The sequence below is a fragment of the Macaca nemestrina genome, chromosome 17 (assembly GCF_043159975.1).
Source record: "Macaca nemestrina isolate mMacNem1 chromosome 17, mMacNem.hap1, whole genome shotgun sequence".
NCBI classification, from domain to species: Eukaryota; Metazoa; Chordata; class Mammalia; order Primates; family Cercopithecidae; genus Macaca; species Macaca nemestrina.
This window is the reverse complement of record NC_092141.1, coordinates 34,713,263-34,781,962: the sequence shown is the minus strand read 5'-3', so window position 1 is coordinate 34,781,962 and position 68,700 is coordinate 34,713,263. Positions and strand designations below refer to the sequence as shown.

At 53.6% G+C, this 68,700-nt stretch overlaps 2 protein-coding genes across 6 annotated transcripts in view; both read right to left on the bottom strand.

The window, feature by feature from the left end:
• LOC105476197 (forkhead box N1) overlaps positions 1–32,924 on the bottom strand; it is a 33,400-nt gene extending 476 nt beyond the window's left edge. The window contains exons 1-9 of one of the 2 annotated variants that reach the window (XM_011731896.2): positions 32,856–32,924; positions 14,520–14,651; positions 13,638–14,102; positions 11,264–11,377; positions 9,388–9,518; positions 7,756–7,852; positions 4,091–4,298; positions 3,431–3,922; positions 1–1,332 (exon numbers count right to left, since the gene is read on the bottom strand). The exon at positions 1–1,332 is cut by the window's left edge and continues 476 nt beyond it. In XM_011731896.2, coding sequence (XP_011730198.1) covers positions 1,013–1,332; positions 3,431–3,922; positions 4,091–4,298; positions 7,756–7,852; positions 9,388–9,518; positions 11,264–11,377; positions 13,638–14,102; positions 14,520–14,642 — 1,950 coding nt within the window. In that variant the 5' untranslated portion in view covers positions 14,643–14,651; positions 32,856–32,924 and the 3' untranslated portion in view covers positions 1–1,012. The remainder of the gene's footprint in view (positions 1,333–3,430; positions 3,923–4,090; positions 4,299–7,755; positions 7,853–9,387; positions 9,519–11,263; positions 11,378–13,637; positions 14,103–14,519; positions 14,652–32,855) is intronic. The other variant, XM_011731904.2, reaches the window with a different exon arrangement.
• Positions 32,925–41,572: 8,648 nt separating this feature from the next.
• Positions 41,573–65,671, bottom strand: LOC105476189 (solute carrier family 13 member 2). Of its 4 annotated transcripts, XM_011731881.3 has the most exons (13): positions 65,502–65,581; positions 51,868–51,988; positions 50,021–50,149; positions 48,770–48,906; positions 48,457–48,662; positions 47,773–47,953; positions 47,538–47,660; positions 45,620–45,838; positions 45,307–45,395; positions 44,898–45,019; positions 43,592–43,753; positions 42,816–42,997; positions 41,573–42,307 (listed from the first exon to the last, which is right to left on the bottom strand). In XM_011731881.3, exons 3-13 carry the CDS (start codon positions 50,117–50,119, stop codon positions 41,893–41,895), a joined length of 1,935 nt encoding a protein of 644 aa, XP_011730183.2. In that variant the 5' UTR covers positions 50,120–50,149; positions 51,868–51,988; positions 65,502–65,581; the 3' UTR covers positions 41,573–41,892. The 4 variants fall into 4 exon arrangements, with proteins under 4 accessions (XP_011730183.2, XP_011730173.2, XP_070938673.1 ...); XM_011731871.2 differs by lacking the exon at positions 51,868–51,988 and having other exon boundaries at positions 65,502–65,671; XM_071082572.1 differs by lacking the exon at positions 51,868–51,988 and having other exon boundaries at positions 42,042–42,307; positions 42,816–42,953; positions 48,770–49,053; positions 65,502–65,671.
• Positions 65,672–68,700: the final 3,029 nt, after the last annotated feature.

The window sequence follows — 68,700 nt, the reverse complement described above, 5'->3', positions numbered from 1 at the left end:
GTCCTGAATGTGTATTGCTTTTGCACCATCCTAAAGTTGAAAAAGTGTAAGTTGAACCTCCGTAAGTAGAGTTAAGCCGGGACCTAAACTATGTGAACTTTTCTTTCTGGAGGGGGAGTGAGATTGTGGTGACCTGGAGGTGGCCCTTCCTGCACCCGGGACTGGGGAAAAAGGACATGTTCAAGTTTCCGAGGGCAAGGGCTTTTTCCAAACACTGCTTCAGAATTGGGCTCAGTTTGGTCCCCGGGTAGATGTTGCCCCTCCTGTGTGTCACCCTGGGGGAAGCTGGACACAGCATGTACTAAGGATGGGTAGAGACTGGCTGAGCGGGTGCTGCCAATTAGCAGCTCCTGGGGGAGTCCACAGACAACCCAGGGAGGAGCTCTCTATCTCTTCCTTCTTGCTGGGCTTTTGGGACGAAGATGGGGGAATAAATACAGGGGGCTTCTGGGAAAGAAAGTGATGAGGCGGCCAGGCCTCCAGAGCATGTGGGTGTCAGAATGGGGGTCTGGGGGAATCTTTGGCCTGGCACAGGGCCTGAGCTTTTGGTAAGCAAAGCCCTCAGCTCTCAGTTGCCCCAGAAACGAAGTCGGGCTTTCAGTGATGGAGTGCTGGTTCCTCTGGCTGTAAGGTATGTGGGTGGGTGTACATCTGAATAACTGTGTGTGTGTGTGTGTGTGTGTGTGTGTGTGTGTGTGTGCGCGCGCGCGCATGAGGGCTTGAGGGTGGATGAGTATGAGCTAGGAACAGTGCATTTTCTTCTTGCCCAGACACTTGCTCTTTGGGGGCCCTGGGTGAGGAACTGGGCCACCACATGGCAGAAATGTGTGAGGGGCAGCACCCCAGGTGGTGTCCTCTGTGCCCCCAGCTACCAACTAACACGTATGTTGGCTTAGTGGCACAGGGGACAGGAGTATTTTCCTTCCTTGACCTTTAAGGTGAGCCCGATGTGGGCGGCCAGCCAGGACTTCCAGACCAGGCAAACGCTGGAGCTGATGATGCTGGGCACAGCTCATGCCAGGGCCATGGGCTTGGAGCTGGGGCTGAGGTACACAGAGGGGCCTGCAGAGGCCGGAGGGGGCGTAGGCTCCAGCTCCATAAAGGCAGAGTAGAGGGTGGTGAGTTGCAGGTCACCCAGTGCCCCGGAGCCCCCACTGCCCGGGGATGCCAAGTCACCTGCCCCACTGCCTGTCTCTGTCAGACAGGGCCCAGGGGGGAAGCTGTGGGGTGGTGGCTGGGGTGGCTGCATCGAAGATGATGTCGGGGATGAGGTCACCAGTACCAGGGGGTCGAGGGCCAAGCTGTCATCCTTCAGCTGTTCCCACAGGTTTCCTAGTTGGGGGAGATGGGGAAGGAGACAACAAGTGTCAGTGGGAGGCACCGGAGGAGTCCTGTCTGGCCCCTCTTACCTGTCAGTTTTCACATGCTGCAGAGAGCAGGGGTCAGGGTGACATGTGCTGGGAACAGATCCCAGCACTAGCTTTGTGACCCCAGGCAGTTGCTGAACCTCTCAGCCTCAGATTCCTCCTCCCATGTAGCCCAATCTGAAAGCCATTGATCTAGAAGACCTCTGTGGTTCTTTTTGGGGGTGGGCATTGCGGAGGGGTTGATGCCTGTTGGCAGCATGGATGCCAATGTTGTGCACTCGGGAGTGAACCCTGACTCCTGCCTAGTCTCCCACGGAAGGTAGATTTGCAGCCCAGCTCAAGGAGCTTCCAGCAGTGTACTCTGGACCTAATGGGATGGATGGGCATGGCTCCCTGGGTCTCCTCCACTGCAGGGCCCAGGGAATGGGAGCAGAGCCAGGATGCACACCTGAGTCCAAGGAGCAAACAGTGCTGCCACCTATGCCATGGGACCCGCATCATGGCTGGCGAGGGCCTGGGGCTCCTGCACTGGGTATTCAGGCTGCAAGCTCTGGAGAGAGAGGGCCTGACTAAACCCTGGATTGGATTTGGCCGCCTAGGTTCCAGTCCCAACTCTCCCTCTTTCTAGCTAAGTGACCTAGAGTAAGTTCTCAAGCCTCTGTGTGCTTCCATGAAGCAGGTTTAATAATCCCTGTTATCCTCTAGGCCCAGATGAGAAAGCACTTAGAGAGCAGCCAGCCTGATGCCTTATGCCTAGCAGGGGCTCAAGTAAATGTTTTTCATGTCCCACATATCTGTAGCTTCCTCTGAGGCTGACTGAGCCCTGCTCCCCACTTCTGGACTGGGCTGAAGATCTATGGGCACTTTTCTTTTTCTTTTCTTTTTTTTTTTTTAGTAGAAACGGGGTTTCACCGGGTTAGCCAGGATGGTCTCGATCTCCTGACCTCGTGATCCGCCCGTCTTGGCCTCCCAAAGTGCTGGGATTACAGGCTTGAGCCACTGCGCCCAGCCCTATGGGCACTTTTCTAATAATAGCTTCCCAAACCTGGGCTGTCTCCCCATCAGGTTGGGAGCTCTCTGAGGACAGGCTGACTCCATCAGCTTGTGAATATTCCCCACCCCTGTGCATACAGAGAGTCTGAGGCCTGGATCATCACCCCGTTCCAAACCTTCTGTGGCCAGTACCGGGGCCTGGGGTGCACTGGAATTTAGATGGGAATGGGTGGGCTTGGCCATCTGCAGAGATGGAGCAGCCAAGATGGAGTGGAATGGGTAGAACCCACCTCAAACTCCTATCTCCAAATCTCTCCAGGGCTTGCCCATCTCTGAGGCCTTCCATTCCTCTAGGGTAGAGTCTCTCTCCTTCTGCTTTAGAAGATGAACTCTGATAAAATGCAAATGCATCTGAGAATGTTCAGACTACTGGTCACTCACAATCGAGTATGAAATAGAACATGGAGCCCTTTGCAGTCTATCCAGAGCTGAGAGTGGTTTTTTGTTTGTTTGTTTCTGAGGCAGAATCTCACTCTGTCACCCAGGCTGGAGTGCAGTGGCGCAATCTCGGCTCACTGCAACCTCAGCCTCCTGGGTTCAAGAGATTCTCTAGCCTCAGCCTTCCGAGTAGCTGGGATTACAGGTGCGTGCCACCGTGCCCGGCTAATTTTCGTATTTTAAAATGGAGACAGGGTTTTGCCATGTTGGCCAGGCTGGTCTCAAATGCCTGACCTCAGGTAATCTGCCCACCTCAGCCTCCCAGAGTGCTGGGATTCTAGGCATGAGCCACCATGCCCGGCCAAGAGTGGTTTGATGATGAGGTCAGTCGGACCACGTTTGGAGCACCAGGAGGAGGGAGACAGGGGCAAGGACATCCCTCTTTCCCTATTCTCTGGATGGCAGAGAGCAAGTGGGCAGCTCTCCCTGCCAGGTCCAGCCTCCTCTGCTTCAGTTGACCAGAAACCCAGCCACTTGCAGGCTGTAGCCTGGAGACTTGGAGACGATGAGTCCCACTGCCAGGTGGCCGTCTCCAGTCCTGTACCACCTTCCCTTTCCCACCCCCAGCTCACCCTGGAAGTCGAAGTCAGTGAGTGAGGGATTGATGGCATCCAGGTCAGTGCCAAGGTCTCCATCTGGCAGCAGGGTGTCGTGCACAGTCCTGGCTGGGGAAGGCTCGGCCAGTAGCTTGGCACTGTGACTGGGTGGGGTGTGGGCAGGCAGAGGCGAGTCCTGGGGGGTGCCTGGCTGGGCCCGCAGCTCAAGGTGCCCGTCCGGCTGTGGGAACAATGGCTGCGGGGGTCCAGGAGGGGCCAGGCCTGGTGAGAGGTGCAAGTATGTCTGCCCATAGCAGGAGGGTGCGTGCCCCACAAGTAGGTCCTGCAGGGGGTTCTTGCCAGGAATGGGGCCTGGAGCTGGGTGGAGTGAGTGCAGCGGCGGGGAGAGGCCAGCTGGGGGTGCCAGGGGCCGGATGGGGCCTGAGCCTGCCAGCCCAGGGGGTGGACAGCCCAGGAGCGGGGAGCCCAGCTTTTCTCTCTTGTCTCCAATGAGGCTGTCCAGCTCTTCTGAAAGGCCCAAGAGAGAAAGAACACCATGAGACCTCCCTCCTCCACAGCCTTCCCCATCCTGGAACCGTCACTCAGGGCCTTGCCTCATTCTCCGATTCTCTTTTTTTTAGCTCATGGGCTCATGGGTACCCTGGGCCCTTCCTTGCGTGGCCCGGCCAGCCTCACCTGGCTTGGCCATGCTTTTGCGCACAGCAATGGGATCTTTCCTCTTCCACTTCTGCAGCTCCTCTTGCATCTTGTCGATCTTGGCCGGATTGAGGGCCCACAGGCAGCCCTTGCGGGAGGAACTTCCCGATTTGTTCTCCACCTTCTCGAAGCACTTGTTGAGGGATAGGTTGTGCCGGACAGAATTCTTCCAGCCATCGGGTGCTGTCTGCCAGAGCAGAGCAAGACAAGCATTCAGGCTGGGCTCAGGGAGCCAGAGCGGACTTCAGGTCTGGGTTCTAAAACACTCCTGTGCCTCCTCTGGGCACAGAGCTGCCGCCCACTCTGGGGCTTGTTGTCCTCCTCAGCACCCAGCCCTTGCTTGGTACCCTTCGGTGGTAGGGGAGGGATGAACAAGAACCCTGACCCCAAGTTATTTTCATCTCAAATCTGCCTTCATCCCACCCTCATCCCTGCCTGACCCCTCAGAGGACTGTCGAGGTGATTCGGAAAGCCAGGGCTGGTAGGTGCTACAGAGGCCTTCTGGCCCACAACACTCTCCCATCCGAAGCTCAGCTATCCCCAGTGGGTCTCCAGGCCTGTGCTTGGACCCCTCTGTGGAAGGGGGACTCACTACTCTAAGGTCTTGTGGCTGGCTTTAGAGAGGGGAATTAGGGGAAGAATGCTCCTCTCCTGGGTATGCCTTATCCCCTCTGGGACTAACTTGGGAGAAAAGAAAGATGGGCGAGGTTTGTGAGTGGGTGTGTGTGGTATGTGCATTGCACATGTGTTTGTGTGTCTATGTGGGTTTGGTATATGAAGGGACAGTGCGTATGAGCATGTGCACGCGTCCCTAAGTGTGTCTTCCTGGCATAAGCAACGTCTCCTGGCTACGGGTCCATGAATTCCTCGAGTGTGAGGATGGCCGTGTGTGAGAGAGTCTCTCTGGGTGTGACTGTGGGTAGCCATGATTGTATGATGTGTGGATGTGAGTGTTTGCATGAGTGTGCCCGGGGGGCGTGTCCTGGTGGGGAGGCCAGCCCTCAGGCGGTGGGGGGGATGCTCGTGCCAACAGAATAAACACCCATTAGGAGGCCTGGTCATGCCACCAGTGCGGTAATTGTGCCCAGGGAGGGTTGTAAAAACCATTAGGCTGACTCAGTTGGGTGAGAGGCGGTGGCGGGAGTGCCAGTGGGCCCCTGCCCGCCCACCTCCAGCTCTCTTCCAGGCTCTGTGACAGCCCTGAGCTCAGCGGGGGCTGACTGTGGGTAGGGCACTCGCTCTGGCCGGTGGGGCTCCTTTGCCCTCATTACCTGACCCCTCCCCCTTTCAGCCCAAAGTTTCTGCTTAATGAGGGGCAGCCACTCCCTCCTCCCCAGCTCACTTGCCCCAGGGAGCAGCCAAGCTGAATCATGCCCAGCAGAACTGGGTCCTGATGCCAGCGTCACTCCAAGTGGCTGGCAGGACCTGGTGCAGCCTATCTTGGGGGCAGCTGGCCTGGGGCAGGGAGCTGGTTGAGATGACCCCCAAGGCTCCCAGGGTCACCAGGGACGATTCTTGAGCCACCAGACCAGCCAACTTGGGATTCACCTTCGATTCCCACCGCAGTCTCCACTAGGAGTTAAGGCCACGTTGCCCCATGGGCAGAGTTAATGGGCACTGGGGCCTTTTATGGCCCCATAAATCTGTGACTTTGGGATGCCAGGGCAGCCCCCACCCCAGTCACTTCCTGTTTGGAAGAGGAATGGTCAGCACTAACAATTATGTCCAGTGGCTGGACACTTCTCCAGTCCCATGTCCCTGACTCATGGTGCTATGGGACGCCTGCAGCAGCTGCCTTGGGCATGAGTGCTGGTCACTCCAGGGTCCAGTCTATCCTCACCCAGAAAAATGATCTTCATATGGGAAGTGAGAGATGGAAAGAGGTGGGGAATCTTTGAACTAAGGAATTTCCTTAGGTGGGTCAGAGGGGAACTGTCAGAGTCAGAAGGAATCTATGTGCCAACTAATCTGACCCATTTTACAGACTGGGAAACTGAGGTTCAGAGAAGAAAGGGCCTAGCCCTGGATCACACAGGGAGGCAGTGACAGAGCTCAGCTTCCAACTCTGTCCCCCAGCTAAGGGCCCTGCCCAGGTCACCCCATAGAACCTGTCTCACAATCTGGGACCCATCCCATCCTCACAGATGCTTTCTCTCTGAGATCAAATGTAAACTCAGGAGTGAGGGAGTGATGCAAGTGGCTAACAACAACAACTAGAACCAAAGGGAACAAAAAGCAGTTAGACCTCTTCACTCCTCAGCCCCATAAAACAGGGATTACACAGCTCCCAGGAAAAATAATTAAGCGAGGAAGATGGGATGTGGGGAGGGGCTGGGGGCCCGGCCAGGAGCTGGTGGGGAGGGAAGGCTGAGAGGACTGGGCTTTTCCGTCTCTCTGTCTTGGCCCCTTGAAACCCTAGAAGACCCTCCAAAAGCTTTAGGGGTTAGGGAGAGTTCAGCCCCTGACCTGTTGGGGTATCGGGGGCTGCCCTGAATTCAGGCTTTGATGCTTCTTGAATTCCGGGAACGACTCGCCTCCCTCCCTCTTTCCCTTCCAGAATCTCTGGTGGATCAACACACTTTTCCACTCCTGGCCAGACCACTCCGGCCATCTTGCCCACTCCCCATCTGACGGCAGCCCAGCGGGATAAACTTGTTTGAACATCAAGTCTCAAATTATCCCCAGGCAGGACCATAGATGGTGGGGGCAGGAATCACCCCCTGGCAGGTGGAGCTGAGTTCTGGATTACTTGGGTCTCAGCAACTGTCCACTGCCTGGGTGACAGATGAGATTTGTGTCTACTAGGGCTTGGAGAAGGCACTCTTCACACGCAATCTCCGGTCTCCCCCACACCCACCCCAGGAGAAGGGGGTCTGTGCTGGAGGGTCTAGGGGGCGTGCAGAGCCAAACAGCTTGATCCAGTAACTGATTGCATCTACTGTGTGACCTTGGGAGAATGGACCACCCTGTCTGATGTGTTTGTCCACCTTGGGAGAAGAGCCCCTGTCCTGCCTCTAGAGAGGGAGGTGGGTAAGGCTTCCAGAAGCCCCTTCTGTGAATGATAGAAATGAGATTCTGCCCAAGGGGTTGGGGGAGAGTCAGGTGAGCCAGCCTGGGACACTCAAAGACTGGGAAGCCCACACCCCACTTTCTGGCAGAACTGCAGCTGAGCCTGCCACCCACAGAGGCAGATCTAATCTCACCTTGGAAGGCAATGGCTTCTTCGGCCCTGATCTCCCAGCCACCGTGGCTGACCAGCTTCTCCAGCCCCACAGCGTCCCAGGGGTCGGGGTAGCAATAGTGTCTCATTTCTTCTCCAACTTTCTCTTCCCACTTGGGGTAGGTGGATGCTCCCTGACGCCCATCGGTGCTAACATGTCCACCTTCCCTAGCAGAAGGTCTGACTCCAGCCTACTGTGCAACCTTGGATGAGCCGCTTGGGCTCTCTGTTCCCCACATGAAGCCCCTTTTGTAGGAACTCTGTCCTTCTGAGGTGGAGACAAGGGAAAGCATGGTGGGGGTAAGCCCTCTCCTGGCTTTCGTTCTAATTCTTCTCCCACCTCCAGACTGAATCCTCTGGCTCAGAGAGTCCTGGCTTGTCCAGGACTTGGGGGTGATGGGATGGGGAGGAATCTTGGGCTCACCTTGAAGTAAGGAAAGTGCTCCGTCATAAAATTGTAGATCTCGCTGACGGGAAGGCTTCCAGTTTTACTGTTCTTAAGGGCCATGAAGATGAGGATGCTGAAGACAGAGAAAGCCCCTGAGAGTCTGAATCTCTGACTGGGTCCCGAGCCCACCCTGAGCCCCCCACCACTGGCGAAAGGCTCTATGGGGTTGGAATTGAAAGGGGAGGGAATGAGAAGGTGTCCATTAAAGTGGACATGGAAGTCAGGAATTACAGACGCGGGAGGGTCTTGCGGAATCTGAGAAACCTGGGTGGCCATCCTGGCCTAGTTACTCTCTGGCTGTGTGACATTGGGTGAATGCCTTACCCTCTCTGAGCCTCAGTTTCCTCAACTTTGAAGTAAAGAAAGTAATAGCTACCTCAGAGTTGTGAGGCTGAAGGATGGTGCCTGTCACATAGAAGGCACTCATTAAACGGAAGCTGTCATTACTAGTCAGTAGTTAGCCAATTGCATAAACGTTGGAGAGTAGGGAGGGAACTAAGGTTTCTTGAGCCTCTGCAATGTACCAAGCATGGTACCTACATTCTCTTACTTAATCCTTCCAACAGCCTGAACTGCTGCCCCAAACCCTGACAAGTTTTTTCTTTTGATCTTATAAGTCTTATATTTTTATTTCTTTTTTATTATACTTTAAGTTCTGGGATACATGTACAGAACGTGCAAGTTTGTTACATAAGTATACCCGTGCCATGGTGGTTTGCTACACCCGTCAACCCGTCGTCTACATTAGGTATTTCTCCTAACGTTGTCCCTCCCCTAGCCCCCCACCCTCAACCTGACATTTTTTTTTAACAGGAATAAATAGAATACATAGAGGCTCAGAGAGATTAAGTAACTTCCCTGAGGTTTCACACTAGTCAGTCCCAGAGCTGGTCTTGAACTCATTTCTGCTGGACTCCAAGGCCTGCATGTGTGTCTTTCAGTGAATGACCCTGCCTTTCACAAAGCCCTTCTCTGCACTCCTGGCTGATGTTTAAGTTCCTCTCCCTTCCCCTCAGCTCACACTAGCTGATGACCCGATCCCATGTACGGCCTGACGCATATTTGGTCAAGTGTCACTGTTGGTTGGAATGAATGAAGGGACAGATGGAAGGGTCTCCCAGACAGGCTGGGTCTGCTGACACTTAAGAGGCCAGCCCCAGAGAAGTCCCACCAGGTCTGGCAGATGGTGGATAGCTGAGTCACATCTGCAGGCCTCACGCCTATTTCCTTCCAGTAGAGCTTTGAGTGGGGGGCTTCCCTCTGTTTCTGGGGAGGGACAGGGAAGGCAGCAAGCATCTTCCCTAAATTATCAGACCCAGGCCCTGGGCTCTAGGAGGTGAGACCTTGGCAGGCTCACCCCAGGGCACCAGCATCTGCTGAGTCAAGCCACAGACATGACTCCCCAGGCTTAGACAAAGGATCAGAGGTGATCCAGTCTATGCCCCTGCCTCCATGCAGGAACCCTCTCTCCAGCATCTTCTGGAAGCCCACTGGTATGATTTCCACCCACTGCCATTACTGGTAGACCCAGAGGATTCCCTGCCTCAGTGTTTCCAAGGGCCCTCTCACTCCCCTGCTCCTGCCACCCCTGGAGTGTGAGAAATGTACCTGTAGGAATAGATGGGTTTTGGGAAGAGAGGCTGGTGCCCATCGGTGCTGGCCTGGGGTGCCATTCGCTGGTACGGATAGTGTGAGGAGCCCAGGTAGGGTACGGGGTAGCTGCCGCCACCTGGCGAGTACTGAGGAGGTCAAAAGGGGCAGAGTGATTGCCATGGTACCCAACCTTTCCCAGGAGGGCTCCCCTCCCCCATTTATATACATCCAGAGAAGGAGCTCAGGCCAGATTCTTCCCTCCTGAGTCATGGGCCCCATCACCCCCAGTGCAGAGCTCTCTGAGGGGCTGTGAGGAGATCCACACCCTGTAATTCAGGATCTCAGAGGTCTTAAAGCCCCCTTCCTCCAGCTCCTTCCTCTCAGCCCCTTAGATGCTCTGGTCGCCATGGTGACGGGATCCTGCAGAGAGAGTATGAAGTGAAGCCCTCGGCCCCTGCACCCTTCCAGGAAGGTGCTCCCGGTGCCCGTGCATCTCCTGGAGCAACTGGGCCGGAAGTGGGATGTCCAGCCTGGGTGTTTGCTGGGCACTGCCACGTTTTATGAGTTTCAGTGGCTCTTTGAAAGGGCCGGTCATGGTGGTGGGCAGGTGGGGGTAGGAGGTGGTTTTACAGCAAAGGGAGTGGCTGCGGTGCCACGGATGGTGTTTTATGGAGGATGGTGGTAGGAGACTCTGACTCCCCCAGCTGCTCCAGGCTGAAGAGCTCTTTCCAGGTCACCCAAGAGACATTTAGTGCCTGAGTCACCCTCTGTCCAGGTTCCATAAAGCCCTGGGTGCGGCCATCTTGTTGAGAGGGGGTGCAGACTGCAGAGGGCATCAAAGCGGGGCCAGGCATGGTGAGGTCATTTAAGGTCTGGTGACCCCTTAGTTCTTCTGTGGCTCAATCTCTGTCCCTGCCTCAGGGACATTCTCTACCCTGGGTCAGACCATGAGCCTCAGGATAACTTTGGCCGTTCCACCCAGGCCCCTCACGGCAGAGAGGTTGTCCTCTCATGCCTTCTCTTTGCTTCCCTCTATCTCTTTCTTTTCCCTGCAAAGCTGGCAGTCTGACCCAAGCCCTCTCCCTTGCCTTCCTCCCTGGCTTGGCTGAGATCAGGGCCAGTGCCAGAGAGCCGGGTGTAGAACCTGCTCCACAGGCAGGGCCTGTCTCAGTGCCAGGCTGCAGGTGGATGGAGCTGGGCGCTGGGCAGCCACTTGCTCTGTCTTGCCTGGTGACTCCTGGGAGCTGCCTGGCTGCTCTGGGGCTCTTTTCTTTCTCCTTTAAGACTCCTCCATCCCATGCCAGTGTGGGGCAATTACTTGGCATCCTGTACACTTGGGAGGAGCTGAAGCTGGGAGAGGAGGAAAGGGCTGAAGATGATGAGGACTTGGAGTCCTCTGGGTGGGAAGGTCCCCTAAGCCCACACTGGGTGCCCATGCTCTCTAGGCTAATAGAAGTTGGAGGCCAAGGTCACATAGCAAGATGGTGGCTGACTATACAGAAGCCCTTGTTCCTCACCCTGCTCAGCCTGTGTTTCACACCACACCCTCCTCTTCTCTTTGCCCCTCTCCCTGTCTGGGGCAGCTGTCCTCCTTCCCCTGTTTCTGGCTCACATCACAGCCCTGCCTCCATCTCAGCCCCACACTCTTATCTGAGGCCTCTCAGGCCTTGCCAGGGACTCAGAAGAGCCCACCTCTGGAGGGGTGCAATTGCCTCTCTTCCCATTAACTACTCCTGCAACCTGCTGTGGCCCAGCCTAAGGTTCAGGGCCCTGCAGTCCTTACCTGCCCATCCTGGTGTACCCACACCATCACATAGACACCCACACACCACATACACACACACAATATCCTGACACCTGGGGGAAGCAGGCCCACTTGCCCCAGACCCACCTGCTGGAAGGGGGGCTGGGAGGAGCAGTACATATGCTGCAAGGGAGGCTGGTAGCAGAACATCCCAGCACCGCTCTCCAGAACTGGGGGCTTGACCTTGACCTCTGAACCCTGCTGGAAGAGAAAGCAGATGACTAGGTTAGGCCTTATTTTCTCCCTTCCTCTTTCCTGTGTCTTGAACCTTTATATAAAAGCAACCCCTACTCGGCCTCCCCCAAAGCTTATTCCTGGAGAACAACAGAGAACAGAGAAGGGCAGGGATTTTCTCAAGGGAACTCAGCAATTTAGTGGTAGAGCCGGGGCTGGAACTGACAGCAGTCCCTACGCCTCCCCTCACTGCAGGGGAGAGGCTGGGGCTGGGCTGTCCCGAGAAGTCTTGTGCTGGGGTAGGGACGGGGATCTTCTGGAACAGCACAAGGGTGCAGTGCTGACCTCACTCGACACGCCTGGCTCAGAGTCCTCAGACCCTCTAAGTAGGTGTGCAAAGGACACCAGGAAAAGGTCACAGCTCCAGAACTCTCCCTGAGGATCCATGGTGAGGGGAGCATAGGTAGTGGCCAGATAGGCTGGTCCAGCTGTGGCCCTGGGTCCCTTCTGTTTCCTCCTCTGTACAGCCCCAGGAAGCCCCAGCAGGATCTCTGGATGGGGCTGGTAGCTCCTCTCTGCTCTGACTTCTGGCCATCCCTGACACAGAGCTTTGCTTCCTGTTCCAGGGGGTCTACACAGTTGCTGGCCTGTGTGAGCCCTGTGGACGCTCTCACGCTGGGCATGGGGAGCCTGCAGCTGCTGCTAGGCCTGGTGGCCAGACTCTGCCTTCCCATGCGTGAGAGGCCAGCACAGAGTCCCAGGGCCTAGTGCAGAGCTCTCCCGTGAGTAGGGAGAGGAGGGTGTGCAGCTAGGCCCTGGAAGGTGGATAAACCCTGGAGGAGGTGGACTGTGCTTCCTGGGATTACCAGGGGCCTTAGGAAATCAGATCTGGGCCCAGAGGGGCAAATCAGTTGTGGCCTCTCTCTGGGTGTGCCCTGGGGTTGTTGATGCAGAGATTGCCATAATCATAGAATCTCAGGCCTAGAAGGGCCAAGAGTACTTGTGTCCAACCCCTTCATTTGACAGATGATGCGGCTGAGCCCAAAGAGGGGAAGCAATATGCCCAAGGTCACCCAGCAAGTCGACCAGATAGCTGTGTGTCTTTGGAGCTTTTCTCCATGTGTGGGAGGGTAAGGGTGTGAACTCAATCTCAGCCTCACCGTTTGCAGGCTAGGAGACACCTTGGGCAAGTCACTTGGCCTCTATGAGCCTTAGTTTCCTCGTCTGCAACATGAGAATGGTGGGAATTTTCTAGAGTGTTGTTGAGGGGATTAAATGGGAGCACTTGAAAGAAAGCACCTGGCAGAACGATTGGGAGGTATTATTGAGTGGAGGTTTGGGGGCAGTAGCTGAGATGATGGTGCCCTATCTGTAGGCTGTGGTCATGTTTAAGGGGCCTGAGAAGAAGCGGTCAAAGGGTCAGAATAAAGTCCTGTTTTGGCCACACCTGGTAGGCACCCAACCACCTTCTCCATCTTCCTTCTAAGCCTTTGTTGGGGTGGCTCGGGGCTGGAATGGGGGCCTGTTTGAAAGCAAGAGGTGGGGGGGCTGGTGGGCATGTGGAGTAGGCACTGCTGAGCCTGTGCCCACTCAGGAACCTCCAAACCAGAGCTGGGGAGCAGGGAGCAAGTTCCCTTTAGCTTTTCTCTTCCCTAAGCAACAATCCCATGAGACAGGTAATGTTGACCTTACTTTTCAGATGAGGCTCAGAGAGGTTAAGACTTGCCCAAGGTCACACAGCTTATGGAGGTCAGGCTATGGAAGGACATGTTAACCTTCCAACGTATTTCCAGGAATATACCCAGGCCCCACTCTGGGCAAAGAATGGGGCCGGGAAGGGTCCCTCCAGACTTAAAGTCCTCTCTCAACTCTGTATGCTAAGGCTGGGGAGGGAAAAATTGTGTCCTATGGCTCCTCCCCAAACCCTTTCTCTTGGTCTCTGGAATGTGTTTTTCTTGTCACATTTGCATATGGGCGTGTAGGTCTGGCTGGAGATTCTTGACACTTAAACAAACAGAGAGAAGTCACACACTGGAATCCTGACTCAGGAGCCTCTGAAAGCTGCCAGTTTCTTTAGCTTGGCCTGCCTTCCCCTGCCCACTCCCCTCCATGCTGGCCAGGCCAACACCCCCTCCCCAGTTGACCAGGAGGTCCCAACTCTCTGGTCTTGAGTGGCAAAGTCTGCAAAGAGAAGGTGGGACTTTGGTCTCAGAGGACTGACTCTTTCTAGGCTGCTAGGAACCGGGACAGCGGGGAGATAGGACTCTCGCTGGCCACTAGTACTCACCAGGACTTGGGGGCCATGCTCCTGGCTGGGGTAGGGGAGCCCGTTACACCAGGCCTCTGCTGAGAAGCCAGGCAGGAAGGCCTCGGCCTCCGCCACGTCCACTGGGATCTCCTCGAAGGCCTCCAGCGGCCCCGGGGTCTTAAAGGAGTGTCCATTGAGGGCCAGGGTGGTCTCGGCCTCCAGGAAGACGTCCTCATGGAAAGGCCGCTTGTACGGGTGGAAGGGCACATGGCTGCCCTTGAGGAATCGCCCGGGGCTGCTTGCTGGGGCCTCCTCAAAGCCAAAGCCAGGATACTTGTCTGAGGGCGAGAGCCGGAAGGGGCCGGGGCCGGGGCCGGCTGGGCAGTGGCCCTGGACTTGCTCGGGGCCTGGTGATGCAATGCGGGGACTGTGTGGGGGTAGTGAGGGTGTCCTCTCTGGAGGGCCGTCGGGCACAAATGATGAGCAGCTGAAGCCGGCATGCTTCTGGGTAGACAGAGAGTAGCGAGCCTGTGAGTGGAGGCTGAACCAGGCCTGGGGACTGGCTGGGACCCTACTCTGTTCTAGGGTAAAGGGGTCTATGGCTGAGCTCTGGGAAGCCCCTAAATGGTGGAGAAGACATAGTCGGCCCTTGGGAGCCCCGATTTCATGAAGGCACCCTGCCGTGAAACCTGGGGTACCCCAAATCTGATGGGGCTCACAGCCCTGCCCTGGGACAGGCCAAGACTGAAGGGATGAGGAGTGACCCCTCTGGATCTCGGGGTCACTGAGGACTTGTTTGCTGGTGGAGGGGACAAGACAGACCCTAGGAGGTCCCTGGGGGCAGTAAGGTGACTGGTCCACCTGCTGCCTGGGCAGCTGCAGGCCTTGGCCTAAACCCAGGCCCGGATGCCAGGTACTTACACTCTGTGGGGCAGGGGAGCCTGGGAGGCCCGGCGCCTGCATGAGGTCCCCTTGGCGCTCGCCCTCCAGTCTGGTGGGGCCCGGCAGCGTGACGTCAGACTGCGGCGGGGGCAGTGACACCATCACCCAGTCCTGGCCTCAAAGAAAGCCGCCTGCCATGAGAGTGAGGACCAGCATCCAGGGGTGACCAACCCAGGTTCGCCACCTCCACCCCAACCCCGTCCTTGGGCTGGGACTCTGCCTCCAGTCAGCCATGTGATGAAAGAGAGAGAGGGATCCAGAGAGAGAGAGAGAGAGAGAGGGAGAGAGACAGAGAGAGAGACAGCAGAGAGAGCAGACCTCTATGGAGAAAGGGCAAAGCAAGCCAGGTAGGAGCCTCAGGAGGGGCTTGGCTGATCTCAGGCTGCAGCGGCAGAGACTGAACCAGTGAGACCCTGGCTCCCAGCTGGGCCCTGCCTCTGGCTCCTCAGGATCGGTCTCCTGTGTCTACAGCAAAGGGCCTGGCAAGGTGACCGCAGCAGGTGGTCTCCATTCAGTGACTGGGCAAGTTGGTGGTCCTGAGGGGAGAGTGAGCTGGTGTGTGGGTCAGACTCATGCTTGGGGTGGGAGCAACCGCCTCCATGCAGGTGAGTCAGCCCTCAGCAGAGGCTGGTCCTGCAGTGACCCATCAGCCTGGCTGACGTGACCACAGTGTGTAACTGGGGAGCCAAAGGTCCCTGGTTGCCTGGCGGCCCTGTGAGCCTAGCGGGCCCTGAGGATGTCACCACCCACACTGCAGCGCCTGGCAAGTGCTGTTCCACCTGTGTCCTCCAAACTCTAACCTGTGACTTTGTGCAGGCCACTGCCCCTTTCTGAGCTTCAGTTTCCCCATGAAGACCTAGGAGCTTGGGTACATGATATCGGAGGGCTTTTTCTGCTCAGACCTTCTCCAATCCTAGGGGAATCCTGTCCCTAACACAGTGGGGTGGGTAAGAGGACTCAGGCCTCAAAGCCGGGGTTAGCCCTTCCTCTCAAGCTGTGCCAGCAAAGCTCTCTGAACTTCGGTGTCATCATCTAACTGGGAGAGTGACAGGCCTTACCTCACACAGATGTTGTGAGTGTCAAACAAAATCATGCGCAGAAAGCATTCCGCACAGTGCCTGGTGCACAGTTGGTGCCCCATAAATGCCAGTTCTCATTATGAATATTATTGTGAGTGTGGCTCTCCTTTTTTTTTTTTTTGAGATGGAGTCTCTCTCTGTTACCCAGGCTGGAGTGCAGTGGCGTCATTTTGGCTCACTGCAACCACCGCCTCCCGGGTTCAAGCAATTCTTCTGCCTCAGCCTCAAGAGTAGCTGGGATTACAGGCTTGTACCACCACACCTGGCTATTTTTTGTATTTTTGTTTTTATTTTTATTTATTTGTTTTTTTTGGAGATGGAGTCTCCCTCTGTTGCCCAGGCTGGACTGCAGTGGCATGCTGTCAGTTCACTGCAACCTCCACCTCCTGAGTTCAAGTGATTCTCCTGCCTCAGCCTCAAGAGTAGCTGGGACTACAGGCACACGCCACCACGCCTGGCTAATTTTTGTATTTTCAGTAGAGAAGGGATTTCACTATTTTGGCCAGGCTGGTCTCCAAATCCTGACCTCAGATGATCTGCCTGCCTCGGCCTCCCAAAGTGCTGGGATTACAGTCTAGCCACCATGCCCGGCCTCTCACTCTTACTATCCTCAGCTTTTTGCCTTCCTTTACCACCTGCCAGAGCAATTCCTCTTGAATGTACTTCTCTTTGCCCAAGTGGTCTCTGATAAAAGCTACAGTTTGCTGAGGGTCTGCTCTGGGCTGGCCACTGTGTGAACTATTTGGATGGTTTTCTCGTTGGTCTATCAGAATAACCCTGTAAGGAAGGAGCATTATTGACCCCACCTTCCAGATGAGGATGCTGAATCTTAGCGGAGTTACATGACTTGCCCAAGTCACCCAGGGGCAAGAACTCTGGTCTGCCTGACTGTAGACTTTGCACTCTGCTTATGGTTTCTTCATTGGGTGGGTGTCAGAGTTGGGGTAGGCTAAGCTGGGAGGCCAGACAGCAAGAAAAGCATGAGGTGTACACTCACCCCTTCTACCCAAGACCCCCTCAAGTCGGAGCAGGGCAGCTGTGCTGTTCCCAGGCCATGTTCTTTCCAGAGCTCTGGGAGGGAGAGGTGGCCTCACTGGCCCCGTGGTACCCAGGCTGGGGTTGGCACATCTTTGCTGAATAAACCATCAATAAACCTCATTTGACAGAGCGGGTAACAGGGAAAAGGAGGGGAGGCAATTTGCCCAAAGTCCCACAGGATTTGCCCAAAGATCCCATGGGGGATCAGTGGTGGAGGGGCTGGAAGCCGGGGTCCAGGTGGGGGCCTGGTGGGAGACTCTCCCGCCCCTTCAAGAGTCCCCACCACCCCTTCTTGACGTCCTGGCGCCTGCTCACTCCGCAATGCTAAATGTGGCGTGACCGGGAAAGCGCCGAGCTGGCCGTAACGGGACACCACAGCGGAGCAGGCATGGGGCCCGAGGTGCGGGGCAGCCCACCTCCCGCTCCGCATCACTGCCTCTTGCTCCCTGGACAGCTCCTCCTGGACAGTTCGGGCCTGCCTGGCGGCCACACCTCACCTTGGCCCAGAGCTGCCTTCTCGGGAGGTGGTGCAGTGGGCTTGGCACCTTCCCAAGGCATCCTCCAGCTCCAAATGGGAGGCTGGGGGCCCTTCCTCCCCGCCAGATGTCAGGCTTTGTAACCTGGGCAGGGTGGCCACTCTCCTCCCTGCAGGTGGGGTAGCACAATGGTTTAGAGCAAGGATTTGGAGTCAAGCCCAGCTGAATTCCAGCCCCAACTCTGTCACTTTCTGACTGTGTGACTTTGAACAAACTGTGTAGCTCTCTGTGCCTCACTTTCTGCAGCTGGGAAATGGGGCACACGGACCCACCTCCCAGGGTCATTGTGAGGATGGTGTGCACAAGGTGCTGGCACAGGGAAAATGCTCAAGGCCACGTGTCATACATCTGGCCTCTGTTGGCCAAGTGTGGCTGGGCCCAGGGGCCTTTGGCCCCAGGCTCTACAGCTTCTCTGATGCTCTCGCTGCCTCAGGCCTGGCAGCCCTGGGGCGACTGGCTGATGACCAAGCCCCAGGTGGCAGCTGCCCCTGCTAGCCCTCCCTACCTGCCTGCCTTCACTCAGCCTGGCTTAGACTCCAGCACTGCTGCCCTGCAGATGTGAACCTGGGGAGGCCTCTCTGAGCTCCAGCTCAGGCGTGCACCACCTCCTGAGGGTCTGGCCTGCCCGGAATGATCCCCACAGTGTTGGCCTCGCCCCATTCTTGCACCTGTTCCCTATTCCCCAGGACATCATCTCCAGCTCCAGCCGAGTTCCTGCATGTCAGAGGCCTTAACAGAGGCTTCAGTTCACAGCCATGACTTTCACAGCCTGGCTTGGCCAAACCATCCCGCTACCTCTTCCAATCCCCTGGGGCCAGGATGAGAACCAGGGAAGTTATGCAGAGTTCAGAGGCCCACCCCTTAATTTGCATGAAGGATGCAGAGGTTCCTACTGGTCTTCAGGGATTCCTCTGGGCAGGTTTTGTAAGTGGGGACTCCTGTTTTGGTGACCATGATGCCCCTTGGTTGCAGCTAAAGCTCTATTCTACAGGTGAGGCCCAGGGAACAGGTAGAGTGACTTTCCTAAGGCCACACGGCCCAGGAGAGAGGGGGTCCTCAGGGGCTGGTCAGAAGGCCTCTGACTGGTGTTTATGAGGGGCTCCTGTGCAGCACTAGGAAAGGCTCACTGCAGGAACCTGGATGAGGCTGCCTTGGTCCTGACCCTTCCCTGGAGTAACTGGCAGAGGTCCTGAAGCTGGATGACCTGGAGTCAGGGCTGGATTTGAATCACAGGAACTGTGGGACTTTGGTTGGGCATGATGCTTAACTTCCTTCCCCATGCCTCAGTTTCCTCATCTGTAAAATAGGACTAATAAATACATTCCTCTCTGGAGGATTAATAAAATATTGCTTGTAAATAGCTTAACACACAGTACTGGCTCAATAAATGATAGCTATTATTAATAATTAGCAGTGGGACAGAGTTTATTTAAGGCCTGAGTTATGGGCTGAGTGTGGGGGAGCATCAGGAAGGGAACTCCCCTTTCCTGCCTTCTCCTGCCTCCTACCTCCAGGTCCTTGACATTGTCCTCTCCCATTGGCAGAGCAGAGGCTAAACTTCCCTCTTCCTGACTCTCTGGCCTCAGAGGTCATTTCTGCCATTCCCATGTGGTAGAGCTAGTGTCTGTAGAAACTCCTGGGGACTTACATGGAGAGGAAGGGGGTTGACTCTGTTGTTTTGGATCTCTCGGGAGGTCTCTCTGCTGGCCCCAGTGTCCTGGGGCTGACATCTGCATTCAGAAGAGATCTTTCATAGAAGTCTAATCTTTATCCTGCCTGTTCCAGTTTCAGGGAGCACTGGAACTGGATAGAATGTGTGTGCAAGTATCAGCAAATTCCAGCACAGGAGGCCCAGTCAACTCTCCTGCTTTCTCAGATTCCAGGAGCTCCTCCAGATCACTCTCATGACCTGCCCCTTAATATGGGTACCCACAAACCACAATCCACAGCCACCTGCTTCCTGGCCGAGGCTCTCACTGGCAGACTGCCCTGGCGTCCCTTTGTCGCAGCTCCACATCTGCAGTGCACTCTAAAGTTTCCTCTGCACTTTTTTTTTTTTTGATACAAGGGCTTGCTGTTGCCCAGGCTGGAGTGCAGTGGCATGACCATCACTCACTGCAGCCTCGACCTCCTGGGCTCAAGTGATCCTCCCGCCTCAGCCTCCCAAAGTGCGGAGATGACCGCGCCTAGCCTCTCTGCACTTTTGTATCTCTTGTCTCATGTTATCCTCCCTTTGCCCTGGAGGATAGGGGGCAGTGGTGTGCAGAGCCAGTTGGTAGGAGCTCATGAGAGTCAATTGTGCCCATTTCTTCCCAACTCCATGTCCAGTGAAATTGGTGGAGATCAGCCACAGTGGGAGTATTTGCCCATGGAAATTAGCAAATCCTACAAATCAGAGCCTTTTTAAACATTATGATTTATTTACTTTTGAAAGCTGACTGGTTAGCATTTACCAACACACCACTGGCAGGGGAGCAAGGTCATTAAGCCCATTTTTTAGGGGAGAAAATTGAGACCCAGAGAGAAGAAATGACCTGCGCAGGGCTACGCAGCTGATGGAAAACCACATCTGACTCTCAGGTCTTGAGAGCCACGACCATACCCCCAGACACTGCCTCTCCAGGGTGCACCCCTGGCAAAACCTTGACCAAAGACCTTTCAGCATCTGGACTTTCTGGCCACCTTCTGCCTGCCATGATCCTTGGGGAGTGGGAATGGAAGAGGTGGACTTGATCTGCCCTGGCATCAGAGAGAAGAAAGAAACGGCCCTTTGACATGAGTAGAGGGGATGGCGAGTGGGAAATTCCCTAGAAAGCCTGACAACAGGATGAATAATCATCAAGGGGCCGGGCGCGGTGGCTCAAGCCTGTAATCCCAGCACTTTGGGAGGCCGAGACGGGCGGATCACGAGGTCAGGAGATCAAGACCATCCTGGCTAACACCGTGAAACCCCGTCTCTACTAAAAAATACAAAAAACTAGCCGGGCGAGGTGGCAGGCGCCTGTAGTCCCAGCTACTCGGGAGGCTGAGGCAGGAGAATGGCGTAAACTTGGGCGGCGGAGCTTGCAGTGAGCTGTGATCCGGCCACTGCACTCCAGCTTGGGCAACAGAGCGAGATTCCGTCTCAAAAAAAAAAAAAAAAAAAAAAATCATCAAGGATCCACACTCATCGTTACTGCATTCCTGCTCTGTGCCCTTCTCACAAACAGCCAGCCTGCGCCCCCTCTACCCATCAACATCTCCCCACCTAGCAGAGAGCCTTCTCTTGGCTCCTTAGGACTCAGGCAGATGAGGCTGTTTAGGCGTAGGGGCCAGGGGACACTGCTGGCTGTGTGACGTTGGATAACTCACATCCCCTTTCTGTACTTCAGTCCCTTTATAAGTCAAATGAGCCCCTGGGACCACTAGTATCTAAAGATGCTGAGGCTAATCCTGTGGAGGTGTGTACCTGGTGGAAGAGTGTACCCTGTGGAGGCATGTACCCTGTGGAGGCATGTACCCTGTGGAGGCGTGTACCCTGTGGAGGCATGTACCCTGTGGAGGTATGTACCCTGTGGAGGCGTGTACCCTGTGGAGGCGTGTACCCTGTGGAAGTGTGTACCCTGTGGAGGTGTGTATCCTGTGGAAGTGTGTACCCTGTGGAGGTGTGTACCCTGTGGAAGTGTGTACCCTGTGGAGGTGTGTACCCTATGGAGGTGTGTATCCTGTGGAAGTGTGTATCCTGTGGAAGTGTGTATCCTGTGGAGATGTGTACTCTGTGGAGGTGTGTACCCTATGAAGGTATGGATCCTGTGGAAGTGTGTATCCTGTGGAGATGTGTACTCTGTGGAGGTGTGTACCCTATGGAGGTATGGATCCTGTGGAAGTGTGTATCCTGTGGAGATGTGTACTCTGTGGAAGTGTACCCTGTGGAGGTGTGTACCCTGTGGAGGTGTGTACCCTGTGGAGGTGTGTATCCTGTGGAAGTGTGTATCCTGTGGAGATGTGTACTCTGTGGAGGTGTGTACCCTATGGAGGTATGGATCCTGTGGAAGTGTGTATCCTGTGGAGATGTGTACTCTGTGGAGGTGTGTACCCTATGGAGGTATGGATCCTGTGGAAGTGTGTATCCTGTGGAGATGTGTACTCTGTGGAAGTGTACCCTGTGGAGGTGTGTACGCTGTGGAGGTGTGTACCCTGTGGAGGTGTGTATCCTGTGGAAGTGTGTATCCTGTGGAGATGTGTACTCTGTGGAGGTGTGTACCCTACGGAGGTATGGATCCTGTGGAAGTGTGTATCCTGTGGAGATGTGTACCCTGTGGAGGTGTGTATCCTACGGAGGTATGGATCCTGTGGAAGTGTATATCCTGTGGAGATGTGTCCCCTGTGGAGGTGTGTACCCTATGGAGGTATGGATCCTGTGGAGGTGTGTATCCTGTGGAAGTGTGTATCCTGTGGAGATGTATACTCTGTGGAGGTGTGTACTCTGTGGAGGTATGGATCCTGTGGAGGTGTATATCCTGCGGAGGTGTGTACCCTGTGGAGGTATGGATCCTGTGGAGGTGTGTACCCTGTGGAGGTGTGTGTCCTGTGGAGGTGTGTACCCTGTGGAGGTGTGTACCCTATGGAGGTATGGATCCTGTGGAGGTGTGTATCCTGTGGAGGTGTGTATCCTGTGGAAGTGTGTATCCTGTGGAGGTGTGTACCGTGTGGAGGTGTGTACCTTATGGAGGTGTGCATCCTGTGGAGGTGTGTACCCTGTGGAGGTATCGATCCTGTGGAGGTGTGTACCTTATGGAGGTGTGTATCCTGTGGATGTATGAATCCTGTGGAGGTGTGTACCCTATGGAGGTGTGTACCCTGTGGAAGTGTGTACCCTGTGGAGGTGTGTACCCTATGGAGGTATGGATCCTGTGGAGGTGTGTATCCTGTGGAAGTGTGTATCCTGTGGAGGTGTGTACCGTGTGGAGGTGTGTACCCTGTGGAGATGTGTACTCTGTGGAGGTGTGTACCCTGTGGAGGTATCGATCCTGTGGAGGTGTGTATCCTGTGGAAGTGTGTATCCTGTGGAGGGGTGTACCGTGTGGAGGTGTGTACCCTGTGGAGGTGTATACTCTGTGGAGGTGTGTACCCTGTGGAGTTATGGATCCTGTGGAGGTGTGTATCCTGTGGAGGTGTGTACCCTGTGAAGGTATGGATCCTGTAGAGGTGTCTATCCTGCAGAGGAGTGTACCCTGTGGAGGTGTCTACCCTGTGGAGGTGTGTCCCTGTGGAGGTATGGATCCCGTGGAGGTGTGTATTCTGTGGAGGTGTGTACCCTGTACCTTGTGGAGGTGTGTACCCTGTACGCTGTGGAGGTATGTAACCTGTGGAGGTATGGATCCTGTAGAAGTGTGTATCCTTTGGAGGTGTGTACCCTGTGGAGGTGTGTACCCTGTGGAGGTGTGTACCCTGTGGCAGTATGGATCCTGTAGAAGTGTGTATCCTTTGGAGGTGTGTACCCTGTGGAGGTGTGTATCCTGTGGAGGTGTGCATCCTGTGGAGGTGTGTACCCTGTGGAGGTGTATATTCTGTGGAGGTATCTACCCTGTGGAGGTGTGTATCCTGTGGAGGTATGAATCCTGTGGAGGTGTGTACCCTATACCCTGTGGAGGTGTCTACCCTGTGGAGGTGTGTACCCTGTGGAGGTATGGATCCTGTGGAGTTGTGTACCCTGTGGAGGTGTGTACCTGTGGAGGTATGGATCCTGTGGAGGCATGTACCTTGTGAAGGTGTGCACCCTGTAAAGGTGTGGATCCTGTGGAGGTGTGTACTCTGTGGAGACATGTACCCTGTGGAGGTGTGTACCCTATGGAGGTATAGATCCTGTGGAGCTGTGTACCCGGTGGAAGTGTATACCCTGTGGAGGTTTGTACTCTGTGGAGGTGTGTATTCTGTGGAGGTATGGATCCTGTGGAAGTATGTACCTTGTGGGAGTGTGTACCCTGTGGAGGTGTGGATCCTGTGGAGGTGTGTGCTCTGTGGAGGCGTGTACCCTGTGGAGGTGTGTACCCTGTGGAGGTGTATACTCTGTGGAGGTGTGTACCCTGTGGAGGTATGGAACCTGTGGAGGTGTGTATCCTGTGGAGGTATGGATCCTGTGGACGTGTGTACCTTGTGGGAGTGTGTACCCTGTGGAGGTGTGTACCCTGTGGAGATATGGATCCTGTAGAAGTGTGTATCCTTTGGAGGTGTGTACCCTGTGGAGGTGTGTACCCTGTGGAGGTGTGTACCCTGTGGAAGTATGGATCCCGTGGAGGTGTGTACCCCTGTGGAAATGTGTCTACTTGTGGAGGGGTGTATATCTGTTGAGGAGGATATAACCATGGAAATGTGTACCCTGTGAAGGTATGACCACTGTAGAGATATGTTCACCTGTGGAAGTGTGTACCGTGTGGAGGTGTGTACACATGTGAAGATATGTATATCTGTGGAGGTGTATACACCTGGGGAGGGGTGTTCACCTGTGGAGGTATGTACCCTATGGAGGTGCACACACTGTGGAGGGGCGTACACCTGTGGAAGTGTGTATACTTGTGGAGGGGTGTGTGCCTGTTGAGGAGTGTACACCTGTGGAGGTATATTCACCAGTGGAAGTGTATAGCCTGTGGAGGTGTGTACACCTGTGGAAGTGTATACTTGTGGAGAGGTGTATACCTGTTGAGGAGTGTACACCTGTGAAGATGTGTAGCCTGTGGAGGTGTGAACCTGTGGAGGTATGTTCACCTGTGGAAGTGTGTACCCTGTAGAAGTGTGTACTGCATGGAGGGGTGTACCTCTGTGAAGGGGTGTACACTTGTGGAAGTATGTTCACCTATGGAAGGGTGTTCCCTGTGGAAGTGTGTTCACCTGTGGAGGTATGCTCACCTATGGAAGTGGAAGTGTGTACACTTTTGGAAATGTGCACACCTGTGGAGGGGTGTACCCTGTGGATATGTGTACACCTATGGAGAGGTGTACTCTGTGGAGGTGTGTACCCTGTGGAAGTATGTGCTCTGTACTCTGTGGAGGTGTGTACCTCATAGAGGTGTGTACCCTGTGGAGATATGTACCCTGTAAAGGTGTATCTGGCCCACAGAGCTGTCAGCTGGGACCTCACCCCTCTTCTGCCTTTATGTGGGGCCCCCTTGAGGACATCCTCAAGGAGATCAGGAAGAGCTGGCTGAGTTTTTACACTCCAGGAGGGAGGAGCTGTATTATCATCCCATTTTATAGATGAGGAAACTGAGACTCAGAGAGGTTAACCTGACTTGCCCAAGTTCACTCAGCTAGTAAATTATGCACCCCAGGATTCCGACCTGGGCTTCAAAGCCAGCATGCTGAACCATTACCAAGGCCCCACCTTGGAAATGCCTCAGCCTCCCTACTCATGCCTGAAAGGTGGGTAGGGGCGACATTGGAGGTTTCCTTGGGAGGGTCTGTCCCTGCCTCCCCTGTGGGCAGCTGAATCACAGGGACTGGTAGGCCTGGGGCACCAAGGATCCTCCCCAGGCTCTCTTCACGCTCCCTGCTGCCTCTCATCTGGCTGCCTCCTACCCACTCTTTATGAGAGAGGTGGAGACAGCTCAGTTCCACCTTAATGGTTTCTGTTACTGGCTGCGGCAGCATGCTTTATGAGGGGTGGGGCCCGGCCGGGTGCTGGCCTGTAGCCCCACCCGGGGCTCCACCCGACAGGCTGCTGGGAGGGGTCCCCTGGAGCAGCTCAGCAATTACGGGGGTGGCAGGGAAGGGCCTGAGGGCTGTGCCTGAGGCTTGGGCACCCCAGGAAACTCGGGGTCTGGGAATGCCAAGAAAGAGGGGGTTTCTAACTCCTTTCTCCCCATCAATGTTGGAAGTTCTGAGGGCAAAATTCTGGCCTCTCTGGCTCTTAACCCAGCATCAGTTTCGGAAAATGGGTTGTGTGCCCCTGCCTTGAGATCTGACTCAAGTGCAGAGCAGGTAGGGACAGAATGGGTAGGGAGGGGAGTGGGGAGAACAAAGGATGAAAAGCTACCATGTCCCCCAGGTGACGCTTTCCTCCATGTGAGCCACTGACACCTGCAGCTGAGTCATTCCAGTCCCCAATCAGGCCTCTCCTAAAGCCCCTTCAGCATTCCCGTGTGCCTCTGGAAGCAGGCTGGTCCCAGAGCATTGCCTAGTACGCCCATCCTGGAAAAGCACTTGAGCCCTGGACCGATCTCTAACCCTTACCTATTGTAATCTTAGTCCTCTTGTCCTGTCCTTCCTGCCATTCACCAAGCCACCCACCAGAGCCTGTTTAAGGGCAATAGACTCATCCCTTCTCCAGGGAGGGTCCCAGCTTTGCTTCAGATGCCTGACTCCAACAGCGTCCGGTCTCCCACTCTCCTATGCCCAGCACCCCTTCCTTTTCGCCATCCCTGGCTGCCTCTGGGGGCAGCTTCCTGTCTCTCCAGCCCCTTTCTAGCCTCTGCCACCCAGCCGTGGCCCCAAAGAAGCCAAATCCAAGGACTCACAGTGGGCTCTGGGTCATGGCCACCATCACCGCTTCGGGGAGTCATCCAGCCTGCAGCTCCCCAGGAGCCTCCATCGAGGTATAAATACTCCCACATTCCTGGACCGGCCCCCTGCCTGAGGGCTGAGGCGGGGCTGTCTCCCCAGGCCAGGCAGGCAGGTCACATGCCCCATAAATGCCACAGGACCACAGGCCCTTCCTAGCAGCCCTGGGGAGGCCAACAGGAGCCTGACCTCTCTGGATGGATGGGTGGATGGATAGATGTATTTATGTATGTACAGATGAACAGTTGGATGAATGGACAGATCATCAGATGGAAAGATTGATGGATGGACAATGATGGATGGAAAGCTAGACAGATGGACAAATCAACAGACAGATGGATGAATGCTTTATTTTTTATTTTAAGTATTTTTATTTCTGTGAGTATCTGTAGTGTAAAGGATGAATATTTAGAGGGATAGATGGATGGAGGTCCTTGACCTACCTGTGAATGTTTATTCTGTTTTTTTTTTTGTTTTTTGTTTTTTTTGAGACGAAGTCTCACTCTGTTACCCAGGCTGGAGTGCAGTGGCACGATCTTGGCTCACTGCAACCTCCACCTCCTGGGTTCAAGTGATTCTCCTGCCTCAGCCTCCCAAGTAGCTGGGATTACAGATAGGCACCACCAAGCCTGGTTAACTTTTGTATTTTTAGTAGAGACTAAAAATGGGATTTTGCCATGTTGGCCAAGCTGGGGATGCTTATTTTGTAGATGGAAAGAAAGGAATGTTTGGTTTCAAGGAAACAAGAAATGCTACCTCCCAAAGCTCCCATTCATTCCTTTCTGAGACATACCTACTAGGACCGCTTCTCTCCTCTGCTAGTCTGAGAGATCAGCCCTATTGGGTTCTTCCTACTCCTTAGATGCTCCTTGCCAGAGACCTCCCACCTAAGCATCCTCAGCCCCCAGGGATCTTTTGCTCTTACTCTTGCGTGTCATTTATGGTCTGCCTCTTCCACCCTCTTGCCTCCCTGCCTACTCTGGAGTCCAGGCTCTGAGGCTGTAAGCCTACCCCAACATCTTGCTCCCAGAAGCAAGGTCAGCAAGCTTGCCCTGCCAAGGTTAGTGGGGGAGGGCAATTCCCAGTTCTGAGTACATAAAATCCTTAGACAGGCAGTTTAAGGAGAAGGTTCTCCCACCTCCACCTTCCCCAGGTTCTAGAGATGGGGTCTTGCTTCATTGCCCAGGCTGGTCTCAAACTCCTGGGGTCTCGCCTCAGCCTCTGGAGTATATGAGACCAAAAGTGCATGCCATGGTGCTCACCTATTCCCAGGGAGTTTTGAAGCCATGGCTGAGTCTGATGGTGAGAACTGGCCTGACCTGTGACTTGGAGATGGACAGGGTGACCTAGAACCACTGAGGGCTTGACCGGAAAGCTGGGCTTTTGAGAAGGAGGAACTTGCTGCCTGCTTGATCCTTTCAGGGGGCAGTGTGCAGAAAGAAGTGATCTGAGGCCTTAGACATTGGTTTCTAGAGAAGAAGGTTCCCTGAAATCCTCAGTCTGCCCAGCTGTGATAGGGGCCAAAGAATGGCTGATGAGGTGGGGCATGAGTAAAGGACCAGGAGGCTTTTGCACAGATTATGAAGCCTGGCCTTCATCCCTCCTACAACAAGCTTCCTCCAGCTACACTGGCTGAAGGGGATGGAGAAATGGGCTGAGGGATGGGATGAAGTGGTTGATCTCTAAGCACTCATTAGCTCTGGGTCTTCGTGGCCCGGAAGTTCCACCTCTGTAATGAAGTCACCCAGGACTGAGCCTGATGGTCCCACCCCCAGCCTCCTGTGGGCTACATAGGTAATTGGCTTTGGAGTTGATGGGCTGTGGCAGTGATTGGCAGCAAAGGATTTGATCTCTGAGACCAACAGACATGTTGGAGCTTGGTCTCACCTCCCCCGTAACCTGGCGTTATCATCTCTGGAAACCTTCACTGAGCCCAGATCCCGGCTTCCCTGCAGAATCCCCCTTTTCCCTCACAGTGAGGCCTCCTGACCAAGGACTGCAGAAGGGTCCTCTCCCAGCTCTGCTCTCAGTGTGGGCTAGTCATGGGAATAAACTTCGTTCCCTCTTTTATAAAACGGGGTCCTCATCTTTGCCTTACATACTTCACCTGGCTGTCCTGGGGACTGAGTGAGAACCAGAATGTCAAAATCCTCAGAAGTTAAACCAGCACCAGCTTGTCTGGTGCCCCTGCCTCCTCCCCTGGGGTCCTAGGCCTGTACGATTTCAGGAGTGGGATGGGGCTGAGTGAGATCTTTTTACCTTTAACCATCCGCCCTTCCTAGGGGTGTGCCCCAGGGGGATGGTCAAGAGGGCCCTTGTCTTGCTGGTCCGCTCCCTCTTTGCCTGTCCACCTGAGTAGGGGCAAAGAAATGGCCCAGGATCCCACTGTGTGTTGGGCCAGGGGCCTCTCACACTCTGTACATATCATTATCAGAACTGCTCATTAATACCAATGTATTATTAGGGATATTAATTCTGCCACCACTACTAATAATACAGATTTAGTAAAAGACAAATACAAACTGGTGCACCTCCTCCCTCAACGCCATCTGGCATAGGGGACAGGCAGGTGGTTATCTCCTTGAACTTAATAAGCCTCGGAGTGAGAAGTGCACTGGGAGGCCCTCCCACCCAAGCCCCTCTTTATTTGACATATGGGAAAACTGAGGTCCCACCAGTGGGAGAGATTGCTCCCTGCTATGCAGGCGTCTGTGCACTGCTCCTTCCTCCAGGCTCCGGGGCTATGGGAAGCAGCTCTGAGCACCTAATCATGTCCCTGAAGAAGGGGCAGGCTCTGGGGGTGTTTTCCTAAGCCCATCCAGCTCCTTGGCTCCAGCTGCCATCTTTCTTCCTTGACCACCCTCAGAGCATCCTGGGTTTGGCATTGCCACCCCAAATAATTTTTTCTCCAAAACCCTTCCCACTTCAGGCAGATTGGACATGCTCATGGGAAGGCACAGAGAAGCAGAGCCACCTCTATAAAGCTACATGCTCTTGGTGCCCAGTGTAGGCTCCAGGAACCCTCTCCAGAGGAAGCCGGGGACACTGCCCCCCCGACAGTGAGGACTGCTGTGGTCGCTCCGGGCCTGCGTGGAGGAGGGGTGCTAAGTGCAGAGTCTGATAATTGGGTTTTCTGATCACAGCGGTGTATGTGTGTGTATGTGTGTGTGTGTGTGTGTGTCCTTCCTCATGTACATCCTATGCCTTCCGAGACTGATGGGCTGGTGCAGTCTGGGACATGGCTGTGGAATTTACAAGTGTAGGTGGGGCCTCCAACTGTCTCCAGGCAATCTGGTTCCAGGGATGCACCCCATTCTCATTCTCTCTGCGTGTGTGCGTGCTTGTGTGTCTATGTGTGTGTGTCTCTCTGTATGTATATATGTATGTGTGTGTGCATGTGTGTATCTCTGTGTGTGTGTCTGGGTGTGTCTCTGTGTGTGTGTGTCTCTGTGTGTGTCTCTGTGTCTGTGTGTGTGTCTGTGTGTGTGTGTGTGTCTGTGCTGTAGTTTGTCAGAGGCAGTGAGGGGAGCCCTGAGGGCCCCAGAGAGTGTATGAGGGCAGGATTTGGAACTGACTGACCATGCATCCTCCTGTGAGCATGGGGTGGAGGGCGAGGCTCAGACCTTGTAGTGGGCTCTCTGTTGCATCCTGGAAGGGGATGGGAGGGTCTTGAGGGGTGCCTTCCCCTGGAAGCTTCTAGAGTAGCTTTGAGAGCACAGGTTCCCTTTTCCCCATGACTCACAGGCTGGCTCTTCAGTCAAGTTCCTCAAGAGATCACGATTCAGCGAATTCTCTCCCTGGCCCCATTAATCTGAGCTGACTAAGCAAGGGCCACGGGTAGGGTAGAGACCCGGGGAATGCGCACTACTAATCAACCCTAAAAATCCCTGCTCCTGCTTCCATGCCCCCCCTTCCTTGGCCCTCCATGCCTAATAGGATCAGTTACACTCCCGGCCCCCTGAGAAAGGCTGCCCCGGCCCCATTTTGGGGCTCTCTGATAGTGTCTCTCCATCCTCCCTTCACTGCCACATGCCCGCAGTGTGGAGGTCTGTCTGGACACTAGGTCTCCACTTGTCTTGTTGCATCTGAACTCATTTTTACTGTTTGGCGAGCATCCAGCCTTTACGGCCCAGATAGGATGAGGGAGCTAAGGGTTGCTCCAGGGATGATCTCATCCTGCCCGTTTTGTCCATTGGCATGGCTCTGGGCTTTTCCTCAACATTCAGAGAACCTGGAGGACACCCCAGAACCTGGCGGGGATGCTGGTGAGAGGTGTTGGACTCCAAGGGAACCTGTGACATAGGGGGAGATACATCTTGAGGAATGGAGTAGGAGGGGGAGATGGGGATAGGAGTGTGGTTGGAGGTGGGAGTGACGAGGTGAGGTAAGGAGGAAGGAGCAGGATGGGCTGGTGGTGATGGAGGCAAGTTTGGGGATGAGGATTAGTAGGAAGGGGACTAGGCTGGGATTGAAGATGGGAATGGAGGTAGGTTGTGATGGGGAAAGAGACAGAGACAGGTGGAAAGGTCAGGGCTGAGGTTGGAGTTGGGCACAGAGAGGCAGGGAGGGCAGGGGATGGAGATGAATAAGCTGGAAAGACCCAATGTATTCTGGAACCATGCGGTTGGTGCTTTTGGGAGGCCCTCTCCCAGAGGTCATCTTGTCTTTTCACAGCTCCTAGAGGCCATCTCATCCTTCCCCAGCTCCTGGGCATGTTGCCAGCCCAACCCCACCCATCCCAGATCAATGGTTGCCTCTCCACTCAGGAAACCACCTTCTGTGGTCACATAGTCCAGTTAAACTCAACCTAAAATGCTGAGAACTTTCTCTGAAGTCTATCAATCCTGGCTTCCTGAGCTCCCCTCTTCCAGCCACAGCGGGGATGGCAGGCTGTGATTTGGAAGGACAGAGGGGAGGGCATACCTGCAGGACCTCGGTCCCCTCCATCCCTCTGTTATGGGCGGATGGGGAGGCAGGCAGAAGTGGACCGCAACTTCATTAGAATGTGGAGTCGGAGAGAATAAGAGGGGCAGCGAGAGTGGGGCCTTTCTCTCCCTGCCAGTGCCCAAGCAAGCAGGGCATTTCAATGTGACTTAGAACAGTCTCTGCCTATGTGCCTGGGCCCTGTGCAGGCAATGGGGGTTCTGCTGGTCCATGAAACCCAGGTGTCAACTCAAGCCTGAAAGGGGGAGGTTAGACATCAGGAAGGACTTCCTGGCTAGAGAAGATGAAGAGTCCAAGGAAAGAGGTGATATGTTGCTTTCTTAGAGGCCAGATGGGACTCTCTGGGGGATGGGGGAAAGGAAGGCTTTCCCTGAGGCAGCGGAGGGCACATGACAGAAGGCTCGTGTCACCAGTGGGCTTTCCCCCTTGTCTTTAACTTTCCTAAGGCTTCTAGTGATGAAGCCTTTTCACGAAGACGGCTGTTGGTTGGAGGCAATGTGGTGTCAGTGCGTGGATGAGACAAAGCTGGGGAGCAGGGAGGGGTCCTAAGCCCCCTAATTTTTCTCTAGCTTCCCAGGACCCACTGGTCCAGAGGATTCTGGGGCTCCCTGAGCCCCTGGGAAATAAAGTCCTCTGAGAACTCCCTGGCATTCCCGGGAGAACAGGTTCCTGGCTCTGGGAGGGAGTGAGGCGCCGGGCCTGGGGGGGCAGCGTGCCTCGGCAGGCCCTGGAGCCGGGAGCTGAGCTCGCAAAGGCAGCGCGGGCGGGGCTGGGCGGGGAGCCGGGAAGACATGTACCTCTCCCTGTAGCTCTTTTGCCTCTGAGGATCCCCAACCTGGGGCAGCCCTCACCCCCTCTGCCCCTCTTCAGGACTCAGCCTGGCTCTGTCCCTGCCTGGCTAACCCTGGACCCCTCACAGAGCCACAAGAGAAAGGGACCAGGATAGGAGGTGCTGCCCCTTCCCCCATCCACCGGAGGTGCCCTTCTACTGCCTGTGTCTTGTGGTCAGGGAATGAGCAAGATGGTAAAAGGGTCTGAGCCAAGCCCGATGGGGACAGGACTGCAGTGCGATGCTGCCCTGGGATCCGAGGAACTGGGTTCCCTGTTGCGGGAGGAAGAAGGTTACGGGGCAAGCAGAGCTGGACCCTGCAGCGGTAAAGATTTCAGAGAGGCTCCAGGAGGGACTTCATGGCTGTGAGGAAACTGGCCAGATTTTCTCCTTCAGGGATTAGGAAAACTAGGAGGGGCAGCCCTGCCCGAGGTGGGCAATGAGTGGCATAGGGGCAGGGGATGGATAGGGTGACTTCCCAAGAGGAGCCCCTCCACCCGGGTCCCTTCCCGCTGACCAGTTGTGCATTGCCACAAAGCACATCTAAACATATCCCCCATGCCTGTAGGTGCCAAGAGAAGAGGCAAACACACCCACTTGTTAGAGTCTACTCTTCATCCAACAGGCTTCTTTGGATATTTAGGGAGGGCCTGGGGGACTCCACGGGGAATGCCAGAACCTTATCTGAGCAGGTAGTGGGTGGGGAGGAGTCGGGGGAGCTGGCAGGCGCTTCCTGCTGCTTCGGCCATTTCCCTAAGGGCCTTCACTCTTCACACCCCCAACTCTAGTCCCCAAAGGCCTAAGGGCTCCCTGCCTGGCCCAGTTCTGCTCACCAGGACTCTGCCTTAGGGGTCTTGCGGGAGAGAAATGGAGTTGGGGATAGAAGGCGACCAGCATCAACTCCTAGCCACAACACCTGTTTGCCACCTGTCTGCTTCGCCACAAGGTGCACCATCTCCTTTCTTTCTGCAACCCAGGTCTCTGCACGGGCCCAGGCATCTAGACCCCAGCCCAGGCTGCGTGGAGATGTTGAGCAATCCCTTGATCTGCACAAACCTTGGTGCCCCCAGCTCCCAGAGCTGGGCTCTCCCTTCTTCACTTGGAAAACCACTAGACGGAGAACATGGCCCCTGCCTTTCAGCTCTAGTTTTCCAGAACTAGCACTTCTGAATCCTTATTACTCCCCAGCACAGGGTGAGTGAGCACCTCTCCAACACACAGAGACACACACAAAATCCAGCACACACCAGAATGAGACCTACACCACAGCAAGAGGGGTTAAAGTTGGACAACCTAGAAAAGGAACTGGAGGGGGGCGTCGGGAAGGGGTGCCCCTTGGCCTCCAGGCACTCACCCGAATTCTGAGACTCCCTTGAGCTGCAGTGAGAATGTGGGGAGCACCCAGGTGCTCCCAGTCACTCCTGAGCCCCGTTAAAAAGGCAAACCCCCTCCCCATGCCCCAGCCCGGCCCTGCTGGCCTCCACGGCTGACTTGGGCCGGGGCTCCTCTTACCTGCTCAGTGAAGCAGGTCGGCGTGGGGGCCCAGGTCTGGGGGGCCAGGAGCTCTGTCCGTCTGTCAGTCCGTCAGCTCGGCCGTCCTGGGTCTGTGCTGACATCAGGTGAGGGGAGGCAGCTGCCAGGTGAGCCAATAATTATGATATCAGCTTCCCCTTGCCCGGAGGGGCTGCTGCCAAAACGGGGAGAAGAGAAAGGTGACTAAGAAGCTAGTTTGCTCCTTGGCTCTTGTTTGACAGGTACCGGCTCCCGTGCCCGCCCCAGCCGCGCCCCGGTCCCCCCAACCCCTCCCTCCTCCTGAGCTGGCCCGGGCCCCCTCCCCTGTCCCTGCCAGCAGGCACAGCCTGTGGCTTGTGGAGGTGGGGGTTGTCCCGTGGCCCCCGCCTGCACTCCAGAAGGGGGATGTTGCCCCACCCCCCCCACAGGTGAGGCACAGGCCTGTCGGGGCATGCACATGTGTCAGGAGAGCCTGGTCGCCACATGTATGCTCATGGAGCCCACTCATGAGGTTTTGGGGAACAGCGCTGGGTGGCCCCCAGGGTTCTCTGAGGCACAGCATGGACAGGTTGGGTCCTTCAAGGGCCAAGCATTAGCACAGATTTGCTGGGAACTGCCAGCCATCTGTCTGTCTCCCCACAGCTCCTGCAGCACCTCGAGGGTGTCTCCTTGTGGGTGGGGGCATGTGCACCCATTTGAGCATGTGCCGGTGACTCCCATCTCCCTCTTCTTCAGGGGGAGATACATGCAAGTCTGTCGGCATCTCCCCCTGGGTCTGTACATCTGTCTCCTGGGTGGGCGTGTGTCTGCATGTCTTCCCCTGTGTCTCTGTCCCTGTGTCCCTGGACCCAGGCCTGTGTGTCGTCCGTGTGTTGACACGCTTATGTCTGTGCACACGTCTCTGCTGTGGGTCAGCAGTCTAGCCCTGTGTGAGCATGTGGGTGTCTGTGGGGGTGGAGATGGGGACTCCCTGGTTCTGTGTCTTCATCCCATGGCCACTCTTCACGGTTTGGAAGATAGAAACAGAAACCTGAGTGGCTGTTGCCCTGGTCTCTGGCCCCTTAGAGTCCATGTTGAGGGTGAAGCCTCCCTGGTCCCAGCTGGACTCAGTCCTGGAGCCTGTCCCTGCTCCCTGACAGCTCTCTCTGCTGCTCCCCCAGACCCTGTCCTCACCTCCTTCTCTCTGCTTCCTTTCCATCTTCTTTGCCCTCCACCCCCTTGTCTCTGGTCCTTGGTCATTCTTTCCTTCCTCCGTCTCCCTGACCCTTGCACTGGCCTCTAAGCCCACTTGTGTCTCTTAGAGCTAAAGGCTCTAGGGACCTTGTACCAGCACTGCGGCCCAGCAAAGTCTGGGATTTGGCTTCTGGCCTGAGGGTATGGACAAGTCAGCTCTTCCCCAGTGACTATCTCATTCCAAGGAGAGAGGTAATATCAACCCTGACCGGGGGAGAGTGGTGGTCATCTGGTACAAGTGTGGAGCATACTAAAACATTTAGAGAATTCTTAGTCGAGGCAGAAAATGTCCCATACTAAATATCCATTTCAGAAAAGAGGGTGCAGAGGCAGACAGCAAGGAACCCATTTGTAAGTGATGGTTAGCTGTGTGATCTTCCATACTCCCCACTCTGAGCCTCAGTTTCCTCATTTGTTAACAAGGGAGTGATACTCACCCACAGGGTGGTTGTGAGGATTTAATAAGTTTGTATGTCTAAAGTTCTCAGCATAACCCCAAGTGGCCCCTTTCTCTTCACCAAGGCCAGTGGTGCTGGGAAAGAAATGAGGACGTGCTGGCATGCCCACTCGGGTATAAGAATTGTGTTCTGGGGTTAGGACAGGCACCCTGACTCAATCCACCTTTCTCTGGGACTCACAGTAGCATTCAAAGCTCTGCTCCCTTAACCCTAATAGTCAATGGAGTTTCACAGTGAAAGGGCAGCTATCAAGACCTGGGTGTTTGCTAATTGCTTCTATCTGATATACACAGAGCTAATTGTTATTTCTAGACTCACAGGTATTTCTGTATGGATACTCTGGGCACAGAAAACCACAAAAGTTGTAAGTTGAAGGCTGCCATGGTTGCTATCAATGAACATTATTCCGAAAGCCCCAACCAGTACAATAAGAAAAAGAAATAAGGCATTAATATAAGGAGGAAGGATGCAAAACCTTCAAGAATTACAAATGTTATGTTTATTTAGGAAATCGAAGAGAATCAATTAAAAGACTATTACAACAAATGAGAGAATGTAGTAAGATAGCAGAATATACCAGTGTATAAAAATCTAAACCATTTCTATACAACTAAAACAACCAATTAAAATAGGAGATAGCTGGGTGTGGTGGTTCACACCTGTAATCTCAGCACTCTGGGAGGCTGAGGCGGGTGGATCTCTTAAGCTCAGGAGTTCAAGACCAGCCTGGGCGACATAGCAACACCGTCTCTACGAATAATACAGAAATTAACTGGGTGGGGTGGCACGCGACTGTAGTCCCAGCTACTTGGAAGGCTGAGGTGGGAGGATTGTTTGAGTCAGTGATTCAGAGGTTGCAGTGAGCCGAGAGGTTTCAGTGAGCCACTGCATTCTAGCTTGGGGGACAGAGTGAGACCCTGTCTCAGAAAGAAAAAAAAAGGAGACAAAAAGATTTAGCTCACAAAAGTAACAATACAAAATATCCAGGAACAAACTTAATAAGAAATACAAGAAATCTACATGAAGAAAACAATAAATTTTTACTGACAAACATAAAATAAGACCTGAATAAATATAAAGGCATATCATGTTCCTGAACTAGAAGGCTAAAAAAAAAAAAAGAAAAACAGAAAGAAAAAAGGCTGGGCATGGTGGCTAATGCCTGTAATCCCAGCACTTCAGGAGGTGGGAGGATCGCCTGATCCCAGGAGTTTTGACGCCAGCCTGGGCTACATGCTGAGACCCTGTCTCTAAAACAGCAACAACAAGAAGACTAAATTGTAAGGATGTCAATTCTCCTCTAAAGACAAGCTGAATGCAATTCAAATCAAAAGTCTAAGGGATTTTTTGTCCCCCAAATATGATGAGTTGATTCTGTAGTTTGGGGGAAAGGTAAATCTATGAGAATAGCTTGGAGCTTTTTGAGAAAGAAGACTAACAGGGGTAACTTGCCCTGTCAGTTTTCAAAATGTTCAATAAGGCTTCCACAATTAAAACTGCAACTTTGATACAGAAATAAATAAATTAATGGAAGATAATAGAGTCCAGAATAAACTTGGATATTTGTGAGAAATGGGCATATGATAACAAGGTATTTTAAAATAGGTATATAATAGTAGGGTATTTTACTTTATTTTTCTGAGATAGGATCTGTCTCTGTTGCCCAGGTTGGAGTGTAGTGGCATGATCATAGCTCGCTGCAGCCTCCACGTCCTGGACTCAAGCGATCCTCTCACTTCAGCCTCCCCAGTAGCTGGGACTACAGCTATACCATGCTCAGCTAGTTAAACAAAAAATTTTTTTTTGTAGAGATGGGGTGTTGCTCTGTTGCCCAGGCAGGTCTCAAACTCCCAAAGCACTAGTATTATAGGCTTGAGCCAGGATATCTGGACTGCAAAGTATTTTAAAGTAGCAAGTAAAAAATTTAATAAATGGAGTTTGGACAATGAACTTTCCATTGGAAAGAAATAAAGTTAAATCCTACTTCATACTATACATTTAAAAATCCAGATGCATTAACAATCTAATGTAAAAATGAAAATCATACAAACAAATAGAAAAAATGTAGGAAACATTTTTATGATTATGGAGTAGAAGAAGGCATTTTTAAACATGACATCAAATGCAGAAGCCATAAATGAATATATTGACAGATTTGACTAAATAAAAATTGTAAATTTCTTTAGAGCAAAATATAACGTGAACAAAGTTAAAAGACATAACATAGCCTGGAAGAAAGTGTTGAAACATATGTAACAGATAAAGGGTTAATATTCACAATATATAAGGAGCTCCTCTAAATAAATAATAAGATGATTTCACAGAAAAATCAGCAAATGACACAAGCAATTCACAGGTAAAATATAAATGGCCAAGAAACAAGTGAAAAGATTTTCAACTTCATTAAAAATCAAGAAAATGCAAATTAATTCAGGGGCCAAGGGTCTCAGGGAGGCCCTGATGGGATGCCCAGGAGAGACTGTAGTTGTCGCCTCCCACAGTGAGGCTGCTTCTGGCAGATGAGATGAACTTCTTTCTCTTCCAAGTCAGGATCCACCTCTGCCCCAGGAATGGGTGCGGGCTCTGGCTCTGGCTCCCTCTTTCCTTTGGGAAGCATGACTTCCTCATCGCATGCAGTCTGGGAGTTGAAACAGGAACCTTGGGATTGCCACAGACCTTGGACTGAAAGGGGATTTGTGAGGTGTTTCTCCTCTGTCTCTATATAGGACCATCCTGTCCTTCTCTCACCATGCCAGCCCTTCAGAATTCTCTCCTAGGCCCAGAAAGTCTGTCCTGGTGTCTAAGCCTCAACTCCAGCTACTGCAGTATTGGGAAAGGACTTCTGTCTGGAGTTTTGGTCCCACACTCCAGCACCCTCATTTCAGGTCTTCAGGTGGAGCTGAGCTGGGCTCTGGCCTGGAGGAGCTGCAGCTAGGTGCTTAGACAGGCTGGGGCCAGAGGAAGCTCTGTCCGTCTGATGACTGGAGGTTAGAAGCAGTTCACTGTATGCTGCTGAGCTGTGCCCAAGGCTGGGCTGCTTTGAGCCAGAAAACAGCCCTGGCTAGGGATGGAAATCCCTGGGGCCAATGTCTGCTATGCTTCAGTCTGGGGAAAGACCCTAGGGATGCTAGGAAGAAGGAACAGCATGTGCCCACCCTTGGGAGCCCCAGTATGATGGAGGAGGGGGACCCCTCCCTGAATCCTGCATCTGGATTGGCCATCTTCTGTCCGCTTCTGCTCATGCAGGTTGGACTTGCTTTTCCAAAGTCAGTTCCCAAGATTTGAGCCTGCTGCTTTCCAAGTCTCACTCCACTGGTGTGCAAGACCCTGAAGAACATCCACAGAGGAACAGGGCAAAGCTGCCATGAGGCCCTGAGGCCCAGAGACCCCACGTCAAAGAAGGGGTGGGGAGATCTGGGGTTAATTAGGGTGAGCTTCCTAGGGAAGAGCAGGCAGCTCATTGGCTGTGGCTGATGGAGAAGCACCCAGAGCTGTGAAGGGCATGTGGCGGGGCAGCTGGGCTGAGGTCTGAGCCTGTTCTGGTTGGCTGACCCCCTGGGAAATCCAGGGAGTTTCCAATCTGAGAGCTTGCAGGGGGGCCGGGGTGGAGGAACACAGTCCTGCTGGGTGGGGAGGGCCTCTCACCTCTTGTCTTAATCCCTCCTGCTGTGGAGGTGGGAGAAGCAATGCTGGGGTGTGTGTGTTTTCACTGGTGTCAGTGTCTGTGTAAGTAAGTGTGTACCTCTGCATGAGTGTATACCTATTTACGTTTGTGTTCTCACTCTCACGTGTCACCATGGGTGCACATGAAGTCTGTGGAGCTGTAACGCGCTACTGGGTATGTCCGTACCAGAATCTGTGTCTAAGTGTGGGCATCCTCATGCAGTGAGAACGCTCAGGTCTGACGTGGGGTGCAGAGGCGTCTGAGCAACTGTGTGTGTACAAGTGGCTGTGGCTGTGTATGTCTGTGTGTCTTTCTGGGAGTGGTCCTGTGTGTCTTTCAGGCTGTGAGAGCCTGTAATGTTGTGCGCATGAGTGTTTGTGTGTGAATGTGTGTAACTGTGTGTACACAGGTATCCATGTCTGTGCATGTGTCTATGGGTTCTGTGGGTACCCAAGGATCTGTGACTCCGTGTACACACATCTGTGGGTCTTTCCACCCTTCAGAGCACTCTTCTGAGTCTCCGTCACACTCTTTCCAACCAGGCTGCTCTGTTCCCCTCTTCGCCTCCTCCTCTGCACACCCCCTTCCCCTTCCCTTGCCAAACTGGGGTGGAGGCTGTAGGGGCCCGCTCTCTAGGCTGGTACCCCACCAAAACTTCACCCACCCAGTTCTACCCGACCGCTGACCCAGCACTCCCTAGCTTCCTCCACCCTTCCCTCCCTCCTTCAGAAAAAGCAGCCTCCCCTCCAAGCCTGTGAGGAGACAGGAAGTCATGGCCTGCACCCCCAAGGGACCTAGTCTGGGGCCAAGGACCTTAACCCCTAGAGCTGCACTTTGGCTGGGGCCCCGGTCCAGGCGAACTCAGAGAGTGGTGTGGACAGCCCTGCCCCTGCCTCCACAAGCTCCCTAACAAGCTCTGCCTATCCCTGGATCCTCTGGTTGCCGTAGAGAGCCGGTGCTGGCTGGCAGGAGGAAGGAGTAGGGAAACAGGGACACTCCCAGGACCTCAGGGGACAGGGATAGGGGAACACTCGGCTCAGAAATCTGGGCCTCTCTGCTGAGCTTAAGGTGACATTGGCCAAGACAGGTCAAGACGTTTCTCAAAGTCACGCAGCACTCCACGTATGGCAATCCAGAAAGAAGCTTGGAGGGGAGCGTGTCCAGCTTCCCTCTGGGAGCAAGAAGCTCCTGTATGCTTCCCAGACATTCCTCCTTAATGCACTGTTCGCTGTGCCAGGCTCTGTGTAGGAACTGGGGACACAGCTCCAAACAGGCAGATTGTCCTCACGTTGCTTCCAGCCTCGTCGATCTTAGCAATGGGACGCTCACTACCGCAGAAGTTGTTGAGTCCCAGTACCACACAAGTCCGGCTGGTAGGAGACACCCAAAGTTCACTGCTAACTTCCTGGAAGCCATCAGTGAAGGCGTGTGGGTGCCTGTGCAGGAGGCCGCAGACCTAGTCCCAGCAGGGCCCATCTACCTGCTGCAGCCTGGAGTGTGTGTGGAGGAGCCGAGCTGCTGGGCTGCCTGTGCAAACCTGACCCAGCTGGCAGGCCCTTCCTTCAAAGACTGGCCCAGGCCATGCCGCTTTATTGCCCAGTTAATGATGGTGATTAGGCCGACAGGTGCCACCTGCTGCCTGTCCACCCTCCTGCCTGCTAAAGAGGGTGTTGTCTGAGCACCTAGGGGAGGCTTGGCCGCAGAGCCCTGCCAGGGCATCCACCACGGTCGAACTCTCGACCCTCAGGCTGGCTGGTGTCCATCTCCTTCCCGGAGAATGCAGGGCCAGCCCGGTGCTCACTTTCTGGGACTGCTGTGTGATTTCAGTCCACACCTGTCCCTCTGAGCCGGAGTGAAGGGGAAGTGTGCCGAGAACAGTGGGCAGGGCATGTGCACCCTGAGAAGCATGCTCTCGTTTTCCCCAGCCAGGGTCCAGAAGGAAGTAACTTGCAGATGGAGCTGGGCTGCTCCTTAGGGTGCCACCACATTGTGGGTAGGCCACTGGGGGAGCCCCACCATTCTGGGGCCGACCTGTTTCCAATGCAGGGGACTGTCGCCTGGGGCTTTGGTGGGTGGGAGGGGGTCCTCCTGTGGGTCTGAGTGGGAGCTGTGATTTATGGCTGTGCTTCATGAGTGAGGAATGCCAGCCTGGGGGGCCAGGGTGGGGCTGGAGCCACCCGCCTGACACTCCTGGCTCTCTGGGATGCCTGGCATGTCCTGTCAGGACCCCCTGTCCCCTGGGGACACCTGTGTACTCCCCCGCACAGTGCCCCCTCCTATCTGCACTCCCAACCCCCAGCTCTGGGAGGACCCAGTGAAAGCCTGGCCCAGGGGGATCCAGTATGAAATCCTTTCTGGTTTTCTCTCTTCACAGTCCAGCCCCCTTTTTCATTTGGGCATGAAGGTGATGGGAAATACCTCTTTTCTGTCCCACTGGAGCAGGACGGGATGGGGTGAGACTCTAGGAAACTTCCGTTTGGATGAATTCAAGGTGGACACGCCACTGTCCACAGTGGGAGAGACTTAGCATCAACACAAAGATGAACTTCCAGCAGGGAAGGGCTGTTTGGCCCGAAGAAGGAATGATGGATGTGGTATCATTCTTCCCCATCCCTACCCCCACCTTGCTAGATAAATGAAAACTCTGGAGTCCATGAGAGTGTGGGGTGGGGGAGTGTGGGAGGCCAGGTGGAGGCGGGGCGGGGGAGGTGGAATCATCCAAAGTTGTCTGGTCCTGGACTCTGAAGGCCATGCCAGTTTCCAGCCTGTTCCTGTGCTGCAGGATGAGGGTCCGTCCTCTGGGCACCCAGCACAGGTCAGCCTGCCTCCTCTGGCCTCGTGGGACCGGTTTTTCCAGCTGGAGGAAGGGTCCATGAGGAATTGGCAGGGGCAGAGGGTTTTATGTAAATACCCAGGGAGTGCTCTGGGAACGGGGAGGCAGGTTTTCCCAAAGACACGCAGGGACTGGCAGCTCCCAATTAGCCGGGCCCAGTGATGTCAGTGCTGCTCTCCTAGGTGGCTGCGCCCACTCTGATCGGCCTTGGCAGGGATGCCCGACCATTACCTTCCCCTCTGGGTGGGGGGGTGCCAAGGGGGCTGCATACAGGACAGAGGCCAGGCCCCCTCCCTCTGAACCCCCCAACCTGGGGTCTGAACCACATTGGGGACCAGCCCCGGAGAGCGCCGTGAAAAACCATCCCAGACTTTATTGAAAAAGACTTTAATGTGGTTAATATTTGAACCTCCACCAAAACACTGGAAGGCTGGGGAGCCCTCAGTATGTTGGGCCAGTCCCAGAGGCTGTTCCCATGGCAGCTGCTGGCAGGCCCTCCTCCCAGGCCACTCCAAGCCTGAGTTCCAATAAATACAGTGCAAATAAGTCTGGTCACTAAACTGGGGAGACCAAGACCTGGGGCACCAGAGAGGACATGTTGTATTGTCTGTGAACACACACATGTGCATTATCCAGCATACACACCTAGGATCATGTGCATTGCACACAGCCCCCCTCAGATAGCCTCACATCACACACCCCTCCCATCCATGCAGGCGCACCCATACGCGCGCGCACACACACACACACACACGCGCGCACGCACACACCTTTTCTTCCGGCACATAGGAAATTGAGCATACACACCTTCCTTACAGACACACAAGAGAAAGGCCATTGGCCTGGAGCTGGGAGCTTGGGGTGTCCCCTCCCGGCTCAGAGGAGTGGGAACGGGGTAGGTCTTCCTGGACATGGCCGATGGGCTGCGCCCCAGCCTAGGGGCTTGGCATGGTGGTGTTGGCCGGCCTGGGCAGGCACTGGGTTGTGGTGTTGGAATGAGCCCAGGAGGGGAAGGAGTGCAGGCTGAAGATGGTGATGCTCCAGCTGTTGATGGCCAGTGTGATGACCAGGACTCCAATGATGTTGAGCAGGAATCCCGCCCGGGCCTGGTGTGAGGAAAGTCCATTTGGCTAAGCAGGGGCTGGGCCGGACTGCCCCCAAGTCCCCAGGTATTTGGGGGTGCACAGGAGCCCTCCCACCAACAAAATTCTCTCTGGGAAGTTCTCCCTTTGGTCCAACCTGCAGCATAGCCAATGCCTTTGCCCCTTGCTTTACTCCCAGTGCTAACAGGGAAAAGGGACACTCCTGAGCTTCCAGGGCCCTGGGCTTGTTCTCTCTGAGCTCATCTCCCTGAGTGTGGGTGCCTGGCATCTTGGAGCCTTCCCCATATTCCCCACCCGCTTCCCTCCCTCTCACATAGCCTGGGGCTGGCAGGGCCTGAAGATGCCACCACTGAGCGGTCATGTCCCAACCTCCCCCACTGCACCTTCATCCCAGATGAGGGCCCGCTCAACTCTGAGACTCTCAGTGGCTTTAAGCTGCTTTGTGATTCACTAAGATGGAAAGTCAGAGCAGGAAGGAGGGATGAGGCATTCAGGCCTCCCTGCCACTCACCATATCCAACACTTTGATTCCCCCGAAAGAGAAGACGATGGCATTGGGTGGGGTGGCCACAGGCAGCATGAAGGCCAGGGAGGAGGCCAGAGTGCAGGGGAGCATGACGTAGAGAGGGTGGAGGCAGATGGCCTGGGCCTGGAGTGGGAGGCAGTGGGGCAGAGCTGACCTTGGTCCCCATCCTGGAGGGAGAGGCATGGCCCCCAACCAATTATCCTGCTTCTCTGGGGGACAACCCCTGCACCCCAGTACGCTCTCTGGTCATGAGCCCACCACTTCTCCCAGAAGGCACTGGGTGACCTGGGAAGGGCCTCTTGACCTCTCTGGAGGGAATGAGTGTGCTGCCCTGCCTTGTGGGGTGTGGTGAGGGGAGGGGCCCATAAAACAGATCTCAAAGGGGCTCCGGGGGTGTCATCAAAGGCTGTAGGAACACGTCTGGGGAGGAAGGGGCTTGGGACGCTTCGGGGAGCAATTTCACCCCGTCACCCCAGGAATGATCAGAACAGGGACTGGGGTGGGGACGTGGGTGAGGCCACGAGGATCCCCATCAGGATACTCCAGAGGTGACGTCACGAGGGACGGGGTGAGTCAGGGGCCAAAGTGCCTTGGGGCCCAAGGTGGCTCAAGAGCCTGGGGAAGGCTGGAAACTCAGGGGTCCTCTTCAGGAAAAGGAAAAGAGGAGGTGCAAAGACAGGATACTCTGCCCAGCAGGCAGAAGCCCCGGTGGGGCAGGCTGGAGGACTACCTGGAGGAGGTGTTTCTGAGGGCCAGCTCACCATGGAGGCTAGGATGGGCAGGAAGATCGTAGTAGTGGCCACGTTGCTAGTGAACTCAGTGAAGGTGGCCACCAGGAGGGAGAGGATGACCCCAATGGCTGGAGTTGGCACACTCTGCAGTGGGGTCAGCTTGTTTCCCAGCCACTCTGACAGGCCCGATTGCTGTGGGCGAGGAGGATGGTGTGTGAGAGGCAAGGCTGCCTGGGCCCCCAAGTCCTCTGCTGAGTCTCTATGAGGCTCCTGCTCCTGCTCACACCTCCCTGGTATTCAGAGTCAAAGACAGCTCTAAAGGGATGTTAGGATCCAGCTAAGACCAAGGGGCGCCCTTTCCTGCTCTTGAAGAACAGCTGGGTGTGGGAAGAAGGGGCAGATGAGAAATTAGGAAAGGGGGCCAAAGGGCCTTCTTGGGAAACTTGGGGCTTGGTGGGAGCAAAAATCATTGACCGCACTTACTCTTGCCTTTCTGACCTCTCTCAGGAGGTCCCTTGACAACCTTAGCCCTCTTCCTGCCCCTTCCAGTCCAGTGGCTTGGGGCAGAGAGGACCTTGCTCCTCGCAGGGAGGGAAAGTTGGGGGAGGACCCTGATAGAGGCTGGAAGAGGCTAATGGGAGGATAGGGACAGTCCACAGGGTCAGAAGAGCTCCGAGGTCTTGCCTTGCCACGTCTGGAATGCCAGGCTGTAAGCTGGGACTTAACCTTGCTCAGTGGGGCCAGTGCCTAGCACAGCACTGGGCACAGTCAGTGGATGAACATGCCACAGACCCAGGAGTACCCTGCACCAATCCCTGACCTGGGCAGCTGCCTCCTGTTTGAGCCAGAACACTGAGGCCCAGGGATGCCGTGTCAGGGATTTCCCTCTTTTGGATGGAGGCTCTGGGGAAAGATGTTCTGGTCCCCAGAGCCTGGGTGGGTGTGATCATGGTGCCCCCTGGTGGCTGTAGTGGGCAGACCGCGTCAACATAACCCCCAGTTACTTCAGTGCAGATGCTATTGCGTGCTCTGTCTGGCAGGGGGCAAGGGGCTGGGGTGGGATGGCATTTGTCTCTGAGAACAGGCCCCGCCCCACCAGAGAATCCTGCCTTCCCTTGGACTTTGAGAACTGAACTAAGGAGAGGTCCCTAGGGCTTGTGTTTCTTCCTCCCACATGGGGGCTCTAGGTCTCCCCAGCTGCTGCAAAGGCTCTGCCCACCTGAGAGGCTCCTACATGGGAACCAGGTCTCCCCTCTGTGGGACAGAAGCAGGGCCCCCTCTCTTCCTGCCACAGTCTCCCTCACACAAGCTAAGGAGGGGGCTGGGGGCCTCTCACCTCACTGCCCTTGGCCAGGGCATAGCCACCACCCAGCAATAACACGATATTCCACGGCATCTTCTGGTTCGCTGTCTTCCAATCGAGGAGGCCAAGAGGGGCCTTCAGCTTCCCTGGGTTTTCTACTCCCCAAGCAGAGAAGGACGGGTAACCAAAGAACAAACAGGCCTTTCCCCTCTCCATCTGGGGGCTCCCTGTGTGGGTCCCTTTTGGAGCTTAATGCATGTAGGAGGGGGGACTCTCAGTTCTGCAACATCTCATCTTTGTCCCTGAGTCTCTGTGCCCTTGGCAAGTCGTTCCAGCCTTTCTGGGCTTTGCCTACTCCTGCCAAGTGTGGTGGAAGGTACATTACATACTTGAAGGCAGGGGCTGCCTGGAGACCCTTCCCTGCCCCAGTCCAGGTGCTTACCTGGGTCCTGGGTCAGCCCTGGGAACTTGGAGGGTATGATGAACATAATTACACCGATAAAGATGGCCACTGTCCCATCGGACACCATGCTGTTGGTGGGGGGACAGGGAAGGCTGGGTTAGCAGCTTGGGGTTGTTCAGGGCCACAAGGTGGAGGGTGGTGGAGAGGAGCCCCTCCCATAGACAAGCCTGGGGAAACTTCATCCCCCACCAAGTGTTACCTCCTGTTCTGCAATGAGGGCCCTACACCCTTTCCTCCTCCCTAAGCATGTAAGTCCCAGATGTGTCCTCCTCCCATCCCCTGCAACTCTCACCTCTCCCCCGTGGCATTGGGAAAAGCGAGGTTGCCCCAGCCAAGAAAAAATCCCGGCTCCCGGGTGAACCAGAGCAGCACCAGAATGACGAACAGGACACTGATGGCCTTTTCTGCAAAGGTCATGGGGCCCAGCAGCCTGTGCTCGGTCTGGATGATGCCGTAGGCTGCTTGCTGTTGCTCCTGCATTTTCTCCCCAGTGCCAAAGTTCTTCCGGAAGCTGCAGGCAGAGGGACGGGGCAGTTTGTGGGGGGCCTGCTCCAGGCAGGGAGCAAGGGGCTCTGCGTGCCTATGATCTAAAGGCTGAGGCCCAGAGAGGGCATCTCAGGGTCACCACACTCAGGTCCTGGCTCCACCTGAGGTTCTGGAGGAAGAGCAGAAGACTTTTAGGGGTCATAGTTCTTGCTTATTCCCCATGCTTGGCCCTGCTCCATTGAGCCCCTTTTCTTCCAGGGGTTCTATGGTGCTGAACCCTCCCTTGCCCAGGGTGAGAAAGACCGAGCAGCTCAAACCCTGGGACTTCTTCCAGCCCTGGCTCACAGCTCTCCTCCTCCAACAACCTTCAGGAAGTCCTCCCTTCCCTCCTTTGCCTGCTCTGGGTATCCCCTGCCAGCCGGAGTCCCACTTGCCTTGTCCTCAGAGGCACAATAGGCTGCAGTCCACTTCCTTCTGCTGCTGACTTAACTTGTGTTGACATTTAACTTTCCACTTGGGTAAATCTCATCCTCCCTGCTGGTCACGCTTCACATATCTTTGACTCCCCCATGGTGTCTGGTACTGTGCTGACCTCTTCTACTACCACCTTGCCTTGTACCAGCCCCCAACTTTAATCCAGCTTCCTTATATTTGCCCAAGTGATTTTTCCAAAGTGCAGGAGCAATGCTTAAAAACTTTCAAGGGCTCTCCACTGCCTGGGCAGGAAGGGCAAATTATAATTCATACCATCACTCCTATCCCATACTCATGGCAGACATCACTAATCAATCACAGACTTGATACTAACTGAGCCTTAGCAGGGTCTCCCATGATTTTCCAACTCAGAGTTCCAAACAGTGACTACCAGGAACCTGGTGGAAGTAGGAATGAAATCCATTTATTACTCTTGGCTTCAAGGACAAGATCCAAACACTTGGGTGGCACATAAGAGCTTCTAGAACCTTCCCCTGCCTACTTCTCCAGCTTCATGACCTGATGCTCCTTTTTGCTGTTTGTGTTTTAGTCCTGCAGAACTAGAGTTCCCTCAAGCACATCATGTCCATTCTTGCCTCTGTGCTTTGTGCAAACTGCTCCTGCTGCCTGGAATGTCTGCACCCATTCTCTACCTGGCTGACTTCTAGTCCTTCAAGATTCAGCCCAGGCATGATCTCCTTCATGGTGTTCTGGAATCTTCACTCACCTGCGCTGAACTAGGCACTGTGTTCTCTGTGCTCCTGCAGCATCTGGGCTTCCCTCTGTCATGGCCCCCACCATATCATCATCCACCTGATGGGCTACAAGGACAGGGACTGTGCCTAGTGTCTTCTAGTATTCTCAGTGCCTTACACATGACCCAGTATACAGTAGGAACACAGCAGGTGGTTTTGTAACTAACCATGCTCAGTGTGTGCTCCTTAAGCACCTATCAAAGGACAGTGGAGCATTATGGGAAGGGGCATCAAGTGACTGGCTTGCAGTCCCAGCACTGACAATCTAGTTGCAAACCACTCCTGAAGCCTCAGCTTGCGTGTCTGTGAAATGGGATAATACTCTTTACCCAGTAATTTCCTCAAATGGGGGTCCAAGTGCACAGAGGGGACTTGGCAGGGAGACGCCTTCTCACTGGGATAGTGATAATATCATTTTCCACATCCGGACCCAACTGGAAGCTCCCAGGGCTGAGGGCAGGGACCTGGGCTTCTCTTACCGACTTTACCACTTACTTGAAGCCCAGGAAGAGGATCTGTAGCCACAGCCAGGCCAGCAGCAGCAAGATGACCATGGTGGGGAAGGCGAAGCTGAACCAGGAGGCGAAGTTCACCACGTTGCCGTTTTGGGGGAAGAGCCTGAAGGAGGAACATGGGCTGCCGTATGACGTTGCCCCGAGAACTGCCCACCCCCATTCACCTCCCAGTGAGTGTGCAGATCCCTCAAGGTGGCCCATCCCTTGTCACTCACGAGTTGATCTGGCCTTGCAGCACCAGGTTGGGTGCGGTGCCGGTCAGCGTGGCGATGCCCCCGATGCTGGCGGAGTAGCACACACACAGGCTCATGCACTGGGTGAGGCGGAGATGCTCCTGGCTGAGATGTACCCTCCCCTCCGAAGGAGCAGATGTGACAGGGAGGGCCTGCCCATTATCTGGGAACAGGGGAGAGCCCAGGTGGGGGCAGGTACGGGACCAGCTCTGGGGAATGTGGCCAGGGCTGCGAGGGCCTCAAAGGCACCTTGTCTGTGAACAGCCCAGACTGGGGCTGGAAGGAGGACAGAGGATGTCTGCAGGCCTGAGGGGCCCAGCAATCCCCAGAGTCTCAGGCTGGGAGCGGCCTCAGAATCTCTCTGATCTCTGATTACCCAAACCACACAGGAAGAATGGATCCTAGACCTTGGACTGTCCACCTAGACTCCAGCTCTCTTCTTGCTATGGTGACCAAGCATCTTGGCTTGCCCAGGGGTGAGGGGATTCCCAACACAGGGAACTTGCCATTTTAAAGAAAGGAAAAACAAATTGGTCACTGTCCTTCTTGCATCTCTTTCTTCTCTCCCCAAAGGCTCCAAGATGACCAGCCCTCGAAACGGACAGACCCTCAGACTCTCTCCAAGAACCAAGGAGTTGGGGCAGGGTCTAGCCTCATTTTTCTCACCAGGTTTGGTTTCCTCCTTCTGGGGACTTGGTTCCTGGAGCTCGAAGGTCGGGTTGTTGCTGCCCTCCTCAAGGTTACTGCTGGCTTGTGAGCTGTGCAGCTGGTCCAGGACGGCATGTGCGATGGGCACCATCATGGCCGAGGTGGCCGTGTTGCTGATCCACATGGACAGGAAGGCCGTGACCAGCATGAAGCCCAGCATTAGCCTAGGGACGGGCAGACAGACACACTGCTGTTGCAGCTTCCCTTCAGGAACTGGGTGCCCAGAACATCTCCTCATCAGGTTCTCCCGTGCTGGTTTGCAGGAACTCACAGGGCAGGCCGCACCCCAACGATGAGGAGGACCCGGAGGGCGATGCGTTTGTGCAGGTTCCAGTGTTCCACTGTGATGGCCACCAGCAGCCCCCCGAAGAACAGGATGTTGGAGTCCTTAAGATACTCCATGGCAACCTGCCAGGCGGAGACATGGCTGAGCGGGGGGAAGACCCTGGAGTCTCCCACGTTGCCCCCGAGCTTATGGGATTCAGTCACTGACATTCCCACAGACTGCCATTCCCCTGGGCTCTCGAAACTCGATGGAAATGGTCTCTGAATAATCTGCCATTTAAAAAAAATTAAATTCAACTTTTTGGAGACAGGGTCTAGCTCTGTTGCCCAGGCTGGAGGTGCAGTGGCACAATCACAGCTCACTGCAATCTCCACCTCCTTGGCTCAAACCATCCTCCCACCTCAGCCTCCCAAGTAGCTGGGACTACAGGCATGCACCACCATGTGCGACTAATTTTTGTATTTTTTGTAGAGATGAGGTTTTACCTTGTTGGCCAGGCTGGTCTCGAACTCGTGAGCTCAAGTGGTCCACCTGCCTTGGCCCCCTAAAGTGCTAGGATTACAAGCATGAGCCACCACACCTGGCCTGGATTATCTACCATTTAATATCAACCAGGTTCCCCTCTTCTTGCCAAACTCACTTTATCTCCCCTCGGGAATAATTAATTGGGAGATAATCTACTGTGATTCCATTCATGTTTCAAGCCATGGCCTGGGAGATAGATATTTTAGTGCTGTTTCTCAAAACTAGACAGCGGTTCTCAAAGTATGGTCGCTGGGTCAGCATCATCACCATCTACTGGAACTCGTTAGAAATAAAATGCTTAGGCCCTACCCCACATCTACTGAATCAGAAACTCTGGACCCAGCCATTTGTGTTTTAACCAGCCCTCCAGGTGACCCCGACGCTGTTCAAGTTCAAGAGCCACTGAACTAGAAGTATATGAGTGTGTTAGCTGGCCTTCAAGGCCCCTTTTCTGTGTCACCAGGCCTTCCACCTCCCACCTAAGGCTGGCTCATCACTCCCACTTTGAATGAACTCTCAGCACTAATTCTGCACCCCTCCCCACCCCAGCCTGCAGCCTTCTAGCTGACTTCCTCCTCATGCAGACGCAGGAACCCCTAATCCATGTGCCCTGCCTATGATGAGGCTTCCTTAGTCAACAAGGTCTGAGGGAACCCACCCCCTGGCCTCCCGCATTGCCCAGAACGCTTTCTCCTATGGATGGGGGCTCACCTCAGAGGCATCCATGATGCCCATCATAGGGAACAGGATGATGGGGAAGAGGGCGGTGACAGCCAGGGGCAGGGCTTCAGTGCACCAGAAGAGCGCCATGAGAATGATGGCATATGCACAGTAGGCCTCCTGCAGGTGGGAGGGAAGCAGCAGAGCTGTCAGAGGGCCTGTGTCCCAGAGCCATGCCACCTCCTGTCCCTCAGACAAACCAGGCCACTTGTAACTGCCTTGGGAGAGCCTGTGACACCCATAGCCATCGATTCCCAAGCCCAAGGTCTCATTTCAAAATGTAAATAAAAAACAACGCAAAGCACTCAATATCACCTTGTCTTTGACCTTGGGGAGCCCAGACATTATAAGCCAGCCACTTCAGAAAGTCTGGAGTTGGTTACCAGTCCCCATCCAGACCAAAGGGATTGCAGGGGACCCAGTTGAGGATCCCAAGATGAGATGGGGGCTGCCAGAGAAGGAGCGGGACCTGGGCAACGTGGACCTTTGCCTGGCACCCTGGCTTTCCCTGGCTCTTATCACAAGCAGCAAGAGTATGTTTGTTTGTTGGACATTTAGTGTTTGTTCCCTCTGCTAGGAGTGAGCTCTCCATCAGACAGAGTCGGTTTTGTGGCATCTGGATCTTTGGAGCTCAGGACCCAGCAGGTTTTGGAGCAAATCTTGTCTGAATGAATGAATCACTGGAGAGTTTTGGGAATGGTGGAGAGTCTCTTTTCTAGCAATCCTGGTCTGTCTGCTGCATTACACAACTCCAGAGGAGCAATTTACATTTATAGGCTATGTAAAGTTTCCCCCAAGATGCTTGTGTTGTGCAGGGAATTGTGGGGCAACACTGAGTCTCGTGGGTCTTTGGGTACCAGAAGTCCCCCTTTCCTACATGAAACCTCTAGGTCTAGAGAAGCCTGACCTCAGGCCTGGAAGGGGACCTGGGGCAGGAATGGAGGCCCACCCTCCTTATAGAGCCTCTCCCAGGGCTGGGGAATCATTAGCCAGGAGAGGGCACCCATATCCCCTCTCCAGGGGCCGGGCACCTGCCCTCTCTTTGTTTGCCAAAGGAAGGGGCCACATGCTGGGGTTTGTTGGACAGTGGGGCTGGGGGGCCCCTCCTCCCTTACCCATCCCAATTGCCCCGTCCTTGTCCTCTCCACCTCATACAGGCTAGGCTCACACTCTTAGTACCCTAAAGCTTGGGAAGGGTCCCTGAGGTGGGAGTAGGTGGTGGCCTGGGGGAGGAGGCAGCTGCTATTCAGCAATTCTTAGGAACTTAGTATTGTCATTTTTGTGCTTACATGAAAACATAACAGCCATTAAGGTGGGTGTGGTGGTCCCACCTTATAGAGGAGCTCAGAGGGTAAATGGCTTGCTCAAGGTCACAGAACTATCACAAAAAGCGGCAGAGCCTGGATGGAACTCAGATAAGGGATTGGGATTGGGTAACCTTCAAGCGCTACCTAAGAGCACTCCCCTTTTAGTCTATGTGAATGGTGCCCCAACAATTGTGCAGTGCCCAGCTGCCCAGCTGCACATAGCCCCACCAAATCTGTCGGAAGCCAAGCTCTCTTTCCACCAAACTTCTGCTATCCCTCTTCATCCTGGCCATAAACTCATCAGCCCCAGGAGTGGGGCCATTTTGACCCTCAACCAGAGAAGCCCAGCCCCCACCTCCCCCCACAGGATTCTGCTGGTGCCAGTGTTTCCTCACCCGCAATGGCTGAATGGCCCATTACCCTCCTCCTGGACTAAGGGCAGGCCAGCCCTCCTGGACCCTGGTGTCCTCCACCCTGTCCACCCAGAACTGTCTGGCCAGAGACAAGGGGCGGGGCTGGGATGGCACTCACTCTGCTGATTCAGGAAGAAGTTTCTGTACAAGTATTGGAGGGTGACTGCATGCCAGGCATCATATTCTATGTGCTTCAAACACTTTTACAAGTTGCATTTAGTTGCTCTCAGAGGTAATAACTTCTTGTTCCCATTTCACAGTTGAAAAAAGAAAGGAGTGAATAGAGTTCAAAAATGCCTCACAGTCACACATATAGTAAGTGGAGAAGCCAGGCTATCTGCTTCCCGGGCCCCAGCTTTCACCTGCTACCCTGAGCATGATCACTTGCATTTGAGGGTGTCCTCAGCCTCAGGCTCCCTGTGACCAGTGGATGTAGGGAGAAGCAGCTGGGGCTCTGAATCCAGAGCTATCTTCCCCAGGGCCTGCCACTTCCTGTGGCTGGGCTCTGTTAAGTCATGTCACTTTGAGACCCCGTTTCCATACTCCAAAGGGAGTTGTTAATAATCAGACCAGGTTGGGCATGGTGGCTCATGCCTGTAATCCCAGCACTTTGGGAGGCCGTGGCGGGCAGATCAACTTGAGTAAAGGAGTTCGAGACCAGCCTGGGCAACATGGCAAAACCCAGTCTCTACTAAAAATACAAAGAATTAGCTGGGTGAGGTGGTGAGCACCTGTAGTCCCGGCTACTTGGGAGGCTGAGGTGGCAAAATCACCTGAACCCAGGAGGTTGAGGCTGGAGTGACCTAAGATCATGTCACTGCACTACTCCAGTCTGGGCAACCGGAGTGAGACCTTGCATCAAAAAAAAAAAAAAAAAAGTCAGACTCGCCTCCATGTGCTCCAGTGTGTGTGATACATGGCTCCCGCCCCTGTATGCCTGTGTCTGTGATGGGTCCCTCTCTATCTCTGGATCAAAACACAAGACCTGTTCCAAAGTTCCATCCAGAAGCTTTTGTTAACCCTGGTGGCTTTGGCCCTGCGTCCCCGTCCCGCCTTCTGGGCAGCCTGTCAAGCTGGAGCACAATTTGCTGACTTGTTCTCCCTGCATCATGAGATTCTTAACTGGGGCATGGAATTCCGAGGATCCGTGAAGTTAAACGGGAAAACTATTTTATCTATTCACTAACATCAAACTAAGGTTGTGAACATAAAATCATAGTGCTATTAATGGTATTATTGGTGACTTGGTCACAGATATTTGATTGTGACTATCAGCTATTAGACACTGATCCAGATAAGTTGTCACAGTTATCTCAGAATATATTTCGACATTCTGTTTACCTCCATCCTTATTTAGAAATTTCGGTAATTATTATACCAACTTTAGATCTTACCTAATGCACCAGCAAGGAAACACATCTATTTCTGGGCTGCAATTTATTTTTCCATATTTTGATACCTGTATTTCAAAATAATTGGTTTATTTGTGATCCCATGCCTTTTATTTTGTACATTTTATTTCTTACTTTTTCTAATTAAAAAAAATTTTTTAGAGACAGGGTTTCTCTCTGTTGCCCAGACTGGAGTTCATGGTGTGATCATAGCTCACTGCAGCCTCCAACTGCTGGGCACAGGCAATTCTCCCGCCTTAGATTCCCAAATAGCTGGGACTACAGGCATGCACCACAATGCCCAGCTAATTTTCTTTCTTTTTTTTTTTTTTTTTTTGTATTCTTTGTAGAGATGGGTCTTGCTTTGTGGCCCAGGCTGGTCTCGAACTGCTGGCTTTAAGTGATCCTCCCACTTCAGCCTCCCAAGATGCTGGGATTACAGGTGTGAGCCACTGTGCCTGGCCTGTGCATTTCAAAGTAATTTTCTGAAAAGGGCAGAACCAAGACTCAGGGAGGGTTGGGGTTTGAGACTGAGGAGCTGTCAGTGTTCTGAGAGGCCCCCTGGGTCAGGTACTCTTGGGCACTCCCTGAAGGCAGAGCCCTAGGGGTCTTTTCTTCTTAGGCACACAGTATATCCAATTACAAGGTCAGTGTTCCCAGCTCTAGAAGTGGGGCTTTGGGGATCAGCCTTATCTTTCCAGGTCACTCTAATGCTCTCTGCCTTGCAGCCCAGCTCTATGGAACCTAGGACAGCCAAGCTCAACTGGCAGCCTATGGCATGGGACTCAGCTGGTTTACACGCTGGCCACTGGCTGCTCCCCAGGACTGCTGCACTGCACAAGTCCAGGTCACCATTCTCATATGGAGTTGTGCAAGGCATAGCTTGCACTGCAGTCCCTGGTGGCCCCTCCTGGAGCTCAGAAACTAGCAGGGAAGAGTTTCCTTCTGGTGGCAATGCTCTTCTTTCTGCCTCTGGCCCTGCCTCCTCCTTCCCCAGGTCAGCAGGGTGGTTGTTCCCTAGCTCTGTTTCTTGACCGTAGCAGCTACTCTCCTCTCAGGATCTGTATATGGCTCCTGAGGACAGGGGCGTAGCCTCTTTCTCCTCTGTGATCTAGCTTGTAGCTCTTTTGCAGGTGCTGGCCTGGTCTGTAAAGCCTCCTTTCCCACTGGTGTCATCCCCACCCCCAAGGAAGTCACCCTGTTCAGATCCTTACTCTTCTCCACCCAGCAGTCAATCCCCGTGATTAGAAGCCCACTGCGGGCAGGCCCTTGGCCTCCTGCCTGTTCATCAGCCACTCATTCCACAAATACCCTCTCTGGGCCATGCACCCAGTCCTGCTGGTTCTGCCCCTTGAGTGCTCCCATTTATTTCTCTGTAGCTCTGAAACACTAGCCTGGTCCAAGTCTCAGCAAGACCTCTGCAAAAGCCTCCTTATTCATCTCCCAGCTTCCTCTCTTGACCCTAAAATCCTTTCTCCTTGCTGCAGCCAGAGTGATCTCAAAGCACAAATCTGTTTAATTTGTACTCCCCCTCCCTCAGCACACACACACTCATCTCAAAACAGCTCACATCCCTTTGGTGGCTTCCTAGTGCTTTCAGGAACCTAAGTTCAGGGTTGGTCTGTGCCTCGTATCTTAACACTCTCCCTCTTACTCTCTCTGCTCTGGCCATACCAGCCCTCTGTGGGTTCCTCAAATACTGCATCCTCCCTCTGGCCACAGGGCCTCTGCCCACAATTTCCTCTCTCTGGACCTCTCTTCCCTCCCTACTTTGCTTAGTTGATATCTACTGGTTCTTGAGATCTTAGCTCAAATATTGATTTTTCAGGCTGGCTTCCAGGTGGGGATATAGTTCCCATTTTTCACACTCTAAGTCCCTGTACGTCTTCTGCAGAGCACTCATCATAGTCTGCAATTAAACATTTAGTTTTAGGGACTAAATGATGAGTATCCATCTTTGTTGTCAGACTCTACCCTTCAGGGAGCAGGGTGCAAGTCTGTTTCTGCTCACCCCCGCAGGGTGCCTGGCATCTGTTTAGCAGAGTTGACACTGAATGAATGGGTGAATGAACATGGGCCCTAGGGGTAGAGGCATCAGTCAGGCCCAGCGCTGGCCCTCAGGGAGTCTGAGTGCCTGTGTGGGCTGGACTGAAGGGCAGGCTGAAGAGAGAGACCCCCAGAGGGACTTCCAAACCCTAAGCCTGGCAGCTTGCTTCTTCTTTAGTGGGAAAGCACATGTCCAGGGCACAGGGTGCTGAGTACTGAGGCCCTGCTTTACTGCTGTGTGTCCTTGGGCAAGCTACTTAACCTCTCTCAGCTTTTCTGGTAAGAAACATCAAGCATTCGCCGCTATAAACACATTTATCTCCATTATGCAGTTTCCTCCTCTGGAAATGGGGATAAGAGAAACATCCACCTAGCTGGGTTACTGTAAGGATGAAGAGACCTAACAAATGTAGGAATACGGTTTTTTAAAAAAATTTTTTTCTTTTTAAGAGACAGGGTCTCACTCTGTTGCCCAGACTGGAGTGCAGTGACGTGATCACAGCTCACTGTATCCTCGACCTCCTGGGCTCAAGTGATCCTCCTGCCTCAGCCATCTGAGTATCTGGGACTACAGGCGTGTGCCACCATACCCAGCTAATTAAAATAAATTTTTTTTTTTGTAGAGATGAGAGTCTCGCTGTATTGCCCAGGCTGGTCTTGAGCTCCTGGCCTCAAGCAATCCTCTCTCCTCCGCCTTCCAGGACACTGGGATTCTAGGTGTGAGCCACCGTGCTTGGCCAGGAATAAGTTTTCAAGCATTGTAGCCTGTGAGCACGTAGCAGGGTTGGTGCTGGAGAGAAACGTGCTCCTGGGCTTCTGGAGAACCAGAGAGGATACATGAGGCACAAATGGAAGTGAAGGTGCCAAGGAGTCCAGGGCAGACTCCGGACCCAGGGTGTGTAGCAGGTGTGGGACCTGTGGGCATCATGGCCTCTGTCAGGCAGCAGCACATGTGCCCACAGTCTCAGAGGTGTCACACCTTATTTCTCTGGTGACTGAAGGTTAACCCAAGGGTGGGGACGGGCTGGCACATGGGGGACACTCCCACTGCCCCCTGCCCCTAGCAAGTGGGCATGCTGCTGGCAGTGAGCACTCCCGGGTCTCAGGAGCAAGGCGAGGCACCAGGTGGCAGCCTGCCAAGCGCCTGTAAAGCAGAGACCAGAAGAATGGAGCTCAGAGGAGAAGGGGCCCCGTCCCTGAGCCTCCCTTTGTCTGGGCTGAGGAAGGCTTCCAGAGAGGGAACCTTGAGCGGGTACTGAGGAGTGAGTAGGAGTTCAGTTAGTGGGCAAAGGGGGTTGGGGTGAGGGAGTAAATGTAGAACAGAATGAGACATAAAAGATCAGGATGCATTCTTGGAAAGAGCCTTGCCTGTCCTGAGACGATCTAGGGCTTTGTCTGGAAGACAGGGGAGAAAAAGGGAGAAGGCCTCAAAGAGTTTTAAGCAGAGAGAGAGTGGCATGGTCACACTTGTGGTTTAATAAAAGATTACACAAATACTACCACATGTGGTTAAAAAATTTGTGTGCAAATGTTTGTATACATCCAGGGAAATTTCTGATATAGGGGTTTGTACTTTTTTTTTTTGGTACCAGGATGCCCTTGGCAGCCTGATGAAGCATTCCAGTGTCTTATAGCATAAGGTTTTTAAATGCACTAAATAAAATACGTAAGACTACAAAGGAAACCAATTTTATTGAAATACAGGTATTGTATTTCAATACATGGAGTTTGGAGCCAAACAGGTGTGGGTTCAAATCCATTCAGCAGCATGTACTGCCATGTGACCTGACCGAGCCTCTTCGGTGGTGGCTCACACCTGTAATCCCAGCACTTTGGGAGGCTGAGGCGGGAGGATTTCTTGAGCCCAGGAGTTCAAGACCAGCCTGGGCAACATGGCAAAACCCTGTCTCTACTAAAAATACTGAAAACAAAAACAAAAACAAAAAACAAAACTTAGCTGGGCATGGTGGCATGTGCCTGTAATCACAGCTACTTGGGAGGCTGAAGTGGGGGAACCACCTGAACCCGGGAGGCAGAGGTTGCAGTGAGCTGAGATTGCACCATTGCACTCCAGCCTGGGTGACAGAGTGAGACCCTGTCTCAAAATAATAATAATAATTATTATTATTAATTTTTAAAACCTAAACTAATAAATAAATACAGCTATTAAAATATGAAAAAGTGCTGGGTCCAGTGGTGTGTGGCTACTTGGAAGGCTGAGGCAGGAGGATTGCTTGAGCCCAGGAATTTGAGGCCAGCCTGGCAACACAGTGAGACTCCATCTCACAAACAAACCAAAACATGAGACAGTGTGGAGAGATGGAAGTCTTTTCCAGGAAGAATAGGCAGATGCCAAATGCCCACTACCTTTGAGGCCTGAATATACAAAGGGGACAATGGCCAGTTCATATGTAAAAATATGTTTCACAACGTCTGTAATACCAGCCGAGAAGTCTAAAGACAACCTCTACAGCAGTAAGCCCTAAACACTCAGGATTTGCTCGATGACTGCCAATGCCCCTGATTTTTGCCCCAAACTCTTTACTCCTACTTCCAACTCAGGACCAACCCCAGAAAGCCAAATATGCTCCCCTAACCAGTCATCTGGGGTGCTGCTTCTAGTTAGCCGCCTATGGCTTCCCTGTGCCCAACAGTGTGCACTGGAAGCCTTTCCTTTTGGCCATTCTGAAGCTTTCCCACCCTACACCTGCCTCAGGCTGCACGTGATGGCGGTGGCTCTTCCTACCCTTCGCTTGTTCTCATTCAGGTGTCCTTCATTGATTTGCACACCTTGATGTGAATGACTTTGTTGCATCAGCTTCTGTTTTAAGAGGCCAAAGGAACAATGAATTTCTGAGTGCTGGAGAAAACAAAAGTTGGGGGAAGAGTCCTGGTATCACAGCCTGGGCCAGGGCCAGCCCTGCCTGTATGCACTAAAGAGCAAAACGCAAGCCGGCGCTGTGATGAACATGGCATTCCCATGCTCCTCTAGGAATCTGAGCCTTGCGACAGCCCTGAGCCTTGCTGCTGGATTACATCCAGGAAACTTTACTGTTGAAGGGGGTGACTTACTTTCCCATTCCTGGCCTTCACCTAGCAGGTGCCGATAAATAGGGACATGATTTAGTAATCTGGGCAAAATCCAAGTTGGGGACTCTGCCCCAGGGATCCCCCTGGCCTTTGAGGCTGGGTCCTTCTTCTAAACCTACTTCCCGGCATCCCAGAGTCTAGAAAAACAATCTCCGCACAGTTGCAGGTATGGCTATTCCTAGGCACACAGCTCACCAATCTGGTGGGTGACCAGACATGCCTTCCTGTTCTATAGGTGGGAACATCTGAGGCCCTCCTAAGCACAAGAGCCCATTTGAACAGAGCGATGGAGAAGAGGTGAGGCATATACACAGGACTCCAGACCAGTCCGTGTTTTCCAGGGGCCCAGGAATTCAGACAAGAGGCAGAGGGCAAAGGGAACATGTGTTTGTCAAGCACTGAGTGTCAGGCACTCTACATATATGTGTGTTATCTCAGCTCATCTTCACAACACCCCTTAGAGATGACAGGGTTTGAAGAGGCTCGGTCAGGTCACATGGCAGTACACGCTGCTGAATGGATTTGAACCCACACCTGTTTGGCTCCAAAATCCACGTTTTGTTCACTGGACTCTGCTATCTCAACTGAGGGCCAAGAAGTCTCAAAAGGTAGAGGTGGGGCCCAGAACAGAGGTCCAAATTCCTTGTATAGTTTTCATGCCCGAAGTGAATCATCCAAGTCCCTGCCTTTGAGGTTCAGGAACAGCTTGCACTAACAGTATTTTAATTACACAGGTTTTTTTTTTTTTTTTTTGACAAGGACTTGTTCTGTCACCCATGCTGGAGTACAGTGGCATGATCACTGCTCACTGCAGCCTCAACCTCCCTGGCTCAAGTGATTCTCCCACCTTGGTTCTCCAAAGTAACAGGGACCACAGGCACACGCCACCATGCCCAGCTAATGTTTTTTATCTTTTTTTTCTTTTTGAGACAGAATCTCTCTCTGCTGCCCAGGCTGGAGTGCAGTGGCGTGATCTCGACTTACTGCAGTCTCTGCCTCCTGGGTTCAAGCGATTCTCTTGCCTCAGCCTCCCGAGTAGCTGGAATTACAGGCATGTGCCACCACGCCCAGCTAATTTTGTATTTTTAATAGAAACAGGGTTTCACCATGTTGGCCAGGCTGGTCTTGAACTCCTGACTTCAGGTGATCCACCTGCCTTGGCCCCCAAAGTGCTGGGATTGCAGGCGTGAGCCATCGCGTCCAGCCAACTTTTTTGATCTTTAGTAGAGACAAATCTCCCTATGTTGCCCAAGTTTGTCTTGAACTCCTGAACTCGAGCGACCCTCCTGCATTGGGCTCCTGAAGTGCAAGAATTACAGGTGTGAGCCACCACTCCCAGCCTTAATTACACAGATTTTAAAGTTCAAACACATGTAATGTTTATGCATTCTAAAAGGGGCAGTGATTCAGATGAAGAAATTCTGCCTTCTGGCCTTACAATAAATGCAATATTGACTTCAGCTGAGTTCTGTCCTGGCCACTAGAAGACTGTTTTTACAGATGCCTTTGGGTCCCGGGAGGGGTTTGCGTTTTGACTCTAACTTACTAGCTGAATGACCCCTGAGTCGTAAGTTATTCACCCCTTAACGCTCACAGCCAAATCCCTACTCCTCCCTCTAGTCTTGTAGGCTGACATTGGCTGACCTCAACCCTCTTCTCTAAACTTGACTTAAACAATCTAGTGAGGCCTCTTAAGGGAGGGAGAGCCCCCGAGCCACACTGGACTTGCTTAATCCCTTCAACTTGCCAACTCACCCCAGCCACAGGCCTTTGCACTTGCTGCGTATTCTGCCTGGATGGCTCTTTACCCAGAGCTGCGCTTGGCTGACTTTTTAGAGAAGTTATTTTTGAGACAGGAGTCTTGCTCTGTTGCCCAGGCTGGAGTGCAGTGGCACCATATGGCTCACGGCAGCCTCAACCTCCTGGGCTCAAGTGATCCTCCTGCCTCAGCCTCCCAAGTAGGCGGGACCACAGGCACACACCACCACACCTGGCTAATGTTTTTAGTGAGGAGACAGGGTCTTGCCATGTTGCCCAGGCTGGTCTTGAACTTCTGAACTCAAGCGATCCACCCACCTTGACCTCCCAGAGTGTTGAAACACCCTCCTCAGGAGGCCTTCCCTGACCCCATCTAGAGCAGCCCTCCCCAGTCCGTGGTCACAGCCTGCTGCATTGTTTCTGCTTTTTGTGTATCTCCCCACTCCTCCCACTTTCTCTTCCCAACACACCCAAACAGTACTTGTCACACAGTACTGAGTTCTGTGTTCACTAACAAGATGCATGGATGGATGAACGAATGAAAGGATGTAAAGTTTCCATGTCTGGCTGCAGGGTTGGGAGAGCAGGAAGACCCCAGGCCCTCCTGTTCTCCATCTGCTGGGACCACCAGAGAGTGACTAGCATTTCAAGGTTCTGTTGCCACCCCTCCAACACACCCTACTATTCCCGGCCCCTACATCTTTCCTTCTGTGGTTCCCTTCACCTGTTCTGCTGATGCCTCTGACTGTTGAAACCCCATCAACCTTCAAGGCCCAACTCAAATGTCACCTTCTTCAGATTCTCCCTTGACTCAGTTGGAAGAATTTGCTCCCTTCTCTGAGCTCTGCAGCCTTCTGGCTGAAACTTTGTGTGGTGTAAACACCTATCTCCTCCTATAGACCATAAGCAACGTGAGGATGGAACATCTGTATTCCTTTTGGTAACCCCTGACACAGAGCAAGAGCTCAACAGACATGCTGGACTGAAGTATGGTGGGAGGATTGACTGACAGCTGGATGGACATAAGAAAGGATGGCCTGGGAAGTGGGTCACAGTGGGAGCCTGACCAATCTCCCAGGGAGCCTCAGGCAGAGACTCCAAGACCAGGTTCCAGTTCAAACTTTTTTCCTAGCTGGGACTTTAAGCAAATTGCTTCCCCACACTGGCCCTCAGTTTACATGTCTGTAAAATGCAGATAGTAGTAGTAACCTCATGGTAACACATAGGCTTCTTTTTCTTTTTTGAGACTGAGTCTTGCTCTGTCACCTAGGCTGAAGTGCAGTGGCACGGTCTCAGCTCACTGCAACCTCTGCCTCCTGGATTCAAGCGATTCTCCTGCCTCAGCCTCCCGAATAGCTGGGATTACAGGTATGTGCCACCACGCCCAGCTAATTTTTGGATTTTTAGTAGAGATGGGGTTTCTCCATGTTGGCCAGGCTAGTCTCGAACTCCTGACCTCAAGTGATCCGCCCACCTTGGGTGCCCGCCTCCGAAAGTGCTGGGATTACAGGCATGAGCCACCATGCCCAGTCCAACACATAGGCTTTTGAAAGAAATAAATGATCTAACAATGCTTTGAAGTGCATGGCAAAATGCTGAGCACACAAAATATACTCAACAAATGTCCATATTATTATTATGGACACAAATTTGAGCCTATGCTGGGGCTCCTTCTTCTCCCTTTGGAGGCCAGGGTCATGGGGCTAAGCTCGGGGACTCATTATAGAGAGTAGAGATTCAACAGGGATGCAGGACAGGATCCATTTTGTGCACATTCTTTCCTTTCTTCATTCAAAAAGTTGGGGGTGGCCGGGCATGGGGGCTCACGCCTGTAATCCCGGCACTTTGGGAGGCCAAAGCAGGCAGATCATGAGGTCAGGAGATCAAGACCATCCTGGCTAACATGGTGAAACCCCGTCCCTACTAAAAATACAAAAAAATTACCTGGGCATGGTGGTGGGCGCCTGTAGTCCCAGCTACTAGGGAGGCTGAGGCAGGAGAATGGCGTGAACCCGAGAGGTGGAGCTTGCAGTGAGCTAAGATCGCACCACTGCACTCCAGCCTGGATGACAGAGCGAGACTCAGTCTCAAAAAGAAAAAAAAAATTTTTTTTTAATTTGTTTTTTGAGGTAGAGTCTCGCTCTGTCACCCAGACTGGAATGCAATGGTGTGATCTCAGCCCACTGCAATCTTCTCCTCCTCCCAGGTTCAAGCATTTCTCCTGCCTCAGCCTCCCGAGTAGCTGGGACTACAGGCATGTGCCACCATGCTTGGCTAATTTTTGTGTTTTTTATAGAGATGAGGTTTCATCATGTTGGCCAGGCTGGTCTCAAACTCCTGACTTCAAGTGGTCTGCCTGCCTTGGCCTCTCAAAGTGTTGGGATTACAGGTGTGAGCCACTGTGCCCAGCCTAACAAGTATTTTTTGAACATCTACTTTGTGCCAGGCACTGGGGATTCTGCATGGGACAAGACAAAGTCCCTGCCCTCACGGAGCCGACATTCTAGTGCAGGAAGCCAGAGAAGAAGTGAAAAATAAGCAGATAGATAATTTCAGAGAGTAAACACCCTATAAACAAAAGAACAGGGCTTTTCCCCAAGAATGACTGGGGTTGGTCAGAGAAGGCTTTTCTGAGGAGGCGGATTTAAGCTGAAACCTAAAAACGGGAAGGAGGCATCTGGGAGAACAGTCCAGAGCGATGTGAGGAGCAGAAAAAAAGCTGGTGAGGGTGGGTGAGAGTGAATGAGAGGTGGGACACAGGGGGAGGGAGCCTGAGGTGTCCAGGGCTGAGCCTTGGTGACTCCTGGCCGCTTGAAGAGGTTTTATCCTAAGTTTGACAGGAAGCCAGTGTAGGATTTTTTGTTTGTTTGTTTGTTTTTTCAAATTAAGGTGGGGTCTCACTATGTTGCCCAGGCTGGTCTCAAACTCCTGGGCTCCAGCAATCCTCCCACCTCAGCCTCACGAAACGCTGGGATTATAGGTGTGAGCCACCGTGACTGGCCAATGTAGGGTTTTGAGCAGAGTGGGACACATGGGAAATGACCGGGGAGACAGTGGATCCAGGGACGGGGAGTGACTCCATTCTGAGTATTTTGGGGTATCAAGTGAGCAGGTCCTTCTGCTGCATGTGGAAAGGAGGGAAGGAGAAGAATCAAGAATGCCCTCGAGTTTTTGGCTATTGCAGCAAGGTAGATGGTTGAAGCATTTCTTGATACCTAAGCCAACTGGAGAAGGGCAGGAAGGGTTTTAATTTGGATGTGGAAAAGTGTGTCCTGCTTATCCTGCTTACAAAGAAAATATCCAATCGGGGAGATGGCTGCTGTTCATTAGATAATACAGGTTTAGAAGTTAGGGCTGGGGTTACAGATTGAAAACTCATCAGCTTAGAGATGCTTTTTAAAGCACGAGATGGCATAAGATCAGCTAGGGGCAGTGGGGATGATGGAAAACCTCAGAGTCAGATGGAGAAGAAACCTCAGGGTCAGGAAAGTGGGAAGGGGCAGGGCTGGGCAGGAACCAGGAGAAGGTGTCACCAAAGCCAAGAGAAGACAGCACGGCAAAGATGGGGTGACAGCTGTGACAAACACTGCCAAGGGATTGAGGAATGTGAGAGTGGCCCAGGGTTTGGTCACAAGGAAGTTGATGGGGTCTGAGTCTTGGAGATGGGAGCTGACAAAAGAGAAAGTGTGCTTGTGGTGTAGACAGTGTCTTGAGGTTTCCTGTTATGAGAGAGAGCAGAGAAGGAGGCATTATCTGGAAGGAGTGTGGGCTTGAAAGACAGCTCTTGTTTGTTTGTTTACGATGAGAGATATTACAGCACCCCCCTATGTGGATGGGGGAGATCAGGCAGAGAGGGATATATTTATCTTGTAGGAGAGTGAGGGGACAATGGCAGCAGCAAAGTCCTTGAGAGGGGCTGGCCTCTCCTAGACAGGACCAGAGTCAGGATGGGGCCGGCAGCATCTGTGAGCCAGAGGCAGGTAGCAGGGCCAGATACGGTGCAGAGAAGGCAGGGGCTGCTAACATCCCAGTCTCACCAAGAGGCATGGCTTCTAGCACCAGCTCAACATTTCCTGTGTGACCTGGGCAAGATACCGAATCTTTCTGAGCTGTGCTTCCCCAGGCGAAGGGAATTGGGAAGAAATCCAATCCCCGTCTGACTTCCCTCCTGGGGTTAACACACGTGCCCCAGACTGTCGGAAAACCCATCTGATGGGTTCCTAGCACTGAGATGCCACCAGCTTTGGCCTGAGATGAAGGTCATCTCAAAGGTCAGCTGGGCTTTGTTACTGAGCAGGTATCAGGGGCCCAGGGGCTGTGCCACTACCACCCCCAGTCTCTCACCCCTTTGGGACACCATGAACAAAAAAGTCTGACTCAATTTCTCTATGACAAAAGGAAGAAAATGGCTCGATGGGCAGTTCTGGGGGTGTGGGGTGGGGCAGGAGGCAGCAGGGTGGCGAGAAGACAGGCTTTGGCACCAGATCACACCCAGCTCTGAACCTCCCAGCTGTGTGATTTGCCAGAGGCCGACTGACTGAAGATTGAACTTCAAGGCCTTCCTCCTGGACCCTTCCCAAACCCCCAAGCTAATATCAGATGAATACTTTTGTGTTCTTTTGCTTACAGACTGGGGCCCAAAGGTGTGTAATACACAAGTTCCATGAAACTTGGATCTGCCCTGGGACTTTGACTAAGTGACTTCACCTCACCTTCCCCATCTGTCAAATGGGACAGTCAGGCCTGACCTCTTAAGATGGCAGAAAGGGTTACTGGGTGCCTAGGATAGGGCAGGCATTGGGGGCTCAATTTAATGAGAGATGAAGTTATGACTTCTGCTGGGGGTGGAGGAGGAGGGAGTGACGCCTGGTTGTGCCCAGCTCCCCCTCCATCCGGGGCACAGTTTTTGTGCTGTCTACCTGCAGGGGTCCCCTCTTCCAACTCCCACCCCTCCTCCTCCGCAGACTTAGCCCTTGAATACACAGGTGAACTCTTTCTCTTCCTGTTTATGCTCTTAAAGACGCAGACTGCCTGCAGCCAGCTTTCTCCTATTCTCCTTCCATCCCTCTTCACTGTGCCGCTGCTCACCCGGCCTTCCCCTCCCCACAGCCATCCCGTCTCAGCCCCCATGGAGCCCAGTCCAGGGCTAGGTGGGCACACAGTAGGCAGATCAGCTCCATCTGCCCCTCCTGCATCTCCTTGATGAAACTGGTTTCCTGTTTCCTAGGGCAGTAGGCTGCAAACCCACCTAAGCAATTCACACAGGGCTCCTACAACTGGGTGCCAAGCAAAAGCCCCTTTTGACCTCCTAGCCTCAGTCCTCAGGAGGAGCAGGGGGCGATAGCCTCACTTCCAGGGCAGCGGCAGTGAGGAAGTTATGCTGGAACCTAAGGATGCCCGATCCCGGCCCAGACAGTCCCTCCCCTGCCCCCTGGAGTTATGTGTGCTCAGAACACCAAGTCCTTACCTTACTGGGGACAAGGATGGGCAGAGGCAGCAGGAGAATGGGCAGGAAGAACACGATCAGGTAGGAACGATAGGCCCACAGGGCCTGCCAGCAGGTGGCCATGGTATGGACCAGTGAGGGCTGCCACGGCCACTGCCTCCAGGAGCTGGGGAACAGAAGGACCAAAGACGCAGCCCAGCAGGAAGGTGGCCCGGGCAGGCTTATATAAAGCCAGCTGAGCGTTAACCATTGACCCACTCTGGCAATCAGAGTGTTTTTGGAGTCAAGGAGGTGAGAGTAAGGAGGAGGGACCCACAGGCGGAGTAAAGATCAGGAAGGGAGAGGGAGAGGGAGGGAGGAAAGAACAAGGATTAAAAAACTTCAGGTTCCTTCAAGAAGTTAAGCCCAGCGTTAACTCCTTCTGTTCTTGGAAGCTGCTGAGGGTGGCACTGAAGGAGCTGGAGAAGGAAGGAGGGTCCCCCAGCCACCCTCCACAGGCAGTCCCCAAGCCCCTTCCCTTAGCCCGGCCTTTCCTTTCTCCTTCTGTTCTCCAAAGCCAGGTTCTCAGCTGAGACTTTATGTGAGAGCCGGGGTGGGGTGGCCCTGCCCTGCCCACAGAGATGCCCTAGGAATTTCCAGTGTAAGATTGGCAGCAGCCAAGGCCTGGAGCAAGCCCTCCTCCTCCTTCTTCCAGGTATCGAGGACCATCAAAGTCCCTGGTCCTGACTATGTCTTGTGTGACACTGATCCGCCGATTTAACCTCTCAGAATAGCCACTTCCTCATTCTGCAGTAATATCTTGCTATTGCGAGGCTTAAATTAGACAACTTATATACGTTGAGCTTTGATGCGTGGCAGGTGTACAATGAAGGTTAGTTTCTTTCAGGCTCTTCCTAGTCCCCTCGTCCCCCAGCAAAGATTGTTTCTTATTTCGGAAACATACTAGATCTCTCATCCATCCATCCATCCATCCATCCATCCATCCATCCATCCACCCACCCACCAAGCAAGTATTTAGCACCAATTATGTATTCAGCCCTGTGCTCAGTGCTAAAGATACAGAGATTAAAATGCTGCTGCTGCTGCTGCTGGTGCTGGTGCTGGTGGTAAAACTGACATTTGCTCAGCACTTAGTACAAGGCAGTTACTGTACTGCATCAACTCGGTAACTACACCATGGGTTAGGTGTTACTATTCCATTTAACAGATGGGGGAACTGAGGACATGGAGCCAGCCAGAATTCACACATGCATTATGGGTACCCTGAGGGAGGTCCAAACCAGGGCAGAAGTTCTGGGTGAAGGGCACCAGGCAAGGGCTCCTGGAAGAGATGGCATCCGAGTGAAGGCTTAAGAGCTCAGTCTTATTTGGCACGAGGTGATAGGGGAAGGAGCACAAGGAGAGGGAAGAGTGAACGAAGGTCTGGAGGGTGATGTGTGCATGTGCGTGCGCGCGCGTGCGCGCGTGTGTGTGTGTGTGTTGAACAGAACAGATTGTAGTTTGGAAGAAATTATGGGTCTTAATCTCTGGCCAGACCCTCAGTCTCTTGGTACCCTCACCCCTCCTCACCCTGACTGCACGCAGTTGAAGGTCAATGCATGTTTCTGAGGTTATCAGAGTGTGATGATCTGTGTGGTCAGGATAAGGAGGCGCGGTATCAGGATAATGTTTCAGGCGGTGAACACAGTCTGGGAAGAGATGCAGAAGCGTGGGGATGTTTAGAGAACAGAAGGTTCTGTGTGGTTGGAATGTGGGTTTGCGGGGGACAGGATTAAGAGCTGATAACTATAGTTCTAGGTGTACTAGAGCATGGCCTGGGCTGTTATGCCACCGAGACACTCCTGGAGCCAGTGGAGCTTTTATGAGAAAGGCCCTGGTGCTTTCTGCGGGCGGTCCTAGAGGTCAGAGGGACCCAGGTTGAGGGCTCCTGGAGCGAGGCCAGGCTGGGTGGGATGCTACAGTAACACAGGACAGGCTAGCCACCCCAGTCCCCCTTCAGGCCTGGCTCCTTCACTGCCACACAGTGGCCTGCCACCTGCTCAGGGCAAAGTAAGCAAGAGCCAGGAAGGACAGGGAGAGACAAACGGTTTCAGACACTCAGGACAATGCCCCGATTTTATCTCACCTTGGAGGAAGTGTCTCCCATGGCCTGAGGCTCTTAAGGAGCCAGAAGAAAAATGAGGCCAGCTTCACCCTCAGGAACAACATTCACCGCGTGTAAAATCTGCATCCCGGTTTTATCTAACTCTCCACACCAATCCTGTGATGTAGGCTCAGGGCAGTGAGGTTACTTGTCTAGAGTCACACACCTTGTGAGTAACACAGAGAATGCAGATTTGCTTCCAGGAAGGCTGTGCCCTTGGCTCAGCCCTCCATTCTCTGGCCTCCTTTGATGGAGCTGGAACAAAATTCAGTGTTTCCAAGTGGGATGGCTACTATTTTACTGAGACCCTCTGACTTCCCCCTACAGCCCTCTTCTAAGACATAGGCTTTCGGGACCTTCTTTGATTCTTTTTTTTGACCCAGTGTTGGGGGGCTATTGCATCACCAGCAGCCAGGCCCCATCAGCGATGAATTCATCTCAAAGCGGTGTCCCAGGGCCAGCGGGAAGCCGCCAGCTGTCATATTCATTACAAAAGCTTCCCCTTTGCCTGGCAGTCACATCTAGGGCCCCACACTGCCAGGTCTTATTCAATATTCTGGTTTGCCCCATCCCCTTCTCCTTTAACTAATGGAGCAGGTAACTGTGGTTTTTTCTGTGGCTCCTAATGAACTGTGAGTAACATATGGTAGTTGCCTGGCTGGCTTCTTCAGTCTTTGTTGGGGCCTTCCCTGTGACGGGTCTCTGTACTATCTCAGGAAGGCGTCACCACCAGGAAACACCTACCCTGCACTTTGTCCATTGCCTCTCCTGGACAGGGCCATCAGAGATTGGCTGCAAGTCCTTCGGGGAGAGGAAATGGCCTCTGGCTTACAAGAGGCAGCTTGTCCTCAGAAGCAGGTGGCTGATAAGCTGGAGATAGAGCTGGGGCTGGGTCACAAAGGTGGCTTTTAGGAAGTTTATATCTGAACATGTGAGGCAGGCTTTAAGACAGGGGCTCTTGAGGCAACCCAGCATTGTGCAGGCTGGGCCTGGGGCCCACAGTGGCACAACTCCAGGGATCCTAGAAAGGCGGGATGGCTGGACATATGAGGGAGCATCAGGAATTTTTTTTTTTTT

What these genes read in the sequence shown, in the direction of transcription:
- LOC105476189 (XM_011731871.2), bottom strand. Translation starts at nt 65,603, where the DNA reads ATGGCCACCTGCTGGCAGGCCCTGTGGGCCTATCGTTCCTACCTGATC. An exon ending in ATCCTCTTCCTGGGCTTCAA is followed by an intron (nt 45,839 to 47,537) that starts GTAAGTGGTAAA and finishes CTCTGCCTGCAG; the next exon opens with CTTCCGGAAGAACTTTGGCA. An exon ending in TGCCCATCCTAGCCTCCATG is followed by an intron (nt 42,998 to 43,591) that starts GTGAGCTGGCCC and finishes CTCTCCCTCCAG; the next exon opens with GATGGGGACCAAGGTCAGCT.